The 72,089-nt window shown below is 42.5% G+C and overlaps 1 long non-coding RNA gene across 2 annotated transcripts; it reads right to left on the bottom strand.

Moving 5' to 3' along the window:
• Positions 1 to 23,165: 23,165 nt before the first annotated feature.
• On the bottom strand, positions 23,166 to 55,810 carry LOC132402510 (uncharacterized). 2 transcript variants are annotated; one of them, XR_009514936.1, is made up of 5 exons: positions 55,758 to 55,810; positions 47,940 to 48,080; positions 34,743 to 34,812; positions 26,321 to 26,398; positions 23,166 to 24,326 (listed from the first exon to the last, which is right to left on the bottom strand). It is a non-coding gene; the product is annotated as an uncharacterized LOC132402510 (long non-coding RNA). The 2 variants fall into 2 exon arrangements; XR_009514935.1 differs by lacking the exon at positions 23,166 to 24,326 and having other exon boundaries at positions 26,249 to 26,398.
• Between the last annotated feature and the right edge of the window lie 16,279 nt (positions 55,811 to 72,089).

Raw genomic sequence — 72,089 nt, 5'->3', positions numbered from 1 at the left:
CATGTTGACAAACTCAGCCTTCACGCTTGCCAGCTTTTCAGGGTGCAGTCTACGCACGTGGGCATAGACTGCTGGGCCAGTTATGGGAATGCGGTGCTCAAGCTCATATTTTAATTCGCCCAGCAGTCGAGTAAACTTACACGCGGTGGCGCATGCGCTCCCCAGCGTCGTTGTGGGGAACTTACTGGAGAATCAGGGTAACGACCCAAAGTCCTTGACATCCACAAGCGGCCAGTCTGAGTGTTGACCAACAGTCTTTGGGCACACAGGAAATCTGCTCCGAGCAGAGGTCTAGCTACTTTAGCCAGACTGAAGTCCCATGTGTAACATCACCCACTGAAGCAGAGTGTCACCCACTGTAAGTCTGGATCCTGCTGCCTTTGGTGGCCTCCAGCGAGGTTTCATCGCTCTTTGCCTTCTCATCAACAGTCAGTACTGGCAGCACATTCACTCTCGCACCTGGGTCACATAAGAAGCGTCTCCCTGAAAGGGTGCTCGTAATGAACAGTAGACAACCCTGGTAGTCGGAACCCATGGTGTTCATAGACCTATGATGTCCTGATGTACCGGCACTGTCAAAGTTGCAAGGCGGTTGGCATTTCCCAGTGTTCATACCAAAGCTAACGTGGTAAAAACAGAGACCCAGCACAGTCAGTTTCACAGCTGCAGGCGTCCTTATGTCGGGGGCCTTGTGGACCTGGTTTATTGAGGGAGAGAAAAGAGGAAGAATGATGCACCACTGCTTAGATGAGTGTAGACTATCAGCCATCTTAGCAACCTCCCTATAGTTCTTCACAGGTGTATTAGAGAGGGTTATGCAAACTGGATCAGACATTAGCTGCATAAGGAGTTGTTTCAAAACAAAACAAAGATGGTGATTTCCTAAGAGAGACAGCATGTGATCCATTAGCTCCGAAGGCCTAGCATCGCCAAGACAGGGTCACGACCCCAACTGTTTGGCACACTCAGACTCTGATAGTCCAAAAGTCTGTGAAAAGTGAGTTTTCAGTATTTATCGTGTTCAGGCTGGTGTTCAAGTCGGCTCACCGCTCTTGCAGCCGTGGAACTGCTGAGTGACGCTACCATGTAGTAGAATTTGGTGTCGGCAGCGATTTCTCGCAGAGCCAACTGCGTCTCAGCTTGTACAAACCAAGCAATGGAATTTTGCTCCCAAAACTCCATCAGTTTCAAAGCGACTGCTTTGGCCAACGTGTTCAATAACCCTGGAATTGTTCTAGAGCATTGGGGTCACCAACGTAATCAAAATGAAGTAAGGCTTTTTATGTTTAATGAAACCCGTAACACATTTTATTGAACTCCAAAACTTAAAAACAACACTAAAAATACTTACATAACAATGTCATCATGTCAGACCAGCCTCTTAAAGCAAAACTCTAACTCAATGTCATTGGTTGTGAATTACGTACATTTCTTCCAATTATGGCACCCTACAAAACCTATTTTTAAATCTTCAGTCTTTTAAGAAATGGTCTAATTCTCTCTTGAGATTTTCTGACAGTCATTGCTTATTCCATAAACTGCCGTTCCACTTCAGAGGCCCATTTCTCTCTGGGAGATCAAAAACCACCTATTATTGAAACCATTCCAATTCTTGGAATTCTTTGTTACTTTGCAATCTCTCAAACTGAAGTTAGAGACTTTCCGCCTCTGCCCATTTTAACACCTCATTATCATATTGAAATCCAGTATGAAAGAAATACTAAAATTCATATAAAACCCAATTAAAATATAACAACATAAGTTCATCAAATCTATCTCTATCTCTGTGCAGAGAAGTATCATTTTAAGGCACAAAAGCTAATACTGTTGTCAAAGAAGTTGTCGTCTGGGAAAATTGCATAATTCAGCAAAGAAGCACTTGGAAATTCGTAAGGAAATGGAAAATAAATGGGAGGATAATCTTCCAAGAAGTATTAAGTGTGATGCATAAGCTTTGATAGATACTGTATGTAAAATAGGAAAGTTATGTAAAAGTTATTGTGTTTGCTTAGAGACTGAGGTAGGAGAAATTATGCTGGCAAGTTTGGAAAAGAGAAGAAAATAAAATAAATGTCTTTCTTCACAGATGGAGACGTAGAAAACCTCCAAGAAATAATGGAGAGTCACAATTCTGGACTGAATTGGAAGCTGAAAAAAAGCATCAGTACTGGACGGTAATCAATCCTAAGACCTAATATCCCACAGCTTATGGGTTAGAATGAAGTACCTATGGAGGTAGCTATGGAAGTCGTTTTTCTCAAGTAGTTGCCACAAATTGGCAAGTTGGAAAAGGGAAAATAGGGAAGCTGAGGTCAGTTAGCCTGATATTATTAGGGAATTTGATAGAATCAATTATTTAGAAAGTGGTAAAAGTGCACTTAGAAAATAATAGGACTGGGAGAATCATCATGGATCATGACAGGGAAATCAGTTTTGACAAAGCTGTCAGAGACTTTTGAGGCCATAATTAGCAGAAAGGATAATGGTGAACCAGTAATGTGGTGCTTTTGGATTTTCAGAGACTTTCACGAAGGTGCTGCTAAATTAGAGCACCAGTGATTTGAGCATATTATACCAACATGGATTAGATCCACACAGATTAGGTACACTTAACAGAGTAGGAATAAATGGGTTTTTTTTTTGGAGTGGAGGCTGTGACAAATGGGATGGTGTTGGAACCCAGGCTGTTCACAATCTACATCAGTGTTTTGGAAGAGGAGATGGGGCAAGAAGCACTTGTACACGTCCAGGTCTGATGATGAGACAAAACTAAGTGGAGGTGTGCGATACATGGCAGGCAGTCTTTAGAGACTGTTGAATCTGGATGCTTTTGCAATTCAAGCATTCCTCAGGAACTAAGAATGAGGCGTAAAACTTGCTGTTTACAGTCTTCTTATTAAGTGTTACAAGAACAAAGGAAACAAGGGGAGAATGTGATGAGAAATAAAGAGGAAAATTGAGAGAGAGAGAGAGAGAGAGGCGGGGAAGGACAGGGGAAAAGAAGCTAAGGAAAAAAAATGGAGAGCAAATAAAAGGTGGGGTGGTCTTCTTATACCAAGCCAGTGATTCACTGAAATTCCAACAGATAAGAGTTAACCAAATAAATAGCTAGATTCAGGTAATATGACACCAGTCACTGAAAGCAGGAAGTTTCCAGGAAAAAGCAGAGGCAGCTGTAACCACTGTAGATTAGTAGAGCTACTAGGACTTGATGTTGCAATCCCAATGATAAAGTCAGCACTCTCAATGCCGGCAGTGGGCTTGGAGTGGTGATGAGGAGGGTAGCTACATCATCAGGGTCATCAGGTGGTCACCCTCCTTCTTTGACGTTTCATTGATAAGCCCACGATGTCTCCAGAGGGCTCAACGGTGCTACCTGGCGTCCCAGATACACCCCTCTCAGTTCCGTACCCTCCTGTCTTCATCTTGCAGCCCAGTTGTTGTCTTTCCTTTTAATCCAAATCCAATTGCTGCTTTCTTCTGCTGCATTTGACAAGGACTTGATTGCTTGTTGGAGGGAGAAACCCCTCACCCCCACCTTCTTCAATAGACTGGTCGTAGATGTAGCAACGAATCCCCTGCATCCCACTTCTACAGGGAAAATCTTGATCTTCCAGCCGTTATGAGCAGCTTCAGTTGCCAGTTCAGAGTACTTGGTCTTTTTCCTCTCATAAGCTTCTTCAACATCATCTTCCCATGGTACTGTCAATTCCACAACATATGCCAGTTTGGCTGTTGTGGACCACAGGACCATGCCTGGCCAGAAAGTTGTAGCCGCAATGTCTGGGGGAAACACAAGCTTTTTCTCCAAGTCCACGTCTATTTTTCAATCCCGGGCAACCTGCAGAATGCTTATATCCTTTGATGTTACTTGGTGCTCTGGAGGTTGGCCTGCTGGTACAAATCGTGTAATGTGATAATTTCCTGCCAATGTTTGTGGGAGAGCATTTACGGTGGTTTGCCTCTGTTCCAGGATTGATGCTGGCTGGCTGAGAACTTGGTATGCAGGTGATTATATAAAAACTCAAACATGGAAATGTTAAACTACAAGAAAAGAAACAATCCTGCAGCCCAATCCAACAGGGCCTATCATTAAACTACACATTGGAACAAATACAGAGGTGATGGAAAATAATATTGAAATGTGAGATTATCCATCTTTGTAGAAAAATACTTCACTTATTTTTGATAAACTGGCCATGAGATCTTTGTATATGAATCACCGAAAAACAATATGCAAATACAACGAGCAAGTAGAAAGGTAAATGGTGTATTGGTCTGCATTTGAAAGTTCCTCTTATCCTCACCTACCACCCCATGAGCCTCCGTCATCTTCCACAACTTCTGCTATTTCCAAAGGTATCCTACCACTAAACATATTTTTCCTTCCCCCGTTTTCAGCAGGGGTTGCTCCCTCTGTAATTCCCTCGTCCATTCGACGCTCCCCACTGATCTCCCTGATGCCACTTATCCCTGCAGGTCGCCAAAGTGGAACACCTGCCCATTCGTCTCATCCCTCATCTCCATTCAGGGCCCCAAACAGTCCTTCCAGGTAAGCAACGTTTCTCCTGCAAATCTGCTGGAGTCATCTACTGTGTTCAGTGCTCTTATTCCGTCCTCCTTTGCACTGGTGAGTCCTGGCATAAACTGGAGACTGGTTCATTGAGCACCTCTGCTCCATTCTCCAAAAGTGGAAATCCCGGTGGCCAAACATTTTAATTCCAATTCCCATTCCTGTTCCAATATGTCATTCCATGGCCTCCTCTTGTGCCAAGATGAGATCACTGTGAGGGTGCAGGAGCAACACCTTATATTCCACTGGGTAGCCTCCAACCTGATGGCATGAATATTGATTTTTCCTTCCAGTTAAAAATAAATTCCCTTTCTTTCCCCTCTTCTTCTATTCCCTGCTCTGGCCTCTTATCCCTTGACTCCTGCCTACTAACATCACCACCCTCCCCCAACCCCCGGTCCCCTCCTCCCTCTTTTTCTCCAATGATCCTCTTACCTCTTCTATCAGATTCATTCGTCTCCAGCCCTTTATCTTTCCTGTCCATCCGGCCTCTCCTACCACCTTCTAGCGATCCTCCTTCTCCTTCCCCAATCTTTTTATTCTGGCAACACACACAAAATGCTGGAGGAACTCAGCAGGCCAGGCAGCATCTATGGAAAAAAGGTACAGTTGAGGTTTCGGTCCAAAACGTCGACTGTACTTTTTTCCGTAGATGCTACCTGGCCTGCTGAGTTCCTCCAGAATTTTGTGTGTGTCGTTCGGATTTCCAGCTTCTGCAGACTTTCTCTTGTTTGTCTTTTTATTCCAGCCCCTTCCTTACCAATCCTGAGGAGGGGTCTCTACCTGAAGTGTCAACTGTTCTATAGATGATACCTGATTTGCAGACTTCTTCCTGCATTTTGTGCGTGTTGCTTTGTATATTTGAAAGGATTTGAAGAAAAAAAGAAAATATGTTGCTGAAATAAATTGGGTCTTCCAAGCCTGACTTCCTGATAGAGGAAATGCAATGAAGGTTTATCAAGTTGTTTCTAGAATGGTGCAAGAGGAGGTAGCTCCATTTATTAGTCATTTACTAACTACAGGTGGTAGTTGTCCTATATAACCATATAACCATATAACAATCACAGCATGGAAACAGGCCATCTCGGCCCTCCTAGTCCGTGCCGAACTCTTAATCTCACCTAGTCCCACCTACCCGCACTCAGCCCATAACCCTCCACTCCTTTCCTGTCCATATACCTATCCAATTTTACCTTAAATGACACAACTGAACTGGCCTCTACTACTTCTACAGGAAGCTCATTCCACACAGCTATCGTGCTCTAAGTAAAGAAATACCCCCTTGTGTTTCCCTTAAACTTCTGCCCCCTAACTCTCAAATCATGTCCTCTCGTTTGAATCTCCCCTACTCTCAATGGAAACAGCCTATTCACATCAACTCTATCTATCCCTCTCAAAATTTTAAATACCTCGATCAAATCCCCCCTCAACCTTCTACGCTCCAATGAATAGAGACCTAACTTGTTCAACCTTTCTCTGTAACTTAAGTGCTGAAACCCAGGTAACATCCTAGTAAATCGTCTCTGCACTCTCTCTAATTTATTGATATCTTTCCTATAGTAAATCGTCTCTGCACTCTCTCTAATTTATTGATATCTTTCCTGTGAGAAGATATTAACATAATAAGTCCTCATGCACACCAGGTTCAAGAACAGCTACTTCCCTGAATCAGGTCCTGGAAATGAACTAGCTCAGCAATGGATGACCTCTTCTATCACCATGGACTTGCTTCTGTGTTTTTTTTGGCACTAATGTCTTGTTTGCACAGTCTTTTCTTTTCCTTTACTGTCTTGTATAATTAATCTATCACTTATTTTGTATATGTTGATGATTGAGTCTACATGCCGGTAATGCTGCTACAAGCAGGTTTTTCATTGTAGTTAGTAAATGACTTATTATTGTCACATGTACCAAGGTACAATGAAAACTTTGTTTTCCATAAGATTGTTTCATTACATCAGTACATTGAGGTAGTACAAAGGAAAAGCAATAACAAAGTGCAGAATATAGTGTTATAGTTACCAAGGAAGTGCAGTGCACGTAGACTTGGAAGTGCAAAGCCATGGTGAGGTCTATTGTAAGACCAAGCGTTCAACTTATTGTACAAGAGATCGCTTTAATAGTCTTGTAACAGTGAGATCGAAGCTGTCCTTGAGCCTCCTGTTATGCATTTTCAGGCTTTTACATCTTCTGCCTATTTGGAGAGCTGAAGAGAACAGTTCCAAGATGGGAAAAATCTTAGATTATGTTCCAAGGCAATCAAAAAGTATACTTGTATACCATACTTGTGCATTTGATAATAAACTTGACTTCACTTGAGTTAAAAGAATAGGAGGTAATTTCATTGAAATATATAAAATTCAAAAAGGTCTTGACATACAGTAGTTGATGCAGAGTTATTGATTCCCCTGGCTGGGGTATCTAAACCCAGGAGTGACAGTCCCAAGATGTTGGTCATCCAGGATTGAGATGAAAAAAATGTCTTTCCCTCAAGGGGAATAAATCTTTAGAAGAATTCATCCAAGATATATGTGGAGGCTCGGTCAGTACATATAATCAAGACATAAATCTTAGATTTCTGGATATTGGGGAAATCAAGAAATATGGAGTTAATGCAGACAGATAGAACTGAAGTAACAACTGATTGAATAGCAGTGCAAGAATAAGGCACTGAACAGCTTACATTTATCTAGCGACCCAGTGACATCTCCATTTTTTTTTGCAACCAGTGACCCAAACTGTATTGTTGCTGTTGTAATATAAAGAATACAGCATCTAATTTTCATATAACAAGCTTCTACTACCAACAATCAGGAAATGAATAATGAATTTGTTTTTAATGTTGTTGATTGAAATTGTTGATTGGCCAGCTCTTTGAAGCACATTAGTTATTTTTGTACATCCACGAGATGTGCATTACTCCCTCAGTACTGCCCTGGAATACTAGAATAAACTGTTGATATTAACCCTCTCATCTGGCACACAAGCCTTCAATTTTCTAGGTTGTTATGAGAGAGTGGTGGGCAGTTGAATTCGATTAGCTGATTTTGCATCTGTCCTGCTTCAAGTGAATAGATTCAAGTCTTTAAACCTGTCTACATGCTTCTTATAAATCTTTCTGAGTAACTGTCCTCCTGATAAAGGGTCTTCAAGATGAAATGTTACTCTGGTTCTCTTTCTATAGATGCTGCCTAAGCAGCTGAATATTTCTATCATTTTCCATTTTTATTTCAGCTTTCCAACATCTGCAGTTTCACGATTTTCATTAAGACACTAGTTGGGAATTTCTCTGTACTTTCCCAAGACCATTGTAACATTCACTATGTGTCAGAAGCAACGACAGTGCAAAATCTTGCAAGTAAATGGTCAAAAAGATGAAAACGCAACCAAGTGCATTTTGAAAATGACAAAGATTAAAGATTAGCTTTATTTGCTATATAACTATATATCAATTGCATCAAATCAAATTAAATCAATGACGATTGTACTGGGCAGCTTGCAAGTGTTACCATGCTTCAGGCACCATCACAGCATAGCCACAACTTACTCGCCCTAACTATGTGTCTTTCGAATGTAGGCTGAAACAAGAGCACCTGGCGGAAACCTATATGATCATGAAGAGAACGCACAGACTCCTTATGGACAACTGCGGGAATTCAAACCTTTTCATACAACTGACATTGTAATAGTGTTATGCTACCATACTGCCACATAACTGGTTTGTGGGTACGAGTTTTAAAGGGGAATTTGCCTGAAAATGGCCAAGCCAGCAGAGTTTCAAGGAGAAATTTCTTAGAGCCAAATCAAATTCACTGATTTCTCTTTCTCTGAAAGCTTTGAATGAAAGGCCAGTTTGAGTTTGAGTTACGCTTCTGCAACTTGTGCAGGTTTCTGTGGCTGCTTAGAATATTTTGTGCTTTTAGACATAATAATACTTTTAAGAAGATTTTTAAGAGTTCACTTAATTTACTGAAAAGTGATTATTCTAATCCTATATGGCTGGCAAGTGTTCCTATAGATTTGCTTGAAGTTATAAAGCTCCACAGGAAACCCAGCACAGGCATGTTGGGCTGAATGGCCCTTATGTCATTCTGTTCTATTATCCGTTCATTCCTCAACTTTGTGTATGGACTCGCATCATAAGGAAAAGGGCGAAGACAGTTCACATAGCTTCTCGAGCCTGGTCAGCCATTCGGTAAGATTGTGCATGATGCAATACCTTATTCCTGGTTTGCACCTGGTCTCAATATCCCTGGTGCTACCTAGGGATACAATAGCTAATGTTCTAATTCTGAACACATCCCATGACTCAGTGTCCACAGGGAAAAAGAATTCTCAAGATTGATGACCTTCTGAATGAAAACTTTTCTCTGCATATCACTTCCAAATAGTCACCTCCTTATCCTGAGATTACGACCCCAATTTCCAAACTTTCCAGTCTGAGGAATCAGTACTTCCTTTTCTTAATCCCTCTTGGAATTTTATATGTTTCAATACCAATTTCTGTCTTGATTGCAGACTGCAACCAAAGCAATAAGATTTGGCGTCAGTTACAATATTGACTTTAAATTTGGCTTGCTGCCTAAAATCCTCAGTTTATGAACATTTTCTGGAGAAGTCCTTACCTATGGGGTTCACTGTTACCTCTGTAGTCAATGTCCCCAATATAACTTCTGCCCTACATGTACATGATATGTTTCCTAGGATTTATGAGGTATCACAGTTTGAAGTCTTTTGCAGCTTTTAGTGATTCATGTTCTTCCCACAGTGTGATATATTACCAAAATCAAAACACCAATGAAGGGTCTACGTTGGTAAAATTCTCTGTGTTCTGGGGCATGGTCTTCCTGTTCTGATAACTCGCAGGGATAGTGCAATGCTTTTAAATTTATATATTTCTACATATTTCTCATGTATCTATACTTATGAATACTTTATTATTTTAATGGGAAGATTTTAGTTCTTATTGCTACAGTATGTCAAGACTACAAGATAAACTAAAATGGCTGTATGTAGCTTGTTCCAGGAAGAGAGATTTTATACGACATTCAATCAAAATATTATTGTTAATACAACCATGTGTCAGAGGGGATTTCACTGGGATGTAATGAAGACCAAATTACTGTGTATTTTTTTTCATAGAAGGCCTTTTCTATATATAATTAAAATAACTGATGATTCAACATTACCAGGGAAAACAGATTGGTTGAATGGGGTCTGTATAATTTAGAACATATAAGTTTGAAACTGGAGTATTCCTTATTAACAAATTTCACCAATTTGATCAGTTGAAAGGCAAGCTGCTTTCACTTGAAATGAAGGATTTTGAAGTAATAAATAACTGCCACACTTGGTTTGTCATCAATATACCAATGAAATACAATTCTGAAATGAACACCTTAATTAATAGGGCATAATATAAGCAACTGGAAACATCCTGTTGGCAATTTATAGCAGCAATTGCATTTCATTTTAAAGTATATTTCTCTTTAAAACAGAAGAACTGGCAGTAGCTAGTTATAGTTTGGGATGTAAATCTGCCAAGTGGTGGAGGAAGTAATTGTGTTCGCCAACAGACAGCATCATCAGAATGCTCAAGCCATTTTACTCTTAACCAATGTCTTTTAAAGAGAAAGTGGCTTTCAGTTGTGGATTTTGGATTGAACATTTATACATAAAATGGACTAACAATTGGTCAATTGATGCAGTGCCTTGGCGATGTTAATAGAGGATGCAACCATCAGGAAAGAGATCCTTTGCCCTCCTTAAGGTGCCTGTGACACTCACTGCCTGAGTACAGTGCACGAAGAAATTCAGAGACCTTACTAGAATAGCCAGACTGTAAGAACGTAATTTTCGTATTTCATACAAGTGCAATTCTCTAGCAGTACATGTTCCGCCGACTTTACCAAGAGCTTCGAACATGTCTCTTCTGATAAGTATATGACACTGCACCACTTCTACTTTTATTTTAGGACACATGACTCAGTTGTTGCAAACATGACAACAAAATCAGTCTGTTTTTATCTGACTGGCACAGGACTAAACATTACTAATCCAGCAATAGTTCATAGCAATTGTAACATAAAATAAACAGGAATGGGAACATGTAAGGTGTCCACTCAAGCCTGTTCTGCCGTTCATTTTTGATACATACCTCCACTCCACCATTTGCATTATTTCCATAATGCCCTATGTCTAGCAAAAATGTAGTTTTCTCTGATTCAAAAATTAAGCAAGTGCGTACAGCTTTCTGCAAGGACCAGTTTTTCTCTTCTATCCCATTTGTTTGAAGTATTCTCGGCACTGCTTCCAGACTCTCATGGCTCTGGCCATGAACCTGGTTCCTAGTTTCTGTCAAATGTGGGAAAGATCTCTCTACATATATGTCCAATTATTTCAAATACTTGAATGCTGCCACCTCTGTTCAATCTCATGCTAATCACTTCATCCTTCAACCCTGTACTTGCTAAGTATTGGTGGATTATAAAATTCTTGCTGTTATTTCATGGACTCACTGCTCCCTATCTCAATCATCTCCTCCAACTCTTTAAACCTTCTGAGATATCTGCTATCTGCCTCCCAAAATTGGACTCCGCAACACTGGAGGCTGTGTCTTTGGCTGCAAAGGCACTAAGCGATGTGATTCCATCTCGAATCCTCTCCACCTTCCACACTGCCTTCAAATCATATGGTGAATATTTTCTCCTTGTCTAATCTTTTAGCCTACCATCTCTTTGTATCAAACTTTTATTTGCTAACACTTCTGTGAAGAGTATCAGGATTAGTAGAGCAGCTGCCTCACAAGGTTAAGGTTCAATTTTGACCTTGGATACCTTCTTATGGAGTTTACGTGTTATCTACTATGTAGGTTACTCCTGATGCTTCACTTACTTCCCAAACTCCAAAGGTGAATGTTAATTAGCCATTGTAACTTATTCTAGTGCAGGGGTCCATGTACCCCTCCGTTAATGGTAAGGCTCCGTGGCATAAAAATAACTGGGAACCCTTGCCCTAGTGGGTAGAATCTAGCATGAGTTGATGAGAATGTAGGAAGAATTTTTAAAAAGTACTTAATAAAAGATTGGTGTGAATGGTCATCATGGACTTGATAGGCAAAAGGAACTGTGCTGTTTGGGTGTTCATTGCTAATGCGATCTAGATTCCTTGTTGAGGTGAGAGGTCCAATAGTAATGCAGTCTGTAGAGGAAGGTAAATTACATTGCAACTTTCATGTTTCTGTAGTTACTGAGTGAGCATGGAAACCGCTTACCAACCTTCATAATAACAATGAATGCCATTAGCTTCATTACTGTTCTTAACACAAAACTTGGGCCGTTTTTCCCAATTTACCTGGCTGGTTATCCATTACCTATAAAGATGTCTTGGAATGTACAGTTGCTCCAGAGAAAATGATTCTGCTAATAAGTACTGTAAGTACTATAGGACCTTTCTCTGGGTTGAAACTTAGAAAGAGGACTGATTCAATGCTTCACATCATCAAATTCACTTTTGAATTGTCCAGGGAAATGCATCTTTCAGGAATAAAATGTTACAGAGTCTCTGCCCCAATTCAGCTTCTGCTAACATTTGGACCCAGAGCATCTGGTGTCCAGGCCTCATGACCACTCCCCAGGGCCACATCACTTATTTTTAAATCTAATAATCCCCTCTCAGAGTGTTACATTTGTCAGTGACTGAATTAGCATCGAGTGCTTGAATTGATGTTTCCTTATTTTTGTGAATTAATCTTCATTTGTAACCATAATTTGTCACCTATCCATATGATTTAATGCCAAAGGCCAAGTTTTGTATTTCTTTCATGGTCCCTGGGACACTACTCGATACACTAAAGTGTGCTGTTATTACATTGTTCAGATGGCTATGCTTGTTATCCCTTCCAGAGAGATAGTAGCCGACTAGAAAGACTATGATTTAGGTTTAGATGTTCAATTTGACAATACCAGTTTCTGGCAGCTGAGTAGCAAATAAATTCTGCAGCTCATTGATGAAAGTTAGGCACAAAATTCCTCAGGAATGCAGAGGATGAAATGTGGGGGTGCTGCTTTTTCAGATAAGATGTTAAACTGAGCCTGCTTTGCTTTCTTGACTGGGTGAAAATCTACTTTGGAGAAATAGTTCAATAGCAAAGGGTATGCACTTAAGGTGGGTGGGGGGAGAGTTCAAAGGAGATTTGATGGGTAAGTTTATGACACAGCGAGTAGTGGGTGGCTGGACTGCGTTGCCAGAGGTGGTGGTGGAGGCAGAGATTACAGACGTGTTCACCTCTGGGCCATGGCACATGGATGGCACATGAATGTGCAGGGAATGGAGGAATAATTAGTTCTGCACAATATTGTGGCCCTTCTGCTCTGTTTCTATGCTGTATTGTTCTCTGCTCTAAAAGAATCTGAAGGTTATCACTGGGTTCCTGGCCAATGTTAATTCCTTGGCTCAATATCTCAAAACACATGATCTAATTTCATAGCTCCAGTGAAACATGTTGGGTCCTGATATTGTCAGTATGGAGTCTGCACATTCTCCATGTGGCTGCATTGGTCCCACAGTAGCTCCTGGTTCTTCCTCCATCTCAAAAATAAGCTGGTGGGCTGTGGTAAATTGCCTCTGGTGTAGTAGGAGAATCAGGGAGGAGTTAATAGGTAGATGGGAGCAGACAGGTTGCTGGAAGTTAATTGAAGGAATGGGAATGCTCTGAGAGCAAGCAAGGACACGATGGGTGAATGGCTGACCTGACTTCAGGTGCAAAGAAAATGACTGTCATGATTCTTATGCTACTAACCTCAAGACTGCAATCCAAAAACAAATTAGTTCATGGGCTGCAAGAAACAAGATCATGTGGATCTTTCTAAAATCAGAGTGGAGTGATCTAAAGTAGACCAAGTGAGAACATAGCCTGATTTGAGAAAATTTGTTCACCCTGAAAGAGAAAGTAATCTTTGTCATGTCCTTTTTCTTTTCTTCAGCTAACTATTCAATTTCAACACAACCAAGCGAGTATGTGTTTCCTTTGTTTCCTTACCCTTTACTGGAACAGAGCAAACCAACCACTGTTGTTGCTCATACAAAAGGGTGTGCCCAGCAACAATATAAACACTACCGTTAACCCTGGTTGTATTCCTTACTGGACTGCAACAACCTCTCTCATACTAAAATTCGAAACTGAGCTGACAAAATTATCTGATAAAACCCATTTGATCTAACCAATTGAAATCTGTTTCAAAGTTTGTCATTCATCGATAGTCTTGTTTATTCACTTTGAAAAGATATGCTATTGACTGGCAAACAAGAAAACTTAACATTCCAGGGGTACCTAATGCCCATTTCTCTGCCCAACCCAGCCCAACCCATCCAAGCTAACACTAAAGCTCATTTGGTAAAGTTCTTGCTTGTGACTCAGGTAGCTATGAGTCAGAAGGCTTCAAGCAAACACAAACAGGAAAACCTCCACTGGTTCTCCTGAGGGAGTGCTATGTTGGCAGAGGTGCAGCTTCTCAGGAGCCGTGCTAAAATGAGACCCCCAGCTGCCCGCACAAGCGGAAGTAGGAAAAACATATACACAATCTTGAATGACGACGTTAGTTATCCTTAGAGATCAGAGGTTCCCAGCCTTTTTTATGCCTTGGACAAATCACATTATGCCAGGGGTCCATGGACCCCAGGTTGGGAACCTCTGCTGTAGACAGATTCTCACATTGCTGACTGCAGTCTTTGCTGAGTATAAATTGACTGTTGTGTTTTCAGGAGGAGCTGTAGTTCATTCGACGTAAAATAAGTTAGTTTGACCGAAGGTTATGAAAGTTACCATTTAAATACGAAGCTTTTGTTTGTAGTGCAGAAGAATAAGGTTTCAAAATTTTGTTTCCATTTTATCAGCTTCCATGAATCATATACATGCATATTTGATGTATCATAATCGTAGTCACAAATATAGGGTTAAAATGAGGGTCTGAACTAAAAACAGTTTTTCATCAAGAGGTTTAGATTACAAGTGGAACTTTAACATAGTTTGATTAATTTTTCCTGGTTTTCCTGGTTTTAGATACAAAGCTGGTGTCGGCCCTTTGGCCTATCTGTTCCATTTTGCAAATCAATCTTCTCCCTCAGCACCGCTTTCCTGACCTAACCTCGTATCTTTTGACTCTATAAACTTCTTTCCTCAACAGGAAATCTTCCACAGCCTTCTGCCCAGAATGGCCAACCCTTAAAACAGAGACTTCTGATTCATTCTGGAGAAACATATTCCTCGTCAGAATTTTCAGCAGTAAACAATCTGCTGGAAGAACTCAGTGGGGCATGTGTATCTGTGGAGGATGGGGATGGGAGGATGGAATGTCAAATTTTACCTTTAAACCTTGCATCAGGACTGTGTTCGCATTTGTATTTTGTAGGTTTTAATGAAAATCATCTCTCAGTTTGTCAAATTGAAGAGAGTACAGTCTAATCTGCTAATCAAAACTGCCATCCTGGTATTCAATCTGATGAATTTTATTAGCAGATATATTTTTGCATTTTGTTTAATTATAAATATAATGAAGAGGAGTAAAATAATAATGTCACATTATTGCAGCAGAAAAGGGAGTTCTCAGTCAGACATTTCAGTGATAGTTCTGAAAGACAATCCAAGCTTGTTGAGCATTACTGGTGAATGATTAACAGTCTCCCATACCAACTCTTTTCCCATGATCCTACAAACATTTCCTTTACAAGCACTTATCCAACTCCTTTTCAAAATTACCACTCAATTTTCTTCCACAGCATTTCATTTTCTACCAACCAGTCTGATGAGCCTTTGAATATTTTAAGCAAAAACGTCAATGGTGAATATCGACGAAGGAGTTTGCTCGAAGGCAGATGTGAATGTTTGCTCTGCAGGCTGCCACTGGCTGAGGAGAATTTCCCTCTGTTGTTCACTTACATATGTGTATTGGTGATATTGTGGATATAAAAAAGTGCCTCAAGCCTTAAATAAAAGAGAAGTCCAGACACTGAAAACGTGTCCATTATTTAATCCAATTTTAAAATTGCTGCTTTGTTTTGTATTACTGTTTTCAGCAGTTATTCTTAAAATCTACCCCCTTGACTGAACTTTTATGCACCCGAAATCTCTATCTATATTGGTAAAGGAGGATAACTTTTTTCTGATAACACTCTTAGGAAATGGCATGGTATATTTTATTTTGTGTGTGTTTTAACTTAAATTCCAATCACATGCCTGGCCAAACGAGTGCCCTGTTACTTTTCCATATAATAGCTGAGTGTTCCAATAATTTAAGAGATCAACATTATATGAAGCTATTCTACTTGTCAATCCTTTTCCTAATTCATTGCTCCCATGTCAGATGTAGAGACACTAGAGATCATACATCACAGAATAGGCTTCTCTACCCACTGGTCCATGCCAACTATCAAGGACCCAGTTAAACCAACCTAAATCTTCATTCACAAACACAAGGAAATTTGCAGATGCTGGAAATTCAAGCAACACACAGAAAATGCTGGTGGAACTCGGCCGGCCAGGCAGCATCTGTAGGAAGAAGTACAGTTGGTGTTTCAGGCCGAGACGTCGACTGTACTTCTTCTATAGATGCTGCCCTGGCCTGCTGCGTTCCACCAGCATTTTGTGTGTGTTGCTAAAGTTTCATTCCCACATTCCCTACAACTTGCCCCATATTCTGCCAGTCACTTCCACACACAGTATGATTTACAGTGGCCAATTAACTACCTACCCAGATTACTTTGGGATGTGCAGGGAAACCAGAGCACCCGGTGGGAAACAACACAACATCACAGGAAGTGGGATTAGTTCAGATAAACAACTTGGTCACCATGGCCAAGTTGGGCTGAATATAACTTTATGACTCTACGTAAATGTGCAAACTCTACACAAAACACCTGAGGTCTGGATTGAACCTAATTTACGAGACACCAGTTGCGATAATAGTTGAGGTGATGCATAACTCCAGGCTTTTGATGCATTGCCTATGCAGGATAGCTTTTCCTCCCTTTTCCAGTTTCCATCATAGCAGATCCTTCAGCTTTAGAATTCTTTCCCTAAATCCCTCTTTCTTGTCTCTTCCTCACTTTCAGGTGTCCGCTCAAAATGTTCCTCTTTGTGTTTTCAGTTACCATTTTAAATGCTCTTCTATATCTTGGTCAGTGTCCTTCACTCTTAGAGACTGTCTAGATTGCCTGTTATCTGAAGGGCACTGTGTATCTGAAAGGCACAATGCTCATTTCTGTTTTCACTTCAGAATTCTAGCATTTTACCATTGTATAAGATTTTACCTCTCTGCCATTTGCCTTCCAGAAGTATCCAGCAGGAAGGGTTTCTACTCCTAGACAAAATTTCTCTTTATCTTTTTTTCTTGTTAATCTTCGTTAACAATTGTTTTTTAACTAGTATTTAATCCATTACAGCTGATTTTCATAGCCTGTTCTCTTCCCTCTGTACACATTTCTGGCTCTCACGTGTTCCTCACAAATTACAGCTTCTACCACTTGTGTTTCATATACACCATGGATCATAGATATTTCCATGATAATTATCATTCTTTGCAGTCAAAGCTCTGATCTCGGCCCAATTTCTGTGTCAAGGACCTGCGTGTGCAGTCGCTACTTCTCTCTTTTTAGCTTTGCTGACTTGATCTTCGAACCCATTTAATCATTTGCCTCACCATGTACCGCAGTTAAAAATCTGTCTTCCTTTCTGATGGAAAGGATTGCAAGCTTTAACAATGATCAGTTACAATGAGAATGCTCAGGACTTTCTCATCACTTTATTCTCAACCCATTCATCCTTCCAATCTCGTCCTTTCCCCTATTTTCATTGTCCTTTTAGTTCTCCTTCTTTGGTCCTAATTAATCAAACCCTCAACCAAAGTCTTTGTCTCACCCTCTTGCCTAGTTCAAAGAATTCTGCACATGGTACAGTGCTGAGATCCCCTTGTCTTGAGCTCTGCTCCTTTGTCTGTAACCACCCCCTTGCAAAATGGAATTTCCACCAGGATTCTTCCTCTGGCCTCTCACCCTCTCTAGATCTTCTCTGGAGAATGTCCATCCAGCCTGGCAAATGATTGATCATTTACCATTAATTGTCTGGCCACTCTCATTACACTTCCTTTGGAAAGAGGTTTTGTTTTTTCACTTGTTGAGTAATTTCCTCTTATGCCTTGCACTCTCATTCTTTTTGTCATTCAATATCTCCTGCATTTGACCCAATCAGACACCCTCCCTTTTGTGCTTCCTTCCACTCCTTTATAACCTGTGATGTTTTTTTTTGTTTTGATTAAAGATCAACGACCTGAGAGATTAACTGTCTCTGTAGCTGGTGCCTCGCTAAGCACTTACAAAAGTTTCTACTGTCAAGTTTTGATATTAAAGCTGCACATGTGCATGCGTTTCCTAACTGCTTCATATCTCAGTGTTTGTTCTCACACCAATTTAGAGAGATGAAAACTCGACTGATCCCTTAGAAAGTACCAGATACCTTATGTGGAGGAGGAGGATGTTGCTTACTTCTGATGCAGCCCCAAATTCTGAGCATTTTGATTATTTCAGACAAATAACTTTGCCTGTAGCAACAAGATTATTCTTATATGGAAGTGAGCTTTAGATAGCCATCTCAAAGCATGGCAATCAAGCCCCTATTGAATTCCAGGTAAAGCAATAACAAAATCAATCAGGATTTTCCTACTGAACAATGACAAGACCTTTCATTGGAAGAAACACTGATCCTTCTCTTGTGACCATGTCTTGGATCAAGTCCCTGGATAGCCTGAACTCTGTAAATGAGATTATAGGAGGTGAATGCTGGGGAAGCTCTTGGACAGTTTTGGAATATCATGTCAGATTGCTGCAATTTGAATGACTGTGGATGTAATTATTGTGCTCCATTCATTCCATTGCTTGCTGCGTTTAATCATGAGGGAAAATATGATAGAGGTTTTACAATGCAAGATATTAGTATTACTATCTAAAGTTGTTTTTTTAAAAAACTTCCTCAGAAGAGGTGAGGTGGCTTGGGTTTCTTTATCCTATCGATTACTGTTTACTGCCAATGTGATGTTGTATCTGGTGGTGATTGACTGGTGATAAAGAAATCATTTTATTTTTGGCTGTGCCTTTTTAGTCAGAATTCACTCACTATGGGAGAAAATGTGATAGAGAGTCATAAATAAACTGCTTGAAATATGAATCAGAATACTTCTTTTTGAATGGACAGAAAATTGGCATGATTTTTATCCAGGCTAATGACAAATGGGATAGAAAACTGACTCACACACACAAAGTGCTGAAGAAACTCAGCAGATCAAGCAGCATCTATGGAGGAATATGAACAGCGGACATTTCAGGAGGAGGCCCTTCATTGGTCTTGGCCCTAAACATTGTCTGTTCATTTCCCTCCATAGATGCTGGCTGGCCTATTGAGATCCTTCAGCACTTTGTGTGTGTTGATCGGGATTTTCAGCATTTGCAGAATCAATTTTGTTTAGAAAACACACTAATGTATATAAACATAGAACTGTAGCGGTGTGCTACACGCAGCGCTGCAATAACGACACGGAGTCGGTGAGCTGCAGTTACAAAAGAGGTTTATTCAAACTTTGTGGCCTTGCTTTAAAGCCTTCCTGATCCCGCCCTCCCTGGGCGGGAATGCTGTAGGGGGTGCGTATTCACAGTCCCATCCTGCGCGTAGGCTTTTCCCCTTGCTGGTGAAGCAGGCTTGGCGCCCTCTTTGGGACCTGCCTCAATGCCGGCGTGCGCCGTTTTGTGAGCCGGTTCGAGTGCGCTGGGAAGTGGGTCGCCACATAACCCCCCCCCCAAGAACCGGCGATACAACCCCCCATTGTCCACAGTCTGGGTCGGACTCTGTTTGGGAAGTTGGCCTCTGCGCCGCGGTGCCTGAATTTCGACCGGCTGCACCAAGTCCACATGGGCCGGGTTGAGTCGGTCCACCGTGAAAACCTTCTCTTTCCCCCCAATGTCCAGCATGAATGTGGACCCATTGTTTCTGATCACCGTAAATGGCCCCTCGTAGGGCCGCTGTAGCGGTGCCCGATGTCCACCCCGTCGTACAAAAACGAACTTACAGTTTTGCAGGTCTTTGGGTACGCAGGTCGGGTTCTGCCCATGCTGTGAAGTGGGTATGGGGGCCAGGTTACCGAGCCTCTCGCGTGGTCTGCCCAGGACTGCTGCGGGTTCTTCCTCTTGCCCCCTTGGGGCTGGTATGAACTCTCCTGGGACGACCAGGGGTGCGCTGTACACCAACTCGGCTGACGAGGTTTGCAGATCCTCTTTGGGCGCCGTGCGGATTCCAAGCAGGACCCAGGGAAGCTTGTCCACCCAGTTAGGTCCTCTCAGGCGGGCCATGAGAGCCGACTTCAGGTGATGGTGGAAATGCTCCACCAGTCCATTCGACTGTGGGTGGTAGGCAGTGGTGTGGTGCAGCTGTGTCCTCAAAAGGCTGGCCATAGCTGACCACAGGCTGGAGGTGAACTGTCGGAGGTAATGTGGGCCGGTACACCAAAGCGAGATACCCAGGTGGCAATCAGTGCCTGGGCGCAAGATTTGGAGGTGGTGTCAGTGGGCGGGACCGCCTCTGGCCATCTTGTGAACTGGTCCACGATAGTGAGGAGGTGCCATGCTCCTCGCGACACTGGCAGGGGCCCCACGATATCCACATGCATGTGGTTGAAACGCCGGCGGGTGGGGTGGAACAGCTGCGGCAGAGCTTTGGTGTGCCGCTGCACCTTCGCTGTTTGGCAGTGCATGCACATTCTGGCCCATTCACTGACCTGCTTGCGGAGTCCGTGCCAAATGAACCTGTTGGCTATCATCCGGGCAGTTGTCCTGATGGAGGGGTACACTAAGTTGTGAATAGAGTCGAAAACGCGCCGCCGCCAGTTGGCTGATGGAGACGTCACAGTGTAGGATCCTCTCACCTGGACCTATGGGGAGGTCCTGGAGCTGCAAACCAGAGACTGGTCCTGTAACTAGGGATCTCCTCGTCTGCCTGCTGCGCCTCTGCCAGTGTTTCATAGTCTACCCCCTGGGACAGGGCTTGGATGTTAGGGCGGGAGAGGGCGTCCGCCACGACATTGTCCTTTCCTGAGACATGCCGGACATCCATTGTATATTTGGAGATGTAGGACAGATGTCGTTGCTGGCGGGATGACCAGGGGTCGCATGCTTTTGTGAACGCAAAGGTAAGCGGTTTGTGATCCGTGAACGCGGTGAAGGGCCTACCTTCTAAGAAGTACCTGAAATGCCGGATTGCCAGGTATAGCGCCAACAGTTCCTGGTCGAAAGCACGGTATTTGAGCTCGGGTGGTCATAGGTATTTGCTGAAAAACGCCAGGGGTTGCCAGCGACCCTCGATGAGTTGTTCTAGCACTCCACTGACTGCCGTGTTGGATGCATCCACTGTGAGGGTGGTAGGAACGTCTGTTCTGGGGTGCATTAGCATCGTGGCATTTGCCAAGGCTTCTTTGGTTTTAATGAAAGCGGCGGCGGACTCCTCGTCCCAGGTAATGTCCTTGCCCTTACCCGATATCAGGGCGAACAGGGAGCGCATGATTCGGGCAGCTGAAGGGAGGAAGCGGTGATAGAAATTCACCATACCCACGAATTCCTGCAGGCCTTTGATCGTGTTGGGTCGGGGGAAATGGCGGACCTCCTCTACCTTGGTGGGCAGAGTGGTTGCCCCATCTTTAGTAATCCTGTGGCCCAGGAAGTCGATGCTGTCAAGCCCGAACTGGCATTTGGCCGGGTTGATTGTCAGGCCGTATTCACTCAGTCGGGTGTAGAGATGACGGAGGTGGGACAGATGCTCCTGACGACTGCTGCCGGCTATGAGGATGTCATCCAAATAGATGAAAGCGAAGTCCAGGTCACATCCCACCACGTCCATTAACCGCTGAAATGTCTGTGCAGCATTCTTTAGGCCGAACGGCATGCGGAGGAACTCGAAAAGGCCGAAAGGGGTGATGAGTGCCGATTTGGGGACACTGTCCGGATGCATCAGGATTTGATGGTATCCCCGGATGAGGTCTACCTTGGAGAAGATCCGTGCGCCGTGCAGGTTTGCTGCAAAGTCCTGAATGTGCGGCACAGGGTAGCGGTCCGGTGTTGTAGCCTCGTTCAGCCTGCGGTAGTCGCCACACAGTCTCCAGCCCCCTGTTGCTTTGGGCACCATGTGTAGGGGGGAGGTCCATGGGCTGTCGGACCGCCGTATGATCTCCAATTCCTCCATCCTCTTGAACTCCTCCTTCGCCAGCTGGAGCTTGTCCGGGGGAAGCCTTCGAGCACGGGCGTGGAGGGGTGGTCCCTGTGTCGGGATGTGGTGCTGTACGCCGTGTCTGGGCATGGCTGCCGTGAACTGCGGTGCCAGAACCGATGGGAAATCCGCCAGGACCCTGGTGAAGTCGTTGTCGGACAGCGTGATGGAGTCTAGGTGTGGGGCCGGCAACTGGGCTTCACCCAGGGAGAAGGTTTGAAAGGTCTCAGCATGGGGCTCGCAAAAAATCCGCTCCCAGGAGCGGTTGGGCTACGGCAGCCAGTGTGAAGTCCCACGTGAACCGGCTGGAGCCGAACTGTAGCCGCACCGTACGGGTGCCGAGGTCCTTACTGTGCTGCCGTTCACAGCCCTCACCTGGTTCTCTGTTGCGGGTGTCGGAGGTAAGATGCCGATCTCGGCTCCGGTGTCGACCAAAAAGTGGCGTCCCAACCGCTTGTCCCACACAAACAGGAGGCTATCCCGAAGACCAGCCGCCGTAGCCATCAGCGGCGGCTGGCCCTGGCGTTTCCCGGGAACTTGCAGGGCGGGCTACAGCGGTGGGCTCCTGCGTCCCACTGCTGGTGGTAGAAGCACCATTGTTCGTTGGTCTCCTCACCCCTGCCTCTGGGGTTAGTGGGCTCTGCTGCCGGGCCTGGTCTGGTTTGCTGCTGGGAGTGTGGCCTGGTGATCTGTGCGACAGATGCCCCACTCTCCTTCTTGGCTTTCCATAGCACATCTGCCTGGGCCGCCACCTTCCAGGGGTCGCTGAAATCCGCGTCAGGCAGCAGCAGGCGTATGTCCTCAGGCAGCTGCTCCAGGAAGGCCTGCTCAAACATGAGGCAGGGCTTGTGTCCTCTGGCTAGGGACAGCATCTCGTTCATCAAAGCCGACTGTGGCCTGTCCCCCAAACCATCCAGGTGCAGTAAGCGGGCAGCTCGCCCGCGCCGTGAGAGTCCGAAAGTCCTTATGAGCAGGGCTTTGAATTCTGTGTATTTGCCGTCCACCGGGGGTGACTGTATGAACTCCTCAACCTGGGCGGCTGCCTCCTGCTCGAGGGAGCTCACCACGTAGTAGTAATGTGTGGCATCCGAGGTTATCTGCCGTACGTGGAATTGGGCTTCTGCTTGCTGGAACCATAGGTGAGGTCACAGCGTCCAGAAGCTTGGCTGTTTTAACGAAACTGCATGAACAGATGCGGCGTCGTTCATCTCCGGTCCAAATAGCATTTGGGCCGTCAGGGTCACCAATTGTAGCGGTGTGCTACACACAGTGCTGAAATAACGACATGGAGTCGGTGAGCTGCAGTTACAAAAGAGGTTTATTCAAACTTTGTGGCCTCGCTTTAAAGCCTTCCTGATCCCGCCCTCCTTGGGCGGGAATGCTACAGGGGGTGCGTATTCACAGTCCTGTCCCATACGCGGGCTTTTCCCTTTGTTGGTGAAGCAGGCTTGGCGCGCTCTTTGGGACCGGCCTCAATGCCGGCATGCGCCACTTTGTGAGCTGGTTCGAGTGCGCTGGGAAGTGGGTCGCCACAGAACCACAGAAAGATCATTATCAATAAAGGGGGAAAAACTGCAAATGCTGGAAATCTAAATATATGAAAAAATGGTGGGGAAACTTAGGAGGTTAGACTTATCTATGAGGAGAGAAGTAGTCATTTTTGCCAGATGTTTCTGGCAAGATGGCACCAGTAACCAACGGCAGCATCTTGTAGACAGTTTATGAAACTACTGGATTCTCTTCATTGAAGTATACTTCTTTCTCCTCTGAGCTGCACCCTGTAATTCTGTTTAAGAATGTATTTTTGGGCTGACTGAATGATTGACTCTTCTGTGATCTCCTGGGATATTCAGCATGAACGTGAGCAAAGAGTGGGGCTCCGGCCGTGGCTGGGGTTGGATGCCGCGTGCCCATTGGCGGAACGCGAAGCCGTGGTCGGCTCCATTACTCCTCATCGATTAAAGTGGTGAGCAAGATTAAAGTCGTTGAGGACGAGAGAGGGAAACGAATGTGCGTTCGGCGCCGTCTGCCTGCCTCTTCTTGCTGCTGCCAGTGCAGGAGTCTTGTGTCCCACACCACTGGGTCTCGGTGCGGCTGTTGCCCTGCAGTCATGAGGCTTTTGGACGAGCACCACGCGCCTCAGCACTGAACGTTGTGGACCCACTTTTGGGGTCTCAGCAGATCATGTCCCTCTCAATTTTGTTTATACCTTTTTTGCTCTTTGCAGTATTTGATTGGGGGCACTCAGGACTGAACTGAACTAACTTTGCAGCTGTGGCCTGCAGCTATTGGCACAATGCTGAGCCCTCACTTCTGGGGATTCTCAGGTTAATGTTATTTGTTGACCTTTTATTGTTTGTGCCACTTGTTTTTTTTCCTCGCACATTGGGTGTTTGATGGTCTGGAGTGAGGTTTTCTTTTAATGGGTTCTATTGTGTTTCTTTATTTCGTGGCTGCCTGCAAGAAGAAGAATCCCAAGTTTATATACTGTATACATACTGTACTTTGAACTTTGAACTTTTGTATTACACCTGATTGATAGCTTATGCTGTGGAGTCCAGGCCATCTTAATTCTGTGGTTATGTGTTTTTCTTCTGCATTTCCCCTGGAAAACAATTAACACTGACATACGAGGGGTGACTGATATGTTCGTGGCCTAAGGTAGAAGGGGTCAAGTTTAGAAAACCTAGCACGTTTATTTTTCATCTCCTTCTACCTTAGGCCATGAACTTATCAATCACCCATCTGTGGGCACTATCTGGAGGTCCAAGATCCGTGCGCTCCATGACCACTGGACTAGGTGTGTCAATGTAGGAGGGGATTGGAACCCTGTGAGCCACTCAACAGAAGCAGTCCTTTACAGTACACGTGAAGCCTGCTTCTGTGTGTCTTACCCAGGCTCTGGTACCTTCGATTCAGATTCACAGCCTTTCACCTCTCCTCTCCCTAAAACTCCAACATGACCCCCTCCATGACTACAATCCCCCTTTATCACCTCCCCTACCAAACCACTTGGAGCATCTTCCAGTCCCAGAGGCCCTCGCCATTTGTGGAGCAACCCGGACTCATCCTCGTCTGCCATTATGTCAAATACTGACCTGTTTCAATTACTGACTGCAATCCCTGCCTGCTAACTGCCATACCACTCTTCTCCTCTCCTCATGGTTACTAACATGAGCCTACCCTCTGCTTACCAAGCCTATCACTTTGGAACCACCAACTTACATTTGCACACATGCCTGCCAGCTGATTCCCACACAATCCTTCTACTTGGGCCCTACACATTCTGGCTGTCAGCCTCTGCACCTCTCCCATCTATCACCCCAGCCCCTTCCTGGGACTTCGTATTCTCTATAATGGCAAAGGTCTATGCAGGGCCTGTTCAGTCGCACACAACACCCCTGGCCTTGCCTGTTGCTGAACCAAGTGTTGGTCTATCCACTACAAACCATCAAAGATGCTACAGGTTTTTCCCTCATGCATGCAACTAGTGCAGCAAGTCCATGGCTTATTACTCAGCTGGCAAGATGTTCCGTGACCTAGTGCAAGTGGGAACGCAGGTGGTGAGTGTGAACGTTCTCTGTCTGTGTTGCTGCTGCTGAATTAAAGTTCTGTCATTTCTGATACCCAAACAAAGTTGCTGACTACTACTCTTTGCTTTGGTGGATCACTCAACGCCACTAGTGCTGTTGACCTTGAATTTCAGGTCATCTCCATACTAGCATATATTGGTGTGAACATTGAATTTTCCAACTTCAGGTCATGCACACACCTTGCACTCCTTTCTCTCTCCTTCTGGTTCATGAACCTCCACCCTCACCTGTCCCCGAGCTTCATTTCTCTCCCCCACCTGGTTCAAGAGATTCATCTGCTAATTACCCATGCACTACACCTCCTGGTTCTCCCATTCCCTCCTCTAACTGGCTGCATGTGCCCATAATCTCACAGTTTTCCACCCATCCCATGCTTCATCCCTCCCTTTTAACTCTTTACTCTGGCAATCAACCCCCCTCTCCCCCCAGCTCTTAGTCCAGATTCAGGGACTTGAAATTAAAAGTCTTCTATCCCTCTGCCTTCACAGATGCTGACTATCCCACCGAATTCTTCCAGCAGTTTATTTCTTTGGTCTGTAGCCCAGCATCCGTCATCTCTGGTGTATCCAGTCGAGCTCTGCATCCTGTCTAATGGTGTATATCACTAAACTCACCAGGGATAGGGATGAGAGAACGAGGAGTGTGTTTGTTTAGAAATTCACTCTTCTCAATACCATGGAAGAGCTCATTGAATCTGGGCAAGAATGCAAGAATAGTGGACACTGCAATCAAAAACAAGCAAAATGCATTTGAAATTTTGCTCTGTAATCTTTCTTCCATGCAGCTCCATCATTAAAACACAGCAGGGCCTGAAGTGTAATGTTTCCTTCTTGTTCACTTGAATGATTGCAGCCTTACATGATTTCTGGTATGATGAATGACATCATTCCAGCCGAGATGCTCAGATCCCTTCTATTCCTGCAGCCAGTCCATATTCTGTAATTAAACACAGTTCTCTATTAATAACTGCATGGTGCAAAGTTTGAGTCTGTAACTAATAATACAACCACCGAGCCTTAAATGACTCTATTAAATTTGCACAGACAAAATAGATTAAGCAGCAGAAAGTTTTAAAACTCCTGGTACAAAACTCAAAGCAACAATGTTGAAAAACTACAGATTAGGGGCTTGGCATTCAGCTTGTTGCTGCTGCTGCTGATGCAACACTTCCCACTTCCCACTAATTTACTTGCTCCACGCGTTGCTTTCTGCAGTGCATACCTTACAGAACTTACAGGGTAGGTTGTCACTGGAATCCAGTCCTCTGACAGATGACAGCGTGTCTGATAGTCAAGTGGGTTTCATTCTTTCATTCAGGATGCATCTGGCGTGGAGAGCCATTTTGGCAGAGACTGAGTAACCTGACCCAACTATCTTGGTAAACAAAAAGTATGCGAATTTTAGCCAGGTCACAGCTGGCTATAAAAAAAAGAAACTGATGCAGAGAGATGGAAAGCTGTCCTGACAGGATCTAGCTCATTATGCAAATTCTGATTCTTTAAACATCTCTAGGTGGAAGGCTGAACATTAAAATGTACATCGCAAGGAACAGGAGCAGAAGTAGGTCAAGCGTTTTCTTGAGTCTGCTCTGGCTCTCATTAAGACCAAGGCTAATCTGACCTTGGCCTCGACTCCATTTTCCCGCCTGTTCCCACATAATCCTTTACTCCTGAGTAGTTCCAAAAATCTTTTGACCACAGCCTTGAATATAATCAATGATTCAGCCACCACAGCTCTCTAGGGTAAAGAATTTCACAGGTTCAATGTTCCATGAGAAGAAAACATCCTCTTCAGGTCATCTTACACAGATCTTCTCCTTAGTTTGAAACTATGTCCCCGGTTATCAATTCCTCATAAGAACACACATCCCATCAATATTCCCTCTTGCACTCAAATGTTGCAATAAAATCATCTTTTTATTGTCTCCAGCCTGTTCATCCTCTCCTCACAAAGCAGCACATTTGTCCGAGGAGTCAATGCTGTTAACTCTCTCAACTGCTTCCAATGCAAAATCATCCTTCCATTAAATCAGGGGAGTAAACTCACACAACTACCTCCTTTACCATAGCATTGGAGATGGACAGGAACAGACAAGTTAGGAAAGTGTTTAATTGGATTAAGGGGAAATATGAGGCTATCAGGCAAGAACTTGGAAGCATAAATTAGAAACAGATGTTCTCAGGGAAATGTATGGAAGAAATGTGGCAAATGTTCAAGGTATATTTGTGTGGAGTTCTGCATAGGTACATTCCAATCAGTCAGGGAAAGGATGGTAGAGTACAGGAACCATGGTTTACAAAGGCATTTGTAAATCTGGTCAAGAAGAAAAGAAGAGCTTACGAAAGGTTCAAAAAACTAGGTATTGATATTGATCTAGAAGATTATAAGGCTAGCAGGAAGGAGCTTAAGAAAGAAATTAGGAGAGCCAGAAGGGGCCATGAGAAGGCCTTGGCGGACAGGATTAAGACATTCTATAAGTATGTGAAGAACAAGAGGATAAGACGTCAAAGAAAAGGACCAATTAAGTCTGACAGTGGAAAAGTGTGTATGGAACCGGACAAGACAGCAGAGGTACTTAATGAGTACTTTGCTTCAGTATTCACTATGGAAAAGGATCTTGGCAATTGTAGGGATGACTTACAGCTAACTGAAAAGCTTGAGAATGTAGATATTAAGAAAGGGGATGTGCTGGAGATTTAGGGGGAGGTTCTGGAGGATTGGAGGGTTGCGGATGTTGTCCTATTATTCTAGAAAGGGAGTAGAGATAGCCCAGGAAATTATAGACCAGTGAGACTTACTTCAGTGGTTGGTAAATTGATGGAGAAGATCCCAAGAGGCAGGTTTTATGAAAATTTGGAGAGACATAATATGATTAGGAATAGTCAGCATGGCTTTGTGAAAGGCCTTACGAGCCTGATTGAATTTTTTGAGGATGTGACTAAACACATTGATGAAGATAGAGCAATCGATGTAGTGTATATGGATTTCAGCAAGGCATTTGACAAGGAACCCCATGCAAGGCTTATTGAGAAAGTTAGGAGGTATGAGATCCAAGGGGATATTGCTTTGTGGATCCAGAACTGGCATGCCCACAGAAGCCAAAGAGTGGTTGTAGTCATATTCTGCATGGGGGTCGGTCACCAGTGGTGTGCCTCAGGGATCTGTTCTGTGATCCTTACTCTTTGTGATTTTTATAAATGACCTGGATGAAGAAATGGAGGGATGGGTTAGTAAATTTGCTGATGACACAAAAGTTGGAGGTATCATGGATAGTGTGGATGGCTGTCAGCGGGACATTGATAGATGCAAAACTGGGCTGAGAAGTGGCAGGTGGAGTTCAACCCAGATAAGTGTGAAGTTCATTTTGGTAGGTCAAATATGATGACAGAATAATAGTATTAATGTTAAGACTCTTGGCAGTGTGGAAGATCAGAGGGATCTTGGGGTCTGAGACCATAGGGCACTCAAAGCTGCTGCACAGGTTGACTCTGTGGTTAAGAAAGCATATGGTGCATTGGCCTTCATCAATTGTGGGATTGAGTTTAAGAGCCAAGAGGTAATGTTGCCGCTATATAGGATCCTGGTCAGACCCCACTTGGAGTACTGTGCTCAGTTCTGGTCGCCTCACTACAGGAAGGATGTGGAAACCATAGAAAGGGTGCAGAGGAGATTTACAGGATGTTGCCTGGACTGGGGAGCATACCTTATGAGAATAAGTTGAGTGAACTCGGCTTTTTCTCCTTGGAGTGACAGAGAGTGAGGGGTGTCCTGATAGAGCTGTCTAAGACGATGAGAGGCATTGATCGTGTAGATAGTTAGAGGCTTTTTCCCAGGGCTGAAATGGCTAACACATAAGGTGCTTGAAAGTAGGTACAGAGGAGATGTCAGGGGTAAGTTTTTTTTAATGCAGAGAGTGGTGAGTGCGTGGAATGGGCTGTTGGCGACGGTGGTGGAGGTGGATACGATAGGGTCTTTTAAGAGACTCCTGGACAGGTACATGGAGCTCAGAAAAATAGGCTATGGGTAAGCCTAGGTTTACTTCTAAGGTAAGGACATGTTCGGCACAGCTTTGTGGGCCGAAGGGCCTGTATTGCGCTGTAGGTTTTCTATGTTTATATGTTTCTAACATTTCAGATGTGAGAGACCATCAATTGTTCTAGAAGTTAGGGTGCCTTTTTTTCTCATCTATAATATATAGGGATCTCTCTCCAATTCTTACTCCTGGCTTTTCAATATAGAATGCATGGAAGTCCAGGTGCAGGTAACACCAAAAATATAACTGCATTCTATGGTACCAGCAGATGTTGTCCTAATGGTTTATTATATACAGAGTCCTGGCATCATTTCTTCATCATAACGTTGTCAGCTTGCGATCTACATTCCAGCTCGCTTCTGCAGGTCTCTGTTGGCAGCAACCTTGCCTTCTGGTTAGCCCCAGTTATCTAAGAACAGAAAGGTAGCTGGATACTTCTGTACATTGTTGAGGGAATGCAATAGTGTGTGAAGTACCAAGCTTTCAGATATCATACATTGGAGCCCCATCTGATTGAACTTTCAACGATGGAAGTTTGAAGAAGATATCTCCACAGACCTCAATTAATATTTATCTCTTAGCTATCTGATCTTCTAAAAAAAAGTTAACCATCCATTGCAACACACACAAAATGCTGGAGGAACTCAGCAGATCAGGCAGCACCTGTGAAAATGAATAAACAGTTGATGTTTCAAGTCAAGACACTTCATCAAGACTGGAAAAGAAGGGGGAAGATGCCAGACTTCAAAGGTGGGGTTATGGGGAGAGGACAAGCTGGAAGATAATAGGAGAAACCAGGTGTGTGGGAAAGGTAAAAGGCTGGAGAAGAAGGAATCTCATAAGAGAGGAGAGTGGACCATGGGAGAAAGCAAAGAAGGAGAGATGCCAGGGGAGATAGGCAGGTGAAGAGAAGAGGTAAAGTACATTTTTTAAAAAATGTTCAAAGTTCAAATTATTTTTTATTATCAAAATACATATATGTCACCATATACAACCCTAACCTTCATTTTCCTGTGGGCATACTCAGCAAATTTATAGATTACTAATAATAATAGGATCCATGAAAGATAATGAAAGATTAAAATCCAGCTAGAGTGCAGAAGACAGCAAACTGTGCAAATGCAAATATAAATAAATAGCAATAAATAATGAAAACATGAAATAATAAGATGAAGAGTCCTTAAAGTGAGATTATTGGTTGTGGGAACATCTCAATGGATGGGCAAGTGAGTGTAATTATGCCTTTTGTTCAAGAGACTGATTGTTATGTTCTTGAACCTGGTGACATGAGTGCTGAGGAATGGAGACAGAAATTCCAATGCCTGGTCACGGGAAGTTTTGCTTTTGGTGGGCAGAGTGGAAGTTGTTGAGAAAGCAGTCCCGCAATTTATGTTGGGTCTCATCAATGTAGAGGAGACAGCATCATGAGCATCAGATACAAAAGTTGCCGCCAACAGATTTGCAGATGAAGTGTTGCCTCACTTGGAAGGGTTATTTGGGGCCCTGAATGGAAGTGAGCGAGGAGCTGAATGCTCAGGTGTAGCATTTCTCTCACTTGCAGGTGTATCTATGATGATTTTGCAGTTTGTAGCAGCTTGATGTTTACAAATTGCCTGTACTCCCTAGTAGTTTGTCTAGATTAATAGTTAATCCTCTTGTTAGACACACTTTGCGTATTTGGGCTCAGTTTAGGAAATTTTATGGTTTCCGTGGTTTTTCCATTTCTAGCCCTATCTTACATAATCACCTTTTTTTATCTACTACATATGACTCAGCATTCCATGATTGGCATTAGACATTTTGAAGATCTTTTTATTGATAATCGCTTCGCTTCTTTTCAACAGCTCTCTGCTAAGTTCAATCTGCCCAATGCTCATTTTTTTAGATATCTCCAAATTAGACACTTTACTGTTCCTTTAATTCCTTACTTCCCTGAAATGCCCAAGAAAAATGTTATGGACTTATTTCTTTCCATTAATCTACTAGGTAAAGGTTTAATATCATTTATTCAAGATAAATTAGCAGCCTTACGATGTGCCCCTGTGGATAAAATTAAAATGGCATGGGAGCAGGATTTAAATACCTCTTTATCTGATGAGACTCGATTCTCAAATTGGTTAATTCAACCTCTCTTTGTGCTTGCCATTGCCTTTTACAGTTTAAGATTGTTCATAGAGCCCATATGTCTAAATTATCTCGATTTTACCCTAACATTAGTCCGCTTTGTGATAAATGCAAGAGGGGCGAGGCCTCTCTCATTCATATGTACTGGTTTTGTCCTAGCTTAGAGAAATTTTGGAAAGATGTCTTCATAACGTTATCGTATATTCTGAATCACTGCCTAGAACCAAACCCTTTAATTGCTTTGTTCGGTTTCTGGGGTGAGACAGATTTACGTCTGAGTTCGACTGTGTCGAATATTATCTTTTGCTTCTCTCTTGGCTAGATGTTTAATCCTCCTTAGGTGGAGAGATGTTGCCCCGCCCACGCATGCTCAATGGCTTAATGATATTATGGCCTGCTTAGACCTTGAAAAAATTCATTATTCAGTTCTTAATTCGGATTTAAAGTTCCATAAGGTCTGGGGACCTTTTATTGAGTACTTTCATAACCTTCCTCTTAACTAAGGTTTTTTTTTCGGTCCCTTGTTTTCAGCTCCTTTTTCTTTTGGTAGTAGGCATTAATATCTTCTGTTGCTAAGTGTATTTACAGCTTTGGGGGTTTGATTGTCCTGATTTTATTCTCTATATTGTGTTGTGGTTGGTCTGGAGTTTTTTTTGTGTTGCGGGGCTTGGGGAGAATACTAATTTTACTTGTCTTCAATTTGGGTACTTTTTCAATTATCTTTCTTTGTATCATATTGTTATTGTATGTTTATTTTTGCACTGTATCAATGTTCTTCATTTTGATCTGGGTTTTTTTTTAATCTGTAGTTATGTAGAAAATGTATTAAAAAATTAATTAAAAAAAAACAAAAAACAAATTGCCTGTTGTGTCCCAATATAACAGCAACAATCATAGTCGAAAAGTAATTCATTGACTGCAAAGTGTTGTGGGACATCCTGCGAACGCATGTTTTGTTGGAGGTTTGAACACTGCTAATATTGCACAGATGGGACCTGAGCCTGAACTTCACCTCCCTTTGTCATGGAATGCTGCCATCAGCCACACATAACAATGTTGTAACCAGCCTCTGAGCTGATAGTAGGTGTTTAGGGCTGCTAAAAATATAAAGATAGTGAATATATATTTCTGACTGATTTCTCTCATGTTATTGTTTTACCTGTGTAGTAGTTCTTGGACAGGCTCTCCTACCCCTTTATCTGTGTGGACACTGTTGTGTTTTAGCTTCATGAGGTTCTGAAGTTATCTCAAGACTGTACAGATCAGCAGTCATGTTCCATCCCTTGCCCAGTTGCCACCTTTCTCGTTCACCTTTTCCATTCTGGCCCTGGGCTGGCTCGGATCCTTTTGTTTGCAGCTAGGAGGCAGGAAGGAGGCCTCTGCTCCACATATTGACCGGGCAGTTGCCTTGCAAGCCAAGTGACTGGGCCTGCTCTGGCATGGGGACCTGGTAATGGCAGGACTCCAGAGGGCTGCTCTCCCTGTTGGACCATGTAAAATTTCATTTTACCACTCGGATAATATTTTACAGTGAGGTTATTAGACTAAATATGTTTCATCCTCCACACAGTGCTGATCAACCTTAAAAAAAAGTCTAGCAACACACACAAAATGCTGGTGGAACGCAGCAGGCCAGGCAGCATCTATAGGAAGAAGCACTGTCGACATTTCGGGCCGAGACCCTTTGTCAGACTGACTGAAAGGAAAGATAGTAAGGGATTTGATAGTGGGAGGGGGAGGGGGAAATCTGAAATAATAGGAGATGACAGGAGGGGAAGGGATCATGGAATAATAATTAAATAAGGGATGGGGTAAGAAGGGGAGGAAGGGCATTAACAGAAGTTAGAGAAATCAATGTTCAGGCCAAGAAAGTTGGAGGCTACCCTGACGGAATATCAAGTGTTGTTCCTTCAACCTGAGTGTGGCTTCATCTTGACAGTAGAGGAGGCCATGGATAGACATATCAGAATGGGAATGCAATGTGGCCACTGGGAGATCCTGCTTTCTCTGGCAGACAGAGCATAGGTGTTCAGCGAAACGGTCTCCCAGTCTGCAGCGGGTCCCCTCCCCTTCTCCTCCCCGTCTTGCCTCTTCTTACTCCATCCCTTATCTATCTATCTATCTATCTATCTATCTATCTATTTATTCCCCCCCCCCCTTTTCTCTCTTTTTTTTCTCTCTCTGCCCCCTCACAATCTCTCCTTGCCTGTTCTCCATCTCCCTCTGGTGCTTCCCTCCCCCTTTCTTTCTCCCTAGGCCTCCCATCCCATGATCCTTTCCCTTCTCCAGCTCTGTATCCCTTTTGCCAATCACCTTTCCAGCTCTTAGCTTCATCCCTCCCCCTCCTGTCTTCTCCTATCATTTCACATTTCCATCTCCCCCCACTACTTTCAAATCTCTTACTATCTTTTCTTTCAGTTAGTCCTGACGAAGGGTCTCAGCCTGACACATTGACAGTACTTCTCCCTATAGATGCTGCCTGGCCTGCCGAGTTCCTCCAGCATTTTGTGTGTGTTGCTTGAATTTCCAGCATCTGCAGATTTTCTTGTGTTTGCGTTTAAAAAAGTCTAAATGTTGTATACATATCTACTTTAAAGTAAAACAGTAAATGTAGAAATTAACCAGCAGAAGAGGCAGCATCTTTGTCTGCTCTGTCAATTTATTTTTTATGCACTTTGAATGGGATAACTAAAAACAATTACTGTTGAACTGGTAAATTGGTAAGTAGACTGATTATTGCCACAGATCATTGCATCACACCAGTAAGTCGTGGTAGTAGGAGGAACAAGCGTTAACAGAATGTAAAATGTTGTAATTACAGAGAAAGTGTATTACAACAGACAGTAAGGTGCAAACCGATGCCAAGGTAGATTGTGAGGTCAAGAGTCCATCTTATTACATGAGGGAACCATTCAATAATAGTCTTATAACTGTGGTATGGAAGCCATCCCTGAGCCTGGTGCTATGTGCTTTCCGTCTGGGGTGGAGGGTGGTGAAGTGGTGGTGGGGGGGGGGGGGGTCTTTGACCATGTTGGCTGCTTTACCAAAATGTAGAAAAAGTTATGAATAATATCACAACCTAACAGGTAAGCGTTTTCAACTCCTTGAGGCTGCTCTACTTACCAGTGGGCAGATCTTGATTTCTTTATCCCAACGGATCCTGATATCCTTTCAATTGTCTAGCGCCCAGAGTCTATTGAGGTTAAGGCACTGAATTAGCATCAGATTATACCTGTTATTTTTGAGGTAATCTGGATCTTATCGACAGGTTCAATTAACTTCCACAATGCACGAGCATTTACCATCCAGACAGGGAATTATTAAATACATGTAAAGCATGGTATTGTCAAACAGAAGGTAGTGTAGATTTCAAATTTCATTTTGAATGATTTCTGTATAGGTTTTTACTTTCTCATTTCTTGCCCAAACCACTTCACTTTTCTCCCCTCTTCACCTAAAGGTGCTGTGCATTGTTACCAGACACACCAATGAGCTAAATTGTTGTTAAAATAGTAGCTCCTATTCTCACCTGCAACTTGTGCACCAATAATTTTCATAATCTCTCCAGCTAGGGATTAGAGCAGGAAGTGTTACTGAATATTCTATTGTTCTGAAGAGCAGAGGTTCAGATGTGGGAGTCGATAGGGGCCAGAAGATTTTAACACCGCTCACTCCATCCAACAGAACATCAGATTGAATGGATTGTTAAATCACAGGCGGGAATGTCTGCCCTAGGCTGGCTGGTTTGTCTTTGATAATGTTGGCCAGACGTTGCTGATGTGATCCAGGCTGAGGAGTTATTTTTGGGACTTGAGTGTGGGACCAGTGCTGGTTTCAGGTTTCCACAGCAGCGCAAAGATGCTGGAAATGGGAGCCTGGAGCAGAAACATTCAGCTTCTTTGACAGAATTGTTTCAGTAAGATTTATTGTGAGCGGGGTGGAACTGGAGTCCTCACTGGGCCCCACATCAACTTTACTCTCAGTGGCGTCGCCCTCTCCAAGCTCTTACACCCACCTAACACATGATTTTAACAGCTCACGTGATGACTTAGCTAACCTTTCAATTGAACTAGCTTGCAACACAGTAGGGATCTGGCTAAGTCTTTTTGCTACCGACTTCAGTGCGGTTAACTGCATGTTAACCCACATGTACCAGTAGGTAAAACCAGTCTCAGTATTTTTAAAGTGGAACTCACTCCTGCAGAAGTCTATGGCTACTGGGAAGTGAATGAAGTTTCAAAAACGTGACCAATGGACTTCGAGCGGATTACGATCACAAGAGCTGTGACAGACAGGCAGAGACTCAAAATGGAGATAAGCTGTATCTAATTGAATAGAATAAGAGGAATAAGCTTAGGTCTAAATTGTTGCTTCTGTCTCTACTGCTCCTCTGTAGTCTTCTCCTGTGACGTTTACATCAAAATTCCAGGCCGTTAAGTTATGATGCTGCCGGTGGTGTAGTGGTATCCGCACCCGAACTTTGGAACAAGGGGTCTCTGGTTCAGATCCAGCTGTCCCCTTGCACACTTTCCATTCACACTGAGTTGAGTGTCGAGCTAGCAACTCGGCCTTGAAAAACAGGCAAACACTAAGTAAACGGCAGGGTTGCTGCCCGGTGTGCCAAACAAGGCGCGGGAAGGAACTTCATTTTACCTTAAGATACAGTAGTTTAAAAATTCTTTTGGATGGCAGAATTTTTTTGAAATTTGTTTGAAAAAATGTTCTTGATATCACTTGAGCAAAATTGATTTGGATGTCGGTGATTAGTGCTGGCTCAGACATAGGAACCAAAATAGTTGTGAATACCTGCTTCTGTATCGGTAGCCCAGCACACTTACACCTTCTTCCTTCTTCATACTTCTTCTTAGGGTCATAGTCATAATGTTAATCATCATAGAAGCTGGTCCCCTGACCCATCATGACCAAGGTCACCTTGAAGCACCTACATAAACTAATACTATTTATCAGCACCTGGTCACTTGCCTTCTATGCACTGGGGATTTGGGTGATTGTCCAGATACTGATGGATTGCTCTGTGAATCCTATGGCCTTCTGGGCAAATGAGAAGGGTATATAAAATAATGAGAGCACGGATAAGGTTAATGCTAAATCTTTTTCAAAGGGTTGGGAAATCAAGAACTAGAGGGCATTGGTTTAAAGTGAGACGAGAGGGTTTTATTAGGAACCTGTGGGGCAGGTTTTTTACCCAGAGGGTCATCAGTTTATGGGATGAGCCACCAGAGGAAGTGGTTGAGGCAGGTATATTAACAATGTTTAAATTTGGTGCCAGTTGGGCCAAAGGACCTAGTTCTGTGTGGATTGACTCCACGACCAGATTGAAACATATAAAGTTATGAGAGTTTTTTGACAGGTTGGATGTTGTTTCTTCCTATTGGAGAATCTACAACTAGGGCTCACTGTTTAAAATTGAGTAATTTAAGACAGGCTTGAGGCAGATACTTTTTCTCTCAGTGGTTTGTGAGGGTTTAAAACTCCATCAAGAAAATTAAGGTAGTTTCTTGATAAGCTGAAGAGTGGTGGGGAGGGAGGTTGCAGATAAGCATGAATAAAGAGTAGAGGTTATAATTGGATCAGACATTATCCTCAAAGGTAGACTCGTTGGGCCAAGTGGCCCACTCCTTCTCCGAATTCATACATTCATAGGCTCTTATGTATGTAACTAGCCTTACTTACTTGGCCCATGATCATTAAGTTCAATATGTGGAGCTTCAGGCAGGTAGACCATTGAAAGTTCTTGTAATTTTATGGCTGCTACTCCCACCCGATCTTGTTTGGCACCCCACCACCAACCCCTGCCCCTCCCCAGCAGAATCGCACCTGATTCTGCTCCTGTCATCAGCTTCCCACCATTACGCCCTCATGGGATTAGTAGCAGACCTTCAAACTCTATCCTCAAAGGAATAACTATGTCCCAGCTTGACTTTTAAAGCGCTTTTGCCACACATTGAGTTCCAGCCTTCCCCCCTCCAACTCTGGCTCCTTCAACCATGTTCTTTACCTTGACCCAAAACTGACCGAAAGTTTTTGCCAGCCTGTTTGTGTCTAGCTGTGCGTGTAAAGACTTTCTATTATGCACGACCTCTTGGGCCTTGTGCATGTTCGAATATTGCTGCAGGTTGGTGCGGCCGTGCCAAAGAAGCAGGTGTGGAAGCATTTTGAGGCTAATTTATTTATGACTTGGTCTTTATACAACAAAGAATTTTCCTAACTGCTTAACTGTATTTATGTACTTAATCAATTTTCCCTTCTTTGACAATTAGGGAACTGTGTGGCATGCAGCCAAAAAGCCAATCGTTAATAACGTTGCATATATGACATACATAAACAAGCTGCTGAAGTTTTAAAGTGACAGGTTCATCAAAAGTATGCTTCACATAAACTAAGACTTCTATCACCAGTGTAATTTTTTGACTGTCTCTTGGCTTTACTCTAGTACAGAAGTGAATAGTATCATAACGATGTAGAGGTTTAACTGCAAAATAACTTGCAGACAAATTATAGGTGTGGATGCTAGTCTGATTGTGGAGAGTTTTGAATAACTTGCTTCCAAAAGTGTGTACAGTCTGTAAGCTGATCACATTTTCTTTTTCCAGTGCTGGAACTGTACACCTGCAGCCATTAAATTGCTATCAGTTGCAGCTGAGCTTACATGGAGATTGAAGTGTCATCTGATATTTTCTATTTATAGGTCCCTGCTGATGTTGCATTTTTCTCAGCACTGCTACCATGTCGGTCCTGCAAATGAAACAAATAGTTTAGAATAAAGAGAGCTGCTTGCTCTCTTTTTATTCACCCTGGGTTTGCTGTTAGGTCAGAGAATTTCCAGCCTCTTAGGCCAGCTTGGCTTCATTGGACTGAAATTCACCCACTGTGAAGGTCAAGTAGAGGAATTGCTTAGTAGTCAGGAACAGATCAATTGTCAAAAAGCCAACCCTGACCTACTATTTATCTGAATTTTGCATTCAATTAAAATAATTACAGTCCCTCTCCTCAAACAAAAATCAACTAAGCTTTGAGATTCCACAGGCTTTCAAAATACCTCATGCACATTTCCTTCCCAGAGTCTTTTAATGGAACATTTATCTTTTCCAGAATTTCTTCATTCAGGTTTCTACCCTTGCTACAGAATCTCTATCACAAGTTATTGATTACTGGTTTATCATTACTAAATGTGCAGATCTACAGTGAAAGCTTTGTCTTGCGTGCTATCCACACAGCTCATTTCATCACATCAGAGCACTGATGTAGTACAAAGGAAAACAATAACAGAACGCAGAAGAAAGTGTAACAGTTATAGAGGAAGAGCAGTGCAGGGAGACAATAAGGTGCAAGGACATTATGAGATAGATTTTGAGGTCAAGAGTTCATTTTACCATGCTAGGTGATCACTCAGTAGTCTTACAACAGCAGGATAGAAGCTGTCCTTGAGCTTGGCTTCACATGTCTTCAGGCAATTGACCATGAATGTGGTTGGACTAGAGGTAGTTTGTCCCTGCTTGTCCCTGCTTTGAACATTTCACCCTCTGACACTTCCTCTGTCATTGTCCATCTGGATAAGAATGAGCTTACCTCTCTCCAGCAGCTGTCTTCAACATTCACTCTTCCCATTTTAATCAACATGTTTTCCCTTGGTCTGTCACTGTCATCCTCCTGTCATTACCTACCAAGTCCATCCACTGTCCCCTCCCCTACCTGGAGCACTTGCCTTTCATCCTTCACGCCTCTTCATTCTGTTTGTACCAAACTCCATGGACTCCTATCTCACTTTTCTTTACACTGGTTATTTCCCCTTTCCAATCTCACCCCTGGTGCAGGACTTCAACCCAAGACATTGAGAATTCCTTCCTCCCCCCTCCCTCCTCCAGATGTAGTTCAGCCTGCTGCATTCCTCCAGCAGATTGTTTGTTGCTCCTGATTGCGGCATCTGCAGCCCCTTATGTCTCCTATGAGACTGAGCTCCCTTAGTTCCATTCTTATGCAAGGAACCATAACAAGAGAATTTGGTTGGGTTGAGTTGTTCTCTGATCTTGGCAATTTACTTGCCGATGTTTTGTCACCATGCAAGCAGACATCGTTAGTACACTATTGGTTGTGATGTGCCCTCCGAATACTTGGCCTTTATATATTTTTCAGTCAACTGATTGGTCTTTTCCGAAACTCAGTTGTGATGTAGGTACGAAATCTCATCACTGATTGGCTGCGTGGTTAACTTCATGTGTCATTGTCTGGAATTTTGTAGACCTCAATCCTACTTAATGTGGGTAAAAATCCAGAATATCCACATGAATACAAATGAGTGCACACGTGTGTGTACACACACACACATACACACTCAGTCACACATTCCCTTTTACCAGGGCAAACAATGGCATACATGTATACTTTCAATAGGAAAAGCTGGATTGTGATTGTTACCAGTGTCTCTGGATAGTCAATAAAATTGCTTTATTTAACCATATAGTCTGCAGTTTAAATAAGGTCTTTGAGTACTAAATATTATTAACCAAATTCTCTGTGATTTTGCTATTTTTGAAAGTAAAATATGTCACTTAGTATTTATGAAACTAGGTATCAATGATATTATAAGATATAATTTCACAGTTTATTAGAACATTCTTTAAATTCCGCTTCAAAATTTTTGATCGAATTTCTTGAAACGTGTATATAAATTCCAATCCAAGTAGATTGAAATTTTTAAGAGAAACTTTTATTTTCTCATGGAAACTTTTTGTCATGAGCACGACAGTGGGAATTTTGTCTTAAAACAGTCTCCCCTCGTTTCATCAAAAGTTATATTATAGTCAGTAAAAGTATTTAAGCCTTTATTATATTATGTCTTGATATAAAGTTATACACCCATTTGTAATTATCCACGAAGGATGGGTGAATGAATAATGAAGAACAAGGATGATACTTCAGCAGTTAGGCCAGCACCCTCCTCCTCTTCCTCAATCAAAGATCTGGAAACTTTGAAAATATTGTGGTGGTGAGGGTGAGAAGGAAGGTCATTGCTAAGGGAGAAGTTCCCTTCACACGTGGACACCACATGAGAAGGTTCTGGAGGACTGCTTGATGTTTACTAATACATGGTTAGTTTTGCAAACTGGTGGATCTGCAGATAACAGGTCAGTCAATATTGAGGACTGATACTTGATGATTGTTTGGATCTTTAACTTCTTAATGTACGAATGACAAGTAGACTTATCTTTCAGAAACTAACACTTGTACACATTGTTAGATATGCTAAGGGTGATGTGACATTGCTGAAAAAATATGTTATGCTCATTTTCCTGTGTTCACTGAAAAATGGTAAAAACCAAACCATAAGATTGATATATACAGGTTAAAACATAAATGGAACTATTAAATGGATGTAACTGTATAGAAACAGTGTTTTGTGAGAAACTAGTGATGTAATGTTTAAAATAATGGAATTATATCATCAGCAAAGGGTTAATGTATCCTCAGTGGAGTGAGCTTTACTGGCTCAGTTAATGTCACGACTTCTGGATGAACCAATCCTTCATAGGCTTCCTCATATGATGTGATTCCTACCTTAAGCAAATAGACTTCGATCCCTACAGTGGGCTAAGCAGTGCAGTTAGGCTTTTCCTGCCAAGTCTTATGTCATAGATGTCAACAGCAATGTATTTACTATCTTCCTTCCAAGAATATTCCATGGTCTGTGGAGTCACACATATTCAAAGGAGTCTACCAAGGGACCAGGCAATCTTTGACCTAATTAGTTTAGTAATCCTGACCATTACACTTTTGCCAAAGGCTTGTCATTCAGTTCAAAAGGGAAAACTACAAGATCAGTTGTTCACAGTTCAAAAACACGTTACGTGAAAAATAGCTTTTACTCTCTTCTATCTTTCAGCCTTCCTTCACATCTACACCAGTTCTATAAACTACTGTGCAAACAGTTAAATAATCAGAAGTGACCTTTGACTCTTCACAAGACATTGTTTCTATGTAGAAGCTAGTAGTTTACTTTTATAAACAAAGACATCATAAAATGTTCCTTACATTTTTCAGTCAATAAACTTCATTACTTGTTTAAATAAAGATGAGAACTTGAATAAATGTTTTGTTCACTTTCTTTGGATTTCTGCTTTTACTTAAAGTAACTGGTTTCACTCTGAAATGCGAATGCCTCAAGGCGACGCAACACAGCAGTAATTTACTGTATGTTGACACCCTATGTCAGTGGAAAATAAAGCGGAGTAGGCTGCAAGTCATGCACAAATGGAGACAGTTTAAAGTTGTAAATTAGCATTGATATGGAAACAAATAATGTGTTAATTATTCAGTCCTCCAGAAGCCGTAGAAAGAATGATTTCTGTCAATTCATCTTTCTGCATACAGTGAAATCAGGGATGATAGGAAGATTTATTTTTAAACTGATCCTCATTGCTGGTTCCCATAGAAAACGGCCACGACAAATGAGACAGGAGCCCGATTAGCACATTTAAGTTGGAATGCCATGCCATTTGCTGCATGGGACTTTAAAATGGCAATGTTTGGGGAGCAGTAAATCATTATAAGAACACAGGAACATAAAAGAAGGAATACGAGAACATCAAATGGCTCTTCACATCTTCTCTACCTTTTGCTGAAACTTGATTGATCCTATGCCTCAAGTCCATTTTGCTATTTGATCTCCAAATCTCTTGATTCTGAACACAGGTACATGAGGCACAAGGACCATGTGAAAATAGGAACCAGCTGAGGAAGCTCCAGACTACAATTATGGATGAAGGTACCATGTTTCATTTTACTAATGACCCTCTGAACCCTGCAGCAATCTTTCTGGCTGATAGAAACATAGAAAACACACAGCAGAATACAGACCCTTCAGCCCACAAAGCTGTGCTGAACATGTCCCTACTTTAGAACTACCTAGGGTTTACTCATAGCTCTCTATTTTTCTAAGCTCCATGTAGCCATCTCGGAGTCTCTTGAAAGACCCTATCATTTCTATCTCCACCACAGCTGCTGCAGCCCATTTCACGCACTCACCACTCTGTGTAAAAAACCTACCCCTGACGTGACCTACTTCCAAGCACCTTAAAACTATGCCCTCTCATGATGCTGGTTTGGATTTGTCCTCTGCCATTTTTCGAGGGAATGCGAAGAAACAGTCATATTTCTTGTCAGCTGGTTGGTGTGCATTCAGCTTGTTACTTGCTCTGATTTCCCACTTCCACCCCCTTTCACACTGACCCTGCGGTGAGTTACAATCTGTTCACTCTAGTTGGAGCTTAACAACGTTCCAGGAGGCCAGGACTCCCTCAGCCTCTCTGCACAGTGCTGACGGCATTTATGAAAGGGCTGTGTGGCAACAAAGCCCACAATGAGTTTGCTGTCATTGTCTCTCTCTTCCCCTGAACAGCACAGCAGAGAAAGGGGATCAGCTAGTTGCCTTCCAGCTTCAGTCATCTGAATTCTGGTGTTGTCTGTGTAGGTTGAACATTCTCCACAATGTGTGTTTCTCCCCATTGCTCAGCTTTCTTCCCACATTCTAAACACATGCAGGTTAACAAGTGGCCTCTTCCTAGTGCGTAGCTGATCGGTAGAATTTTGGGTGAGTTGATGGGAACGTGGGAAGAATCAAATTTGATTCACGCATGCAGCTGAGAGAGGACTGTTGGGGCAAAGGGCCTGTTTCTGTCTGGGATAACTCTGATTGGACTTAAACCTGATTGCACACATTTCTGTCCTGATACTTCACCTGCAGAGAAGCAGAAGTGAAAAAGAAAACTGTTTACGCAAAATTTCCGTGCGTGGAAAATGAAAACGTATCAAATTCAACCTTTTGACTAAAACATTTAGGCAGGTTGCACTTGCCCCAAATACAAGCTCTATTTTGACAATTCGACCTCTCAGCCTCTCCCTCAGTATATTTTAGACTAACTCACTGACTCATCATTTGGTTCAAAGGTCTAAGGTCTATGCATATGATTTCTTGACCATCACATAAATAACAGCTCTCCAGTCCTTTGGGCAGAGGGACAGAATTGAATGGATATGGACGATAGGGCGATATCGAGCATTGTTAATGTACCTGTTGGAATGGCATCGAAGTTATCTCCTCCACCTAAAAACAAAATGAATTGCTGACTAGCCCTGGATTCAATAGTCTTCCATATGCAAATACATATATAGGCATATGCATGGGATTTTAAACAATCGATTGTACTAAAGGATCATTTCATTGACGAAGAATTCCTTAGTTATTAGCTTGCAGCTCTTTCATTTCAACAGCACTGCATTCCCAGCAGAATGCTAGACATTTGCATGTTGACATGGATATTATATGGCAGGTATTTTTAGCATCTTTGAAACAAAATCTGAGTAGGCGTGAGAGCTGGTCTTACTGCCTTCCCAATGTAATGAATCCTATTTCACTACAGCAGACAGTTAAAACCATTAAGCTAGCTCAGAGGTAGACTTCAGCACTATACCAGTGGAGGACAAATCTGATAGCAGATGTGGTGTGATATTGTGGTGAATACCAGACTAGATGATCACCGATTTTGCCTCTGACGGCTCATTACTGGAACTACACAAATCATCTCACTCTCCTGCTGTTTCCCATTGTTATGCTGTGTGCTTATCTTGAAATATTTATCCAACAATGACAAACCATCTGTACAAGTCTCATGATACTTTACTCAACTGAAAATTCACTCAGGTTTAGAGTCATTGGGTAATATAGCATGGAGATGAGCATTCAATCTAATGAGTCCATGCTGACCAGAGCGCCTATCCAGCAGTTGAATCACCTAGTTAACCAATGAAGGGCAACAATTGGGAAACTAATAAATTAAGTAATAATTACTGACTGACCTCTCTGAAAGGAGACAATCTTGCTGTAATCCCACTAAATTTTTCTAGACCCAGCAGTGAGAAGCATACTTGTAAGGCCGCTATGTAGTTTGCTTAAATAGGTTATAATTGTTTAAATGGTTAAGGACTTAAAGTTCCCTGGGACTCCCAGACATTGAAATGGGCAGTTTTGTTGCGAACATCAAGAAAGACAACTAGTCCCTTCTTTCCTTATTTCGGAAATCGTTATATTCAAAGTCTTAATTATCTGTTTTTCTTTCTACTTCTGGCTTGCTTCATTCCCATATATGTACGGCTGGAATTCTCTGACACCTGTTTGTACTACAACCCCTCTCTCATAGAATCATATTTACAGCTTGAAGTATTTATGGCACAGAAGTAGCCCAGTTGAGTATTGTGAACTTGCTAAAAAAAAAATTAGGCAGATTTATCTCCCTTTCTAGCTCTTACTTGCAGTCTTAGGGGTTATGTCACTTCATTTGCTTATCCACATGCTTTGGCTGTAGAGTTCTTTCAGCAGAGCTCAGACCTCTCTCCAACACCCTCCATGTGAGAAAACATTTCTACATCTCTCCTCTAATCCTTCCACCAATTACGTTCACTCTATGTCCCCTGCTTTGCCAAAGGAAATAGATGCTTCCTACCCACTCTTGTCAGGCTTCTCATAATTGTACACACCTCATTTCCATCTCTCCTCAGCCCCTTCCATTCCAAAGGAAATAACACCAGTCCTAGTCAATCTTTACTCATAGCAGAAGTGATGGAAAATTGGTTGAAAATGAAGTATACTGTTGTCATAAAGCTGATTTTATCACGTGCTATATTGAGATTAATAGCTACCTGGGAATGATTAAAAGGCAGTAATCTGACCAATTTATTTTCCCCTAGGGCAGAAATTGCTGCCTCCCAGTCACTCCTGGGGAATATGTTATTTTTTTACAGCGTGTAATGTTTATTTTGTGGAGTTGGTGGGGGGTAGTTCTACAGTTCTACTTTTTTTTATCTTTACAGTGGCTGTCAGTGCAGTAACAACATACTAGGATACAGCATGTCACTGAAAGGTTAAACAGCTGAAACATTATTAATACATGTTTTATCATATGTAGTTGGTCCAGTTGATGTGTATTTACGTTTGTCTACTCTTGCTAACTCTGCAGAATTACTATATTACTTTCTTGGAAATTGACTGGATATCCACACCGGAAAAAAAACAGTGCACAATTTCATATCATCTTTTGTTATAGTGTCCTGCTCCAGAGTTATTGCCTCATTTAGCTGTAATACATGCCGTGTGGAAGATCACACACCCATCTGCAGGACGTTCCATCCACTGGAATGGGAAGTTGTCCGACATGAAATCACTTTGCTCAGAGCCGCCTTTCCCTAAATGCCCAGACTCAGAACAGGATAAGCTGTCTTCTCATCTGCACAGATTTGTTCTCCTTGTCCTTGTGGGATGATTACACAGTGGGATTACGGGCTTCCCTGTTCAAGTATGTAGGATGATTACCACGCAAACTCAGGTCATTGCAAAAGGCTTAGTTAGCTTTGCCAAAGTGTTCCCTAGTCCCTGCCATCTCAAACAATAGCAAATTGTGGCCGCCAATTGTCAATTTGTAACCAAGTACCATTCCTGGGAATCAAAATTTGCCTCAAGATATCTGGCTCAGTATTTGCTGTGAAATGAACTCCAGCCTGACTGAAAGGCAGAAAGAATACCTACCCTAGGGTGACCTTGTTTTCTTGTGTTAGTTCTCAGATTAGGTTCTGCATCCTTGGGCAACCAGACTCTCACTGGACCATGAATGTTGACCTTGAGCAGTCATGAATCTGTGGCCCAGCTGCTTAATTGAGACTGAGTGCGGGCACGAGGCGCCTGAGCTCTGCTCAGCATGTAGACTACTCCAAATTGTCTGAGAATTGTCCTTCTCTCTCCTCTCTCCTCTCTCCAGAGCCATGCATTGTGGCTATAATTGAACCACCTTGGTTCAACCTGTCTTGTAAGACCATAGACCATAACATATCGGAGCAGAATTAGGCCATTTGACCCATCAATTTTGCTCCCCATTCTATCATGGCTGATTTAAAAACCCCTTTCAACCCCATTTTCCTGTCTTCTCCCCATAACCTTTGACACACTTACTATTCAAGAGCCTATCAACCTCTGCTTTAAATACACAGCCGGTCTGAATTGGTTAAAGTCGACAGTACTGGGAATTATGGTAACTTGGCATTAAGACTGGACTGAATGTGAAAGGTCAATGTCTGACCATTGCTGTACCCAATTCCCAAACAACATACAGACTAATCAATAACAATACAACCCTGGTTACCGCGGTGCTCCTGTTGCTACTGGCTGCTGTCTAAAACTCCCGGCTAATATAAACAAAATCTAAGTGGACTTGTAGTTAACTTAATTATGAAACACCTTTTCACATTACTTGCTCTGTCAACAGTGTAAAGTTCCTATTTGTTTAGCAAGCCTTGAGGTTTTATCTTCACACTAATATCGGGCCCTTCACTTTCAGCCAATGGTATTACCCCGCTCTGAAGGAAGTCAGCTTCAGCAGAATGTTTGCCCGGCAAATATTTAGACACCTGAGCTGCTAGAGGGATACGCACAGGTGTGTTCATCTGCAGTCATTGCAGAAGAAGAGAAACCGCAGTGAACACAGGCTAGCCGCAGATTAACATTGTTATCCAGGATTGAATTGTAAGGCACATATGCATTAAATTGTTCAGTATTTCAGTTTTAAATAAAGAAAGCATTATTCTTTGAACCAATTTCTCATGTTGTATGACATCACGACAGCAGATGATAATAACTGGAAGATTCATCGTAGCGACAATGAATCTTTTTGACGAGGTTCAAGAAGAGGCATTGTATAACAAACAGAAAGCGTTGGGGAGACTTCATGGATGTGGAGGAAAGCAGAGCTGGTAATTCAGGTCAGTGACCTTTCATCAGCAGTGATTCTGTAATACAGCCTCAGGCTCCCAGAACATTCTCCTTTATACCCTGTGGGTTTCTTACATCAGCCGAGCTGACTTTTCAAACATTTAATGAGCTGACCAGCCCCCGCTTCATTATTTGTCGATGCCTGGGAAAAGACCACACAGGCCCGTCAGTGTAAAAATCCCATGTGGTCCTCACTGTTCGGCTCAAGTGCGCGAGCAGACAGAGTGCTTTTGGACAGAGACAGAGTTGATGTAGGGATTAAGAGCGGCCATAGGGCTTTCACCATTTGGTATTCATGGATGTCCACCTGGTTCACCTGCACTTCCCTGCCAGATCTTCATGTCCCTTGAATCCATTATTATCTGAAAATATACATTCAAAGACTGAGCACACTTGGCCCTCTGATGCAGAGAATTTTAAAGGATTCATCATTGTCCCTGTACCTAGGGAGTAACATGCCTGAATGATCGGTGCCCTGTCACACTCACCTCAATTATAAGCAGGTGCTTTGAGAGGCTGGTTAAAGACCACGTCTGGAACATGCTGCCACCCACACTGGACCCCCTACAATTTGCCTGCTGATGGAACCAGATGCCATAGCCACAGCACTACACACTGTCCTCACCCACCTGGAAAAGAGCAATGCATATGTTAGAATGCTGTTCCTAGACTACAGTTCAACATTCAACACCATAACTCCCCCCAGGTTTGACAGAAAGCTCAGAGACCTCAGACTGCACTCCGCCTTGTGCAGCTGGATCCTCGACTTCCTATTGGATTGCCGACAGGTGGTAAGGATGGGCCCCCTCACGGGTGCCTCCCCAGGTTTGTGTCCTGAGTCCCCTCCTCTAATACCTTTACACCCACAACTGTGCTGCCACACACGACTCCAATCTGCTGATCAAATTCGCAAATGACACGACGTTGATTGGCCTTATTTCTACTTGTGACAAGACATCCTACAGAGGAAAGGTTGACAGCCTGACACAGGGTACCAAGATAACAAACCTCTCCCTCGATGTCCAAAAAACAAAAGAGCTGATTGTGGATTACAGGAGGAATGGACACAGGCTTGCCCCGACCAACATCAATGAGCTAACATCAAGCAGATAAGAGGCTGGGTAGTTTCAAGTTCCTCAGTATACACATCACTGTAGATCTCACCTGGACTGTACACACCAGCTTTACGGCAAAAAAAGCATAACAGCATCTCCTCCACCTCAGGTGACTGAAAAAGTTCAGTATGAGCCCCCAAATCATCAAGTCCTTCTACAGGGCACCAGTGAGAGCATCCTGGCTGGCTGTATCACTGCCTAGTATGGGAACTACACCATCCTTGATTGGTGGGCACTGCAGAGAGTGGTATGGACAGCCCAGTGCACCTGTGGATGTGAACTTCCCTCCACTGAGATTTACAGCTGCAGGTATGTAAAGAAGGCCTGGATGATCACTGGGGACACCAGTCACCTTGACCATAAACTGCCTCAGCTGCTTCGTCTGGCAAACGGTACCACAGCATTAAAGCCGGGACCAAAAGGGTATGGGACAGTTTCTTTCCACAACCCATTAGACTTATAAATTCACATGTCTGTACCTTGCAATGGAATCATAACACAAAGACTTTTACTCCCTCATGTTTTGGGACAGATATAAGATTTAATCAAATTCAGTAATTGTAGCCCAGTAATTCTATTCAATAATAATTGTAAACTCATCATTGATCTAAATAGCTAATCATTTATCTTTAATCTGTCAACCATTATGTTTCAGACTCTCCTTTCTGGGAAGATGGCCTATCAGAATTTCCATTTTAAATCCTGTAAATCTATCATCTTCCAAACGCGAAGGTTAATAGGCTCAGTTAGCTCAATCTCTCCTCATAAAACACTCCACTCATCTCAGGAATCAATCATAAATTCAAGTTTTTCACATTGCTATGAGATGGGTGCAATCACATGGAATTTCCACACAATCAGAGCCATTGACATCTGGGTTTATCTGCATTTCTAGGGAACAGTTGCTAATTTCTGTCTATCCTGCAGGTCATCTTTTGTTGGTAGGAAACTTGAGGGCTGCTACATTCAATCCTGGCCAAGAGATAAATGAGACCTCTTGCCCACATGAAGCTCTTAGAAACATAGAAAACCTACAGCACGATACAGGCCCTTTGGCCCACAAAGCTGTGCCGAACATGTCCCTACCTTAGAAATTACCTAGGCTTACCCATAGCCCTTTATTTTTCTAAGCTCCATGCATATGTCCAGGAGTCTACCGTCATCGGTAGCCCATTCCAGGCACTCACCACTCTCTGTGTAAAAAAACTTACCCCTGACATCTCCTCTTTATCTATTTCCAAGCACATTAAAACTGTACCCTCTCGTGCTAGCCATTTCAGCCCTGGGAAAAAGCCTCTGACTATCCACATGATCAATGCCTCTCATCATCTTATACACCTCTATCAGGTCACCCCTCATCCTCCGTTGCTCCAAGGAGACAAGGCCGAGTTCACTCAACCTATTCTCAAATGGCATGCCTCCCCCAATCCAGGCAACATCCTTGCAAATCTCCTCTGCACCCTTTCTATGGTTTCCACATCCTTCCTGTAGTCAGGCAACCAGAACTGAGCACAGTACTCCAAGTGGGGTCTGACCAGGGTCCTGTATAACTGTAACATTACCTCTCAGCTCCTAAACTTAATCCCACAATTGATGAAGTCTCTCAGTCCCTCTCTTTCAGGGGCAAATCTGTACACTTTCCAGTGTCTCCGTCTCCCCCTGCAACCCCCTCTCAGGGGGTGACCTGTACATGGACTGGTGTCTCTCAGTCAGGGAGAGATCTGTACAGTGACCCGTGTCTCTCAATCCCTCTCTCCCAGGGGGAGAGATCATGGAGAGATTTGTACATTGAATTGTGTTTCTCAGTCACTTCCTCACAGGCGGAGATCTGTACACTGACCAGTGTCTCTCAATCCCTCTCTCTGGGGGACATCTGTACACTGACTGATGTCTCCAGTCCCTCTCTTGAAGCTTCTTGGAATCTGTCTCCACCAATGGTTGAACAAGTTAGGTCTTTATTCTTTGGAGCATAGGAGGTTGAGGGGGGACTTGATAGAGGTATTTAAAATTATGAGGGGGATAGATAGAGTTGACGTGGGTAGGCTTTTTCCATTGAGAGTACGGGAGATTCAAACAAGAGGACATGAGTTGAGAGTTAGGGGGCAAAAGTTTAGGGGTAACATGAGGGGGAAATTTCTTTACTCAGAGAGTGGTAGCTGTGTGGAACGTGCTTCCAGTAGAAGTGGTAGAGGCAGGTTCGATATTGTCATTTAAAGTAAAATTGGATAGGTACATGGACAGGAAAGGAATGGAGGGTTATGGGCTGAGTGCAGGTTGGTGGGACTAGGTGAGAGTGAGTGTTTGGCCTGTTTCCGTGCTGTAATTGTTATATGGTTATATGATTCCACAAAGTTACAGGTACGAAAATATGTTTAACCCTGCTGCCTTGACACTGAAAACCAAGACCTGCGTGGGAAGACATCAGAGAGAAAGTTACAGCAGAGTTCTCTAATGGGAGCTGGTCAAGATTTCTGGTCAAGTTATATGCGGTTGGTAGCGTGTTGAATTTCCTTGATAATCCATTGCCACTGCTTACTGCTGTGCTATCTGCTGTCTGGATCCAAGTTGTGGAGTTCCTTCTCTACAGCTCTTTTCTCTCTACATCATTTCCACCCTTGAACCTCTCCTTTACATTTAACTCTGTGCCATTACCTGCCCTAACCTAAATCCTTCTATCTGTTCGATTATCACCACTGGGAAGCACCTTTGGATATCCATCACAATATTCGTGGCACAATATCTTTGGTTCCTTACAGTTGTATAGCCTGTGGTACTAGTGGGGATGACCTCCCTCTACCAATTAAATACTCCCAGTGGTGCATATCTTAAATAGCCATTGACAACCAAGTTGAGCTTCTGGCCTTCACGTGTGGCATAGTTACTAAGCCTGGCAGAACTATTTCAACTGACAGAAGAAAAAGGGGAAAAGGCAGATTACTGGTGCCATAAACCAGTTGCTTTGAACAGAAGGGGCTCATCAGCCGTGGTTGGCAGCTCATCTAGGAGAAGGAAAACTCTGATCTCAAATCTCAGATGTTTTGTGCCCATACCCACTCAACAGGAAGGCTTCGGGAGTAAACCGTAACGATAAATCCGGTGCTGCAGACCTACGTTGAGTTCAATGCTGAATGACAACTCCTGCAATGCTGCTAGTGGCAAACTGCGTCGGTCTCTGCCATTCCTTTGGATTCATACGCTTTGTAGAGAGGACGAGCCTGCTGCATGGGCAAAAGCTTGTTCTCCATATTGTTCTACCCTGGCTTGCTGGAGTTGGATTTGACAGCTGGAGTGCACCATCCATGGGCGGCCTCGACCAGTGAAAGGCCTCATTGTTTGCTTTGAGCAGCCTTGTCATGCACACCAAACAAAATGAGAATCTTATATGCGAGATTGAAATCTGGAATGTCCAGCTTGAGAAGCATGGAAGCTGCATTCTCACAACATTTACGACATACTTCAATGAAACAATATAGCATGGAACAGAATGAGCCAGATGATGGGGAACGAGATTAGTAAAGTTAGATTCTGCCAACCTTATAGCATAAACATTGCTTTCTATGTCTTCAGATAACCACTCCCTTCGGTTCCCCTCCTTCTCACCACTTTTCTTCTCCTCCCCCCCCCCCCCATGACGTACTCTTCCCCTCCCTCTGGTTCCCATCTCCTTCCCTTTATTCTATAGTCAGTAGTCCTCTCCTACCAGATTCCTTCTTCAGCACTTTACTTCTTCCACCTATCGCCTCGCAGCTTCTCACATCATTCTGCACCCGTCTACCTTCCCCTCACCTGATCTTACCTATCACCTGCCAGCTTATAAATCTCTCCCTATGTTTCCCTTCACCCTCCCCCCATCTTGTTATTCTGGTTTCTCCCAATAGCTTTTCTGTCCTGATAAAATGCCTGAAATGACAGCTGTTTATTTCCCTCCACAGATGCTGCCTGACCTGCTGAAATCCTTCAGCTTTTTGTGGGTGTTGCTTAGTACGGTTAGATACTTGATGGCTCACACAATGGGCTATACAGCCTATTTCCCATGCTTTATAACTCGACAACAATGTTTCTCAAACTTTTTTTAGCACTTTCATACTTGCCTACATCCCTCTTACTTTCCGTTACCCCCATAGTGTAAAAACATGTCTACATGAGAAAATTGATTCTGCTTTAAATGTTTATTTGTCTTAAACCTAGTTGTAAAGCAGCTTCGATATCAATGTGATCCTTGAACGATGGTTTTTAGCAAGAGTTGAAATATCTGGTTCAAGTTGTGACAGCAAAAGCCTTAACTCCCCATGAGTAACAATGTCCAAGCGGTTTCTGTTTTTTGTGAGTATGTGGTTCACTGCACTGAAGCCTCTTTCAACAAGGTATGAGGATGAAGATGCAATGATGAGCAGCTCGGTTCTTCTCCAAAGAACAAGAAACTTCATATGACAGTGTAGCCACGTACCACAAAAGCCAACATTTTTGAAAAGCATTTTTGCTTCCTCATCCCTCTAAAGTTCGATACTTTCTTCTTGCAAGCTCTCTTCCTGTTCTTCCACCTTGCCAAGAAATGGGTTAATTACTCAGTCTGGAATTTCCAGATCATTCAAATTCTTGAATTGATTCTGAAAATCCTTCTTCAGTGACTGCAGGTGTAAGCAGTACTCTTGTAAATCGCCATCTGTGAAAGGGAGTGCCAGACTTACAATGCAGGGAAATGTTTTGCTTATGTATTTCCAAGTTTCCAGCAAAAGTGGACACTGCACTTTTTGTCTGGTTTAAGTTTAAATTCTAACCAAGCTGTTTCATATTCAGAATGTTCATTTTGTCATACAGATCGGCTAGGTATGCCACATCTCCATGTAATAGTTCTATCTTGCTTCCCAAGCTCTTGTTGACTTTGAGCAAAAGCTCAACTATAATGTCAGAAAGATCAAAGAATTGTTTTAAGCAGCAATCTTTTGACAGTCAATACACTTCATTGTGAAGAAGCAAGCTTTCAAACTTTAGCATTACCTTGGCATATGACCATAAGACGTAGGAGCAGAATTAGTCCATTCAGCCCATTGAGTCTGCCCCACCATTCCATCATGGCTGATCCCAGATCCCACTCAACCTTATACACCTGCCTTCTCATCATATCCTTTGATGCCCTGACCGATCAGATACTATCAACTTCTGCCTTAAATATACCCAGAGACTTGGTCTCCACCACATATCATTCCACAGATTCACCATTCTTTGGCAAAAAAATACTTCCTCCTTACCTCTGTTCTAAAAGGTTGCCCCTCAATTTTAAGGCTGTGTCCTTCAGTTCTGGATACAACCACCTTAGGAAACATCCTCTCTACATCCACCCTATCTAGTCCTTTCAAAATTCGGTAAGTTTCAATGAGATCCCCCCTCGCCAGGCATTACCAGTGAAATGTTCTACTATTTAATGGATCTTGTTGATAGTAGATATTAGAAGAGTCAAGCTTGAAGAAAGTCACTGGCTGAGGATTTTGGCTGTGAGATGTTGATGATAAATTACACAATCAACAACATCTGGATTGCAAAAAGACTTGGAATTTCTTTTATCATAAATATCACTAAAGCAGCATTGCAACCTGTCAAATTTTATCCTCAATATACATTTTGAGCTTGTTGTAGATTGATTCACCATTGATATTTGTTTTTAACTTTTTACAAAAGAGAATCTCTTCATAAACTTTTCCATTTTTCATGAACTGTGCATATGGCATTAGCTGTTGTCTCGCCCAGTTGACTCATCTAGTTGTATCCCTAATTCTGCTTTTGGTAGCTCTCTGCATAGTTGATACTCAATATCTGTACTTATTTTGTCAATACAATGAGCTATAGAGTTATTACTCAGAGGAATTGCTTTTAAAATACTGGTATCCATTTTGAGAACAGTGCTGAGCATTTCTGAAACAGCAAGCATTATTAATCTTTCACCAATTGTATGAGCTTTTCCACACTTGGCTATTATTTTGGAAATGTTATAAGAAGCAATGAGACCACTATTAAGGTCATTTTTAGTTTCTTTGGCAAATGACATAAGTGTGCAGCATTTTTAAATGGTTCTGTCATCTTCTGGAACTGAGTAATTCCATAAGTAGCCTTTTCAGGGTGTCTTTAGCAGAAGTGTCCCTGCAGACTTGATGGTTTCATGGCTTCAGTGGACAGTACAGTATACAAATAAGACACATGGAGTGTTGTTGATCTGACTGGAGCGGTATAAAATTATATTCCAGGTATTTAACATTGTATTGACACACTTCCTGCCATTTCTGTTTCTTAGCAGGACTAGAATTTAAGGCTTGACTGCCTTCAGACACATAGAGTTCATGCCGTACATATTTATCCATGATTAATGAGGCTAAATTAAAATAAAAAATTAACACAAACTGAAAATGCCTATCTGATGTTGACAATGGCAGTGAGTTGACACAGCTGGAACAATGGCAGCAGCACGCAAAGGAATGGCGAGGCGAAGATGAAGATGATCACAACAGTAAAAAATTACATGGACAAGGATTCAGGTTGGAATCTGAAAGGTAGTTGGGATACAGCTGGCATTCCGTATGATACCTTTATACTACTCCAGTTCGTGCGATTGACCAATCACATGAAGTCTCATAATCCCCAAAAAGGGTTCTTGACCATCCAGCTGAAGCCAAGGTCACTTTGAACACCTCAGGAGGAATCTGTGGTGTCACCAGGTTCACCGATCGGCTCTATTTCACCGTCTGGTACCGATCAGTGCCGTATCATTCCATGATCTGTTTTCCACAGGTCTGTAGAGAAAGTTTAGAGGGTGTACTTGACTTACCAACTGTTAAATTGCACGAACTCTGTCCATCCCACAAGCCAAGGGGACCTGTTGTACACCCTGGTTGCTAGTTTATGCATCCCCAATGATGTCTGCTTGGTCGGTAAGGTCAGATGAGATTGCTGAGTTTCAGACACATTGTGATAACGGGTGCTCACCGCCTGTAGAGCTACGGTTCTCCCTGTGTTCCAGTTCCTCATCCTTTTCTTTGGAAGTTCCTGCTCTACTAATAGTCTGTCAGGTCTCATGCCTCAAGTTAGCTTACTGCCCCCCCTCAAGAATCTCGAATACCATCCTCCCAATGACTTCTATTTCTCCTAACACCCCCATAGGACAAGTAACTGCCTCCGTTGGGAATCACTGCTCTACAATACCTGCTTGCTCTGCTTTCTGCATTTCATTGCACCCAATGGAAAACCTTCCAAACAATGCCGATCATTGAAAACAAACACTCATAAACCTGGCTCCCAGCCCTTCACCATTGATGACACTCAATTGGACTTTCAGAAAGGTCATCCAAAAGGGAAGAAAATACACCTTGTATGCAGATAGGAGTGGTCAAGTGTGCAGCACAAGGGAACAGCAGAGATCAAGGAGTCAAGTGCAGTAAAACTGATCAGAGCCAGGCAGTTAACACAAGCTGCATTTTCTTGCATTGATGTACTTCGGAGCGCGGTTTCCTTTCTTAAGGAGTGCAATTTTCCAGTTGTCTGTCGCCCCTATAATTTGTTTAACTATTGGGTAGTGCACCGAAGATATTAAGACAATATTGACATCTAAAACTTTCTAATCAAATCGAAGTTTTCTGCTCTGAGTCACTTCAGCTCAGAATGCACTGTCACAGCACACACAGTGCACTAACAGGAAATTAGAAATTTAGTCCCTGTTTGAATTAAAGTAACTGTTTATAACTGATTCACAGAAGATGAAAGCGAAATGCCATTTGATGAACGACCAGGGTAACTCAATTATAGGTCTGCAGTTTTGCTGTTAAAATTATTAACTTTAAAGTTCATTCTCCACATTGGATTACTTAAATTCCCATAATGATAATGATTATATTTTCCTCTTCCTATATAGCTAGAAAAAACAAACGAAAAGCGCGTGGGAATGTATATTGATAACCCTGGCTGAAACACTAGGGCAGGGCCAAACCAAATGTTGTTCCTTAGTCACGTCGTTATTGAAAAATGCTGTGAAACCTCCATGGTTTCTTAGGCTTATTAGCAGAGTGAATGAAATGTTGTGTGCTCAGAAATAATTTGCTTTCCTTTATGGCCTTCTTATCACTCAACCTCATACCCTTGCCACATTTTGATAAATGTGCATATCTAGATGCCATTTTAGTGTGACAGGCGTTTTCCCAGGTTCCCACAGGCTTGGCAGTGTTTTGAATTCCAACCCCATGAACTCATAGCAGGTCAGACAGCGGAGATGCAAACTACTTTCAGGCTTGTTCTAATCGCTGGATTGACAGGGGTGACTGAGAAAGAGTCATCAAACTCTCTTATCTGGAAATACCATGTGATGCTGGCCTTTCATCAGCCAGATTAACAACTGGAGAACTATCAACAGCCACAAGGCAGAATGTTCGTTAAAATAAAATCATATTTTTTCAATTGATTTTGCATTAAATAGAAAAAAAATCTGAAAATATGCCTTCTTTCCCCACCTCCCAATTTACTTATCAAGTTATGACCCTTGTTACAATGACAGAACTTTTTCTGTACCTGACAGGGAAGGCAAGAGATAAATTGCTATCCCCAGAAATGACAGCACAGAACTTACTATGGTAAAAGGAACAGACATGGAATAGTGAATCAATTCTCTGGTCAGAAGGGCAGGATTCACCCCTCTGTCTACTTGAGGCTGTCCATAGTTCACATATTGAGGCATTGCTGTGCACAAATATGCTTTGGAAATAGGGAGTTTTTGAGGTATTTACGCTTGGAGCATTATATGTAATTCTAGTTGCCCTATTACAGGAAGGATATGGAGGTTCTGGAAAGGGTGCAGAGGAGGTTTACCAGGATATTGCCTGGATTAGATAATAAGGAGATCTTGGAAAAATTTTAATTGTTTTCTTTGGAGCATTGAAGGCTGAGATCTCCTCTGTTAGAAGTTTACCAGATTGTGAGGGGGATGGATAGGGTAGATGAGGAGAATCTTTTTCCCATTGAAGGATTGTTAAGTGTCAGAGGATATGAATTGAAGGTGAGAGGGGAAAGCTGAAAGGAGACGTGCAGGGATTCTCTTTTTACACCGAGAATGGTGGATGATGCCCTTTAAGGATTGCCAGGAAACAGATATGATAGTGGCATTTAAAAAGCTGTTATGCAGCCATAGGAGTATGCAGGCAATGGAGGGATATGAATCATGAGCAGGAAGAAGAGATTCCGTTTCATTTGGCATGATGTTCAGTGCAGATATCTTGTGTTGAAGGGCCTGTTCCTGTGTGGCACTCTTCTATGTTTCCTGTAGAACCTGGATTGTGTGCATTGTATAGTGTAATTCAATTTCAGACAATTCCTTTGAAAATTAGGCTCTTAGCTTTCAGTCTTTGTTCTGGGTCTTCAGATTATCCCTGGCCTAATGCACAAATGATAACTACCATGGGTGCTATTGTCCAGAAGTTGTGATGTCTGCCTAGATGCAGCTTCCATAATTCAAATTTGCACGTCAGTGATAACTGAACTACACAGGGCTTTTGCAGCCCAAGGGTGGCTTGCTTCAAGATAAGAATGTTTGTCAGATAGTAACAGAAGTAAGACTCAGCGAAGTACAAATCTTGTACTTCTTTGGTCCTCTAACCATCGTCCCTCACAACCCAAGATGAACCCCATCCCATTCAAATGTTCAGTCCTAGACTACTGTCCCTTGCGCCTTAAGTCTGCTGGACTAACATAAATTGCCCTCCACTGGCCCTCAGCAGCCTTTCTCCAAATATCAATACCCTCCCAACCATCAACTTCTTCCTGACCACCAGCCCCATCAAATTCCTGTCAGCTGACCCTCACACTAACCTCTCCACCAAGGGTTCCAGCTTGATCTTCTCTTCCAATTGCCAATTTTACCCAGGCAACATTCTCCCATGAAATGGGAACAGTGACCGTGTTTCACCCACCTGATGTTGCGTACTTGGGGCTTTTGCCCTGCTAAATTTCACAATAAGGAAGGTCCTTAAGGAGAAAATTGATTGGCCTACAATGAACTAACTTTTACCCAGGCATTCCTTATAGTGCTAGATCATTTCTGATCACCAGTATGTTAGTGTAGCTTACAACATTTATGTCTGGTGGGTTAGTCTTGGCCCAGTTAGACTCTTTTAGCTCAAATAATTAGGATGTTATTTTCCTGCAATTATTTTTATTTACAAAGGGATAATGTTGTAAGTCATGAACATTGTAGGGATCCTTGCAGATGGGAGCATAATTTGGAAATCCACTGCTCTTCATGATTTCCATTCTTTAGTCTTCTCAACGTCTTCCTGCTTTATCTCAGGGGAAAATACCCATATAACACAATTGATACAGTTCAATTAATAATTCACTGACATGTTTTAAAGTTGGAATGAAGAAGCATGATTTAAGTGCTTTTGTGAACGTGATATGAATAATAAAGTCATCGAGTTATAGAGCACAGAAATGGGTCCATTAGCCCACCATGTCCTTGCCAAGCTGTTTGCCCTTCCTCACTAATCCCATCTGCCTGCATTAGGCCCATATCCTTTCATGCCTTGCCTGTTTAATTGAGGTTGAGTATTATGGATCAATAATCTGGAGTTCAGAAGAATATGAAGAGAGTTCATTGGAAGAGAATCAGAATCAAGTTTGTTATCATTGACATATGTCATAAAGTTTTGCTAGTTTTGCATCAGCAGCACAGTGCAAGACATAACATTTACTATAAGTTATAAAAATTAATAGGGAATAAAAAAATGAATAAAGAGGTGGTGTTCCTGGGTTCATGGACCATTCAGAAACCTAATAGAAGAAGCTGTTCCTAAAATGATGGAAGCAGATCTTCAGGCTCCTCTGAGGTGGTAGGATTGGAAAGAGGGCATTTACAGGCACTGAGGGACTTTAGTGATGGATGCTGGTTCTTTGAGTCACCATCTCAATGGTAGGGAGTGTCTGTGATGAAGCTAGCTGAGTGTACAGCTCTCTGTAGTCTCTTGCGATCCTGTGCACATAGGACTGAGATAAAGTGCAAATAGTTTTCATACAGTAAAGCACAATTCACAAGAAATTTCTAATCTAGAAAGCTGTGGGTGCTCAGACTGAAATCAACGGTATTTTATGTCATGAAGTGAATTAAAAGTACATGAGGATAGGGCAGGAGAGTCAAATTAAGGCTGAGGATCAACTGAAGGGCAAGGGAAGCTCCAGGGACTGTGTGACCTACCCATGCTCCCATTTCTAACATTCTTACAGCATGCTACACTGGTGGTAGAATTGTTAGACCATTCTGTGTTGTATTGATTATAGTACAGCCATTCCTGGATAGCTATGATTGTCCTGAGCATTATTTCCCCTATTGCAAAGGCTCAGACTATGGAAGGTACCTGAATACATACTGGAGAGAAACCTCCTGAGAAATGTTGGCATTTCCATGTGTTTGAAGATAGTGAAATAGGCACAATTATAGTGTGCCAATACACATTCTGGATCATGGTTCAGAATTTACTATGATCACAAGACCATAAGAAGTAGGAACTGAAGCCCTTTGAACCTGCTTCACCATTCAATTACATCACACTGATCTAACATTTCTTTAAGTTCCTTCCTTTCCCCATAACCCTCAATTTATTTACCAACTAGAAATCTATCTCAGCCTTAAACATTCCCAAGGATTCTGCCCTCATAATTCTCTGCAGCAAGGAGCTGTGAAGTTTCACAACTCCCTGAGAGAAGAAATTCTCACTTAACTGAATTTTAAATGAGTGGCCCTCTTATCTGAGACCACCCCCTCTGGTTCTGAAATCTGTTGGAGTTACACAGCCAGGCACCTCCCAGTCTTCACCCAGCTATCAGGAGTCACCTGCCACTCACTTCCATCTCATCACCTGCTGCTAATTTAAACCCAGATCTCATACAAAGTCCTTTATTCATTCATCAGGTCAAGAGGTTTCAACCAATTGTTCCTAGCCTTCAGTTACCAGGTTGCCTTGTCATGTTAAGTATCTGTTTTCCCATGTTTTGTGGCCCCACTTGGCTTGTTACCTTGCAGTTTATTAGTGAAGTATTGTTTACTGCTAAATTGCCTCCACTGCTCTGCTTTTGGTTGAAGCCTCCTCTACGCTTCCTGACCTATCATTTTTCATAATCGTCTTGAAATTAATGACATTATGATCACCAGATGCAAAGAGTTCCCTAAACAAACTTCTGTCACCTGTCCTGTATCATTCCCTAATAGGAGATCTAGCATCACACTCTCTTTAGTTGGGACTTCTGGTACTGATTAAGGAAACGTTCTTGAATACATTTGACAAGATCTTTCCAATCCAGCCCTTTTTACAGTGTGAAAGTCCCAGTCAATATGTGGAAAGTTGAAATCATCTACTATCATGTTCCATGCAACAGTCTGCAGATGCTCTACAAATTAGCTCCTCTAAATCTCACAGACTGTTGGGTTGTCTGTAATATTGCCCCACTAATGTGGTCAATCCTATCTTATTCCTCAGTTCTACCCATAAAGCCTCACTAAATGAGCTCTCCGGTCTCCTGACTGAGCACTGACATGTTATTTTCCCTGATGCCCCCCTCCCCCTTTAATCCCTCCTGTTCTATTATGTCTAAATCAACGGAATCCCAGAACACTGAGTTGCCTGTCCTGCCCCTTTGGCAACCAAGCCTCACTAATGGACGCAATGTCAAAAATCCACATGCCGATCCATGTCCTAAGCTCATCCGCCTTCCCTACAATACTCCTTGCATTGAAATATATGCACCTCTGAGCATTTGTCTCATCAGCTCGAACTTTCAATTCTTGACTTTGTATGTAGGCTTAGCAACACCTTTCCCCACAACTACACCACTATCCGTTCTGGCTCCTTGGTTCCCATCCCTCTGCAACCCTAGTTTAAGACCCTCTCCCCATCCACAACCACCATAGTTCATCATTAGCAACCCTATTTAGCTTCTCCTTGGGGAATATATACTTCGGATCATCTGGTGAATGTATTTTGAACTGCTTCATAAGAAGAACTAAATTTCTTCCTTTATATTCCCAATGAGTCTTGTACAGTTGCATCCTAGCTTCCTTTTGTTGATATTGCAACTTACTTGAGATAAGAGTCAACAATCCATTAGGCTTCCCTACTACTTGCTGCACTTATGCACTAGCTTTCTGTGCTCATATACAAGGAACCCCAAATGTTTTCATGCTGTGCTTCCTTCCAAAATGAACATCTCCACATTGTGCTCCATTTGCCACAAACCTAACCAATCAACCGGGCTCTGTGGATTAATTCAAGCAACACCCACAAAATGCTGGTAGAACGCAACGGGTCAGGCAGCATCTATAGGGAGAAGTACAGTCGACATTTCGGGCTGAGACCCTTCGTCAGGGTTAATTGCATTTTTTTTGTTTATTTAGAGATACTTCATGGTTACAGGCCTTACCGGCTCAACGGCGTCCATTTACACCCATGTAACCAATTGACCTACTAACCCAAGTACCCCATGTGGTCTTGGAGAGCATATAAACTCCTTACAGAGAGCGGCAGGAATCAAACCCTGATTTTTCAACTGGCACTGTGAAGCATTTAGCTAACTGCTACAGTACTGTGTCACCCCAGTTCTTCTTGGATCTGGTCCTGTAGCCTATTTTTGTGCCTCCTGCAGATTTAACTACTATGTATTTGCTACCTTCTTCCATGTCGTTAACATACATTGTAAATGATGATTTACAATCATTATGCCATCTGTGAATTACCTGAAAATTACCCTCTTAATTTCCTACTGCTTCCTGCCCGTTTGCTAATTTTCTATTCATGGCAATGTGTCACCTTTATTGTGGAGGTATAGCAGGTATAAAATTTTAAAAATATTGTTGAAGTGGAGATTGGCCAGGATAATGTATCTGATGATACCATTTTTTCAAGAGCAGCAAAATGCAGTTTATCTTAAACCCAGCTGTAAGATACTATGGTATTGAGATTATTTCATGCTCTTATTATTGTTCCACATGTTGATGATTACCTCCATTATATTTTATTGGTACCATATGCTGATAACTATGATCAACAACTTTATTAGATTTATTTTATTGCTCAGTTGTTAGGGCAATTTCAGTTTGCTTTTATTGACAAAAGAAAAGCAGAGATAATTTTGTGAGACAAAGCTTTAAATGCTCGGGCAGAAACGAACAAATGAAGAGATTTCTGAGGTACAGCTGCCAATATTTTGACTGCAAATTGTCACGAATCTTTATTTCTATCACTCCATTTTCTTTTAACACCTTCCCTTTCATGCCCATGAACCAGGCTCCAGATGTTCAAATGCCTGTGCTGCTCTTTTCCAGGCATCTGGCCATGTAGGTATGGGGAGACAGGAGGAAATGGAATTACAAGTGGGAATGGGGAAAGAGCTGGGGATTGGAGTTAAGAGGATGCGGGGAGATAGGTGAGAATAGGGGAAGGGAGGTTAGGAGGGAAGTGTATAATTACTAGGAAAGAGGAATATTAACTCTGGGTTTGTGTAATAATTTGCTCTGATTATTAGACCATGGCTCGTACATTTCCTGTGTTCTGAATGGAGAGCAAAGTTGCACTAATTGGATGTAATTTCTGGTATCTGAAGCAATAGTGCAACTGAACTAAAAACATCTGATAAGTTCTGACAAGTATAATGATGACAATGTCAAATCTCCAAGCATGAAAGCTCTTTTTTAACTATCACCAGTAATTATTACTATTTTGCGTACCCTCTATCCATAAAGTCAAAACCGTGTAGACAGCTCATGTGTCATCGGTATTTGTTTGACCAGTAGTGCAGCAATCGCCTCTCCATTTCCAGGAAATCCAAAGTGCCTCTTCATGGGAACCCACTCACTGAATGCAAGCAGTTAATGAATTGTTGGGGTGCACTGATGCATTGCAGAAGTATTCAGTCAAATTGAATGCCTGGTTTCAAAATGTTCTCATTTTTGAAGGAGCCTATGAGGATGTTGCTGGAACAAATCCTTCCTTGGGGCACATTCTCACCTTTAAATGAATTGTCTTTTTGCTTCATTTCCATTCACTTTTTCCTCACCCTGCTATATTTTGATCCCTGGTTACTCTGTGATGCAATCTGGATCAAGGTGACTTTGACCCAGGAAGATTTTAGACTACAAACTGTCAGGTGCTCTACAAATCACACATCCTCCTGATCAGAACATTTATCACTTCCTTCATTGTCAGTGTGGTGAACTACATATACCTGTCGGGACACGCCCCCTGCTGACTGCTCCTGTGGCTCCTCCCATAGACCCCGGTATAAAGGCAATTGAGGTCTGAGCCTGGCCTCTCTGTCTCCAGGATGTAGCATGGTGGTCACTCACTGCTGGTTCCTTCTTCCAGTCAATAAAAGCCGATATCTCGCCTTTACGTCTCAGAGTGAGTTATTGATGGTGCATCAGTCAGTGGGCCTAAATTCTGAAGGTCCATACCTGTAAATCTGTTGTGTACCACCCCTTCAAGGGCCAATACAGATGGGTGTTATGGGTAATTGGTTTATTATTGTCACAATCACTGAGACACAGTGATAAACTTTGTGTTGATGCCATTCATACAAATGATTCCAAAACATAAGTACATCGAGTTAGAGCAAAACAAAAGCAATAGAAGGATATACAGAATACAGTGCTCCATTACAGTTAGAGAGAAAGTGCAGTGTGGTAGACAATCAGGTGTGATTGAGAGAACAAGAGTTAATCTCTATCGGACAAGAGGACTGTTCGACTGTTCAAGAATGTTATAGCGATGGGATAGATGCTGAAACTGGTAATTTAAAGCTCTGGTAACTTCTTCCTGATGGAAGCCGGGGGAGGAGGGTTAAAGAGAGCTTGACCAGGGTAGAAGAAGTCGTTGATTATGCTGGTTCCTTTCCTGACACAGCAGGAAGTGTAGGCAGGGTCTGTAATAGGGAGACCGGTTTTCGTGATGGCTCGAGCTATATCCGAAACTCTGCAATTTACTTGCAGCCTTGGGCAGAGCAGTTGTCATGCCGAGCTGTGATGCATTTAGATATGATACTTTCGGTGGTGCATCTATAAAAATTGGTGAGAGTCAAAGGGGGTGTGCTATATTTCCTTAGCCTTCTGAGAAAGTAGAGGTGCTTTCTTGACCATAGCGTCTACGTGTTGGAGCAGGATAAGCTATTGATGAACTTGAAGCTCTCAACCACCTCTATGAATGACTGGTACATAGAAGCGTGTGTAGACCCCATTCTTGAATTCAAAGACCAGCTCTTTCGCTTCTCTGACGTGGAGGAAAAGGTTGTTGTCTTAACACTATGTCTCTTAGTTTTCTCTCTCCTGCAATGTTGCTAGCACTATGCACGTTTGATAAATAAAAAAAAAATTGAACTGTTAGGATATCTAAACTTGACGATGCTTGGGACAGACACAGCACCTGACTCTACCAGAGATCATCAACAGCAAGTGGCTGACATAAACCATGATGGCAGAAGTCTCCATGGAGTTAACCTTATATACCGTACCTTCTTACCAATCAGTCATGGGAGAGCAGTGAATTCTGGTAAAAGGAATGACAGCAATGGGGAAGTGTTCATGTTCCGGCACCAACGTTAAGGAGCAGCAGCACTTTGATAAATCGGTAGCCTTGTGATTCATGAATTTGATTGTTTCCAATGACAACGTCACAAGATCAGCATTTAATGGGTTATCAATTTGTCATAGATTCTACAATATTCCTAATCATTTCTAGAGATAAGGCTAGGAAACTGGAATCAGTGACTTAATGGTGTCACTGCCATATCAGCAATATTTACTTAAACCAGGACACTGTCTACTTCTTATGCAATCTTTCTATGGTATGCAGAGGTTCCCTGTGGATATATCGTCTTGCAACCAAGGCCTGGTGGAAGCTACCTGCATGCATGCTGCCGAACAGTGACACCCAGCTCCGCCTTCAGGGTACAAAATACTCACACAGTAAATAGCGTGGAAAAGATGGGAACATCCCAGCCAGATGGACTAGGGCTGAAAAATGCGTTACTAAAGTTTCACAGGAAGTGTATAATTACTAGGAAAGAGGAATATTAACTCCGGGTTTGTGTAATAATTTGCTTTGATTATTAGACCATGGCTCGTACATTTCCTGTGTTCTGAATGGAGAGCAAAGATACCAGCTTGGGCTTTAACCAGGGGTGCAAGTGTCATCCAAATTAATGAAAAAAGATCTATTAATAGTCTTAACTGAGTTTGGCGTGGGAATAAGTTCACTGCTTCCTTACAGCTAAACCTTTTCATATCACAGGCTCCCAGACACATCAAACTTCTCACACGGGCAAGAAAAAGGTCCTGAATACATGAATTATGGCCTCTGTCACTGAAGCCCAGTATTGGCTTGCTAATGATAACCAGTGGTGCCTGCACTGGTGAGTATCTCACTGCCATACCTTCTGGAAAATGTACACTCAGGTCATAAAAATCACAGAGTTTTATGATCCAACAGTAACAATAATAGCTTTACATTTTAAACGAAGTCCAAAAAATGAGTACCATCCACAAATTCTAAATTTGGTCATTTTCACAATACAGTGGTATATAATTAATCATACTGGGAAAGGGGGAAAAATAAATAATTTGGATGGGAGGGGGTTGGTATTGGAAGGATGGAATGTTTAACTTGTAACGTTGTCAAAAATAAGATAAGTTGTACATGTGATAGCCTAGAGAATGATGTCATAACTTTCCTAGACCGAGATGTTCGAAAACTTTCACTTTCTCTAACTTAAATGAATTGGCTATTTGGAAAGAGAAAAATGTTATCCCATTATCAGCCCGGCACAGCCAGCTTTTAAAAACTAATGGATGATGGCAGTCTGGCTGTAGAATAGCAAGCTATTGCATGAAATAAATCACTATCAAAAATGACAGTAGGCTCCACACTGCCATGTAGTCATTGGCTGCAGTGAAGGCAAAGACCCATGATCAATATTTTGCTGACTGCAATTTTTCTTTGAATAAAATAAACCTTTCAGCCTATAGTTTGTGCTGGAAGATATAGAGGAAATAAAATTGCCACATATTTCATTTTGCTCAGAGAAGGTCGACAGCAGCCATCCAAAAAAAGGAATGAATTAGCAGATGTACCTTAGTAGGGCTGCTTTGCTGAATCTAATTATGGGCACAATAAGAAATCACTTACCTTCATTGAGAAATGGGCAAGATAATCAGCTCCTCTGGCGTCAGTCCCATGTTCAGCTGGCATGGCATTTGTAAGCAATATGTGGTCAGTTTGTTTTAAACAGGTTGCTTTGACGGGAGCCTAAATTATATCATTGTGTCATTTCTGAACAATGCATCAAAAACAATTTATTTACTATTCTTATTTGAAGGCCCCCAGTATAATTCATTAAACTTGGATATAAGACAATGCTTAAATATTGATTTCCTAACTTCCAGAGAATGTTGATTCACAGATAAATACGAGCTATTCCAATCTACCAATCAATGAAACTGTTAGGGATTCTCTTCCTTTTAAGTCTAGTCTATCAATACAGTTCTCCCTCATCCAAATATATATCTTAATTTCAACATAAATATATTTCTTTTTATTTAATTTGACTGTACTTCTGATTTTGAGTTTACCTCCCTCTGGAGAAAGGTATTTCTTCTTCATTCCCTTTTTGATTTCTTGTTAACTAGTTTTTAATCATGTCTCAATTTCTTCTCAGAACCTCACAAGTGTAATTTATTTATTTGCTATGCAGTGTTGAATAGGCCCTTCCAGCCCTTCGAGCTTGCTGTCCAACAAGCCCCAATTCAACCCTAACTTAATCACAAGACAATTTATATTGACCATTTAACCTACATCTTTGGATGGGTTGCTGATTTCTGACTGGTGGCCATCTTGAAAAAACCCTAAAATACAAATCAGAACTCTCCCCTATAAAAGAAGTATTTGCATTTATTTAGTGCCTTTCAAAACATTAAAGCTGATACAGGTTAGGAGGAGAAAGGTCTCTCATGACCAATAGGATCCTAAATATAGGTAAATAGCAAGTTGTTTAGACTATTAACATAGAACCATAGAACATTACAGCACAGAAGCAGACCCTTTGACTCTCCTTGGCTGTGCCGAACCATTTTTCTGCCTAGTCCCACTGACCTGCACCTGGACCATATCCCTCCAAAGCCCTCTCATCCATGTACCTGTCCAAGTTTTTCTTAAATGTTAAAAGTGAGCCCGCATTTACCACTTCATCTGGCAGCTCATTCCACACTCCCAGCACACTCTGTGTGAAGAAGCTCCCTCCTAATGTTCCCTTTAAACTTTTCCTCCTTCACCCTTAACCCATGTCCTCTGGTTTTTTTCTCCCCTAGCCTTAGCGGAAAAAGCCTGCTTGCTTTCACTCTATCTATACCCATCATAATTTTATACTCCCCTCATTCTCCTACGCTCCAGGGAATGAAGTCCTAACCTATTCAACCTTTTTCTAAAACTCAGTTTCTCAAGTCCCGGCAACATCCTTGTAAAACTTCTCTGCACTCTTTCAACCTTATTAATATTCTTCCTGTAATTTGGTGACCAGAACTGTACACAATACTCCAAATTTGGCCTCACCAATGTCTTATACAACCTCACCATAACATTCCAACTCTTATACTCAATACTTTGATTTATAAAGGCCAATGTACCAAAAGCTCTCCTTACTACCCTGTGACACCACTTTTAGGGAATTTTGTATCTGTATTCCCAGATCCCTCTGCTCTACTGCACTCCTCAGTGCCCTACCATTTACCCTGTGTGTTCTACCTTGGTTTGTCCTTCCAAAGTGCAATACATCACACTTGTCTGTATTAAACTCTATCTGCCATTTTTCAGCCCATTTTTCCAGCTGGTCCAACTCCCTCTGCAAGCTTTGAAAACCTTCCTCACTGTCCACTACACCTCCAATTTTTGTACCATCAGCAAATTTGCTGATCGAATTTACCACATTATCATCATTACCACATTATTAGTATAAGTAATCACAAGGGATAAATTTAAAGATCTCTTGAAAACCAGTCTGAATCTGAATACGTTGAGGATGAGCCCTCTTCTAGAAGCCTTGACACTGTGTTCAGAATTAGTAACATTAGTTGCATAAATAAATTATCTAGGGTGGAATACTTTCAGCAAGAGGAACAGGAGGGTCAGCAAACTGTCTTGGAAGAAGAAGAGGGATGAGAAATGGCCCCAGCTGGCAGGAAATCAGGAAGGTCACTGTAACGAACAGGACTTTGCTATTGGAGACTTGGAGCCTGCACAAGGGAAGCGCTGGTCAGAGGCAATGTAGCAGCACAGTTACCAGTGGCTCTCTGACCCAGACTGCCTTACGGATCAGCTCTAATGCGGGTAGGACTGACAAACAATGCATTGTTACTCGAAGTATGAGGTGCTTCATTACTGCGTGCATCTCACACAACCGTGAAATGCTGCTGAGGGCCACCCTGCTCTCGGCGTCTATGCTAGCTCTGTGAGAATCCATTCCCCGCTTCTTGTTCTTCTTTTTCCTCTTCTTGTTCTTCTCGAGATCCTTGCAGTTGGTTCCTCTACAGCATAGGTGTCAAACTCAAGGCCCGCGGCCCGGCGTACAATTGTATCCGGCCCGCGAGATCATTTTCGATAGATCTATTATTTTAATTATTAATGGCCCGGCGATACGAAGCCTATGATTGTAAGTTAATACCAATCATAAAAATAATGCTTGCTCAGCAGTCTTCTTCATAAGAAACGGAATTTGTGAAGTGAAACACTTTGTAGTTATAACAGAGACTGAGACACATGAGAACAGGCTGAAAAAACGGAGGCAATGAAAGCTGCATTCGCACGTGCCCGACTGATCCTGCCCGCATGAAGCTGCATTTTGCCCAATCCGGCCCGTGACCTAAAATGAGTTTGACACCCCTGATCTACAGAAATGTATCCAATTCCATTTGCAATGCTGTTGTGGAATTTGCTTCAATCACCCTTCCATGCAGAGTATTCCTTGTTGGTGAAAATTCTCCTCACCTCTCTTTCTATTCCTTTGCCTGCTTCCTCTAGTCTCTGGTAGCCGACCCCTGCCATTGGAGACACTTCCCTTTAATTTGCTCTATCAAGCCCCTTTATGTTGAACACCTTCATCAAATTTACATTTAATCTTCTCTGTTTCAATTCCAACTTTTCCACTCTAGTTGTTGCTCTGAAGTCTCACATTCTTGTAATATGAATTAAGCAAAATGTAATAAAGAGAACGAAATTCCTAAACACAGACACAATGACAAGTACCCTACCTAACCTTGTCAAGCCAGCACAATTACTGAGTGGTTAATTATATGGAATGCTACACTCTCTCTTATTTGAAAGTGTGTGAGGCAAGTCATTTTGGCTCTTGAGTTAATTTCAACACATATCCTAATATACGTAATATAATTTCCTTGAATACACATTACTTCACTTCATGCAACCCACATGCACTGCTTCAACAATAAGGACCATTCTACACATCAGCAGCCAATATCAACTGAGTAAGAGCACCCCTTAGAAACTTCGCGAAATTGTTTCGCATTTTGATCATTCCAGTGATCAAGCCACATAATTATATAATTAAGCTATGTAAAATATATATAATTTTAATGAGCAATGATAGCTATTAAAAGCTGAAAGTCAGACTGAGTCTTGATTAAATCTAATACCAGCTTTGGACTTGACATGTTTGTCTACCTAACAGTAATGCAGAGCATGGAGACTCAAGTCCTTGTTCATACTCTGGGACTAATCTCAACTGAGTGTTTAAACAAGAAACCGGTTCTATGACAAGCCTCTTCACATTTATTTTCTTAAGAATGCACTTGAGTGGAGACTGCTCCTTATTACACTCCATACACAACAGAACCTTTCCATAAATAACTAGATAAACATAGGACCAGGTTTGCTCCTGATTCTTGTTAACCACTTATAGACTGGGACCTTCACTGAACATCAGCTAAGCTTCCTTCTGTTACCAGCCATCACGCTCGTCCATCTTCTTGTGATAACTTATCTCACTGCTGGATTTTTCTTCCAATACCTCCCTTAAGTCACTATTTCCTTCTATTTATAACTCAGTTCTTTATTCAGTTATCAGGTGCATCTCCAGTGAATGTGGAGATAAATTAGGGATGGCACAGTAGTGTAATGCTATTACAATGACAGAGATTTGGGTTCAGTTCCACCTCTGTGAGGAGTTAGTACGTTCTCCCTGTGACTGCATGGGTTTCCTCCCACATTTCAAATGTACTCATTTGGTAGGTTAGTTGATCACAAGTGTGTAATTGGTGGTGCTGGCTTGCTGGGCCAGATGCTGTGCTGTACCTGCATATAAAATAAAAAGTAAAAGCAAAAATCTGAATTTGTGTGCTGCAGAGCAGTGGTGATGATACAGTATCTTGGAGTGTTGCTCTCAATGATTCTCTCCAGCTTGGACTAAATTGAAGAAAACACTGGCATCTCAGTGCAAAATGCTGGAGGAACTCAGCAGGCCAGGCAGCATCTACAAAAAAAGTACAGTCAATGTTTCAGGCTGAAACCCTTCGGCAGGACTGGAGAAAAATGCTGAGGAGTAGATTTGAAAGGTGGGGACAGAGGAGAGAGAAACACCGGGCGATAGGTGAAACTTGGAGGGGGATGGATGATGTAAAGAGCTAGGAAGTTAATGGTGAAAGAGACAGAAGGCCATGGAAGAAAGAAGGGAGGGGAGGAGCACCAGAGGGAGGTGATGGGCGGGCAAGGAGATAACATGAGAGAGGAACGAGGGGATGGAAAACGTTGAAGGGGGTTGGAGGCATACCTGGAAGTTTGAGAAATCGATGTTCATGCCATCAGGTTGGAGGCTACCCAAATGGAATATGAGGTGTTGTTTCTCCAACCTAAGTGTGGCCTAATCCTGACAGTGGAGGAGGCCTTGAATGAACATATTGGAATGGGAATAGGAAGTTGAATTAAAATGTTCGGCTATTGGGAGATCCCGCTTGTTCTGGCGAACAGAATATAGATGCTCGGTGAAGCAGTCTCCCGATCTATGTCGGGTCTCACTGATGTACAGGAGGCCACACCGGGATCACCAAACACAGTAAATGACCTTAGCAGGCTCACAGTGTCGCCTCACCTGGAAGGACTATTTAGGGCCTTATATGCTTCTATATGGATTATTTAAAGACTGGACTTTAGAACATTAGAAAATGAGTAAATGTTTGGTAAGATTAGGCCATTCGGCCCATCAATGCTTTCCAACTTCCTATTCACATAGTGTGTTGAAGTAACTATCAAGTTTAGATTTGAAACTCTCTCAGGCACTATTCTCAACACAACTAGGTAGTTTGTTCCATGTCTCCACAACTTGCTGTGCAAAGAAATGCATCCTGATGATAGTCTTAAATCTCCCCTTAACCAGTCTTTGCCTATGGCCCTTTGTCCTTGATGATGGATTAATTTTGAAGTAGCAGCTGGCATCCCCTTTACTCATGCTCTT

The sequence above is a fragment of the Hypanus sabinus genome, chromosome 12 (genome assembly GCF_030144855.1).
Source record: "Hypanus sabinus isolate sHypSab1 chromosome 12, sHypSab1.hap1, whole genome shotgun sequence".
Taxonomy (NCBI): domain Eukaryota; kingdom Metazoa; phylum Chordata; class Chondrichthyes; order Myliobatiformes; family Dasyatidae; genus Hypanus; species Hypanus sabinus.
The sequence above is the reverse complement of the archived record's forward strand: the minus strand, read 5'-3'. Positions and strand labels throughout refer to the sequence as shown.